The 55,301-nt window shown below is 41.4% G+C and overlaps 5 protein-coding genes across 7 annotated transcripts; 4 read left to right on the forward strand and 1 right to left on the reverse strand.

The window, feature by feature from the left end:
* Window positions 1-5,964: 5,964 nt before the first annotated feature.
* LOC113023211 (transcriptional repressor CTCF-like) lies at window positions 5,965-13,056 on the reverse strand. The gene is made up of 13 exons (XM_080298905.1): window positions 12,859-13,056; window positions 10,648-10,893; window positions 10,368-10,550; window positions 9,899-10,268; window positions 9,636-9,806; window positions 9,305-9,438; window positions 9,103-9,223; window positions 8,870-9,019; window positions 8,518-8,678; window positions 8,246-8,428; window positions 8,011-8,149; window positions 7,643-7,801; window positions 5,965-7,505 (listed from the first exon to the last, which is right to left on the reverse strand). The coding sequence occupies exons 2-13, from the start codon at window positions 10,870-10,872 to the stop codon at window positions 7,249-7,251; spliced, it is 2,253 nt and encodes a 750-aa protein (XP_080155031.1). The 5' UTR covers window positions 10,873-10,893; window positions 12,859-13,056; the 3' UTR covers window positions 5,965-7,248.
* LOC113023188 (uncharacterized) lies at window positions 7,243-21,499 on the forward strand. The gene is made up of 9 exons (XM_026169229.2): window positions 7,243-7,524; window positions 14,836-14,925; window positions 18,150-18,253; window positions 18,343-18,808; window positions 18,898-18,990; window positions 19,072-19,108; window positions 19,357-19,428; window positions 19,509-20,792; window positions 20,874-21,499. The coding sequence occupies exons 2-9, from the start codon at window positions 14,887-14,889 to the stop codon at window positions 21,128-21,130; spliced, it is 2,352 nt and encodes a 783-aa protein (XP_026025014.2). The 5' UTR covers window positions 7,243-7,524; window positions 14,836-14,886; the 3' UTR covers window positions 21,131-21,499.
* Window positions 21,500-23,352: 1,853 nt separating this feature from the next.
* Window positions 23,353-28,128, forward strand: nudt21 (nudix hydrolase 21). Its single transcript, XM_026169250.2, has 7 exons — window positions 23,353-23,676; window positions 24,711-24,911; window positions 25,003-25,066; window positions 25,147-25,236; window positions 25,708-25,783; window positions 25,886-26,000; window positions 27,706-28,128. The coding sequence occupies exons 1-7, from the start codon at window positions 23,561-23,563 to the stop codon at window positions 27,725-27,727; spliced, it is 684 nt and encodes a 227-aa protein (XP_026025035.1). The 5' UTR covers window positions 23,353-23,560; the 3' UTR covers window positions 27,728-28,128.
* A 2,066-nt stretch (window positions 28,129-30,194) lies between these two features.
* Window positions 30,195-37,461, forward strand: ogfod1 (2-oxoglutarate and iron-dependent oxygenase domain containing 1). Of its 2 annotated transcripts, none has more exons than XM_026169261.2 (13): window positions 30,195-30,519; window positions 31,581-31,726; window positions 31,815-31,861; window positions 34,848-34,948; window positions 35,025-35,141; window positions 35,224-35,315; window positions 35,402-35,530; window positions 36,027-36,140; window positions 36,464-36,543; window positions 36,613-36,854; window positions 36,934-37,062; window positions 37,140-37,198; window positions 37,283-37,461. In XM_026169261.2, exons 1-13 carry the CDS (start codon window positions 30,210-30,212, stop codon window positions 37,442-37,444), a joined length of 1,728 nt encoding a protein of 575 aa, XP_026025046.2. In that variant the 5' UTR covers window positions 30,195-30,209; the 3' UTR covers window positions 37,445-37,461. The 2 variants fall into 2 exon arrangements, with proteins under 2 accessions (XP_026025046.2, XP_080155056.1); XM_080298930.1 differs by having other exon boundaries at window positions 36,613-36,838.
* A 3,413-nt stretch (window positions 37,462-40,874) lies between these two features.
* tradd (tnfrsf1a-associated via death domain) lies at window positions 40,875-52,185 on the forward strand. Of its 2 annotated transcripts, none has more exons than XM_026169271.2 (5): window positions 40,875-41,101; window positions 47,083-47,246; window positions 47,348-47,628; window positions 48,642-48,789; window positions 51,523-52,185. In XM_026169271.2, exons 1-5 carry the CDS (start codon window positions 40,998-41,000, stop codon window positions 51,819-51,821), a joined length of 996 nt encoding a protein of 331 aa, XP_026025056.1. In that variant the 5' UTR covers window positions 40,875-40,997; the 3' UTR covers window positions 51,822-52,185. The 2 variants fall into 2 exon arrangements, with proteins under 2 accessions (XP_026025056.1, XP_026025061.1); XM_026169276.2 differs by having other exon boundaries at window positions 47,086-47,246.
* The last annotated feature ends 3,116 nt before the right edge of the window (window positions 52,186-55,301 follow it).

Raw genomic sequence — 55,301 nt, forward strand, 5'->3', positions numbered from 1 at the left:
AATGTAGGAACAGCTTCTCCTTCAGCAACACCAAATGCTCTTAAAAACGGTTTCCCCTTAAAATATACACGTATAAAGTTAATATTTTATGTATATAATATCACACACGGTCCAAAATGCCTTCCTCCCCATAAAAAAAAGATGTGTTTGTTTGTTGCAATATGTTTGTTTGTTTGTTTGTTTGTTTGTTTGTTTTTTAAAAAAAAGGAAAGTCATCCCATGTTATTTCATCTAATTCTTCCCACCTGATCATCCCAGAGCTACATGAAAGAAATTCCAAAGAAAGATGCACTTCCTACTGGGAACTATGCAAAATTTCAGGTTCCTACTGTCTATAGTTTGATCAAACAAAAAAACATTTTTTTAAAAATGAAGGAATGAATGTGACTGAGTACATGTCAGCTCTGGTTAACACAGAATGATGGATGCCTGCAAATATTTGGATGTCTTATCTCTGACAGCCAAGTTGGAGGCCCGTAGAAACCACAGTTTTGCATGCAGGGGCCTGATATTTTAGTTACAGCTCGTCAGAGCGCATTTTCATACAACTGCCGTACAGTATTCCCCAGGTATGCCACTATGTACCAAATATTTTAACTTTTTTGTTATGTTCTCTCGAATTTTCCCTATATGAATTTTTAAAATGCTCATACAGGGCAGGCAAAGATTGTTTCAGAGGCAGAGCAGCATGCTTTAATTCAGTTACCATTACCTCAAAGCCCAGCAGGAAGTTTTTTTCTGGTCAAGAAGAGAGGCTGTGTGCTGGGTGCCATTACAAAACACACTGTATGTGTTGTAAATGATGACAAACATACTGTAGACATTTTTTTTTAAGTCATACTGGGAAAATGAGGAATAACACCAGATTTTTTTGGTAAGTGACTGAGCTCAAGTGTTTGTCTGGGTAGTTTAATTAAAAAATAATAATAATAATAATCATGCTAGAAGCATTTCTTAAAACACCCCTGCCTTCATCCCTTCAAATATTTTATTTTGAGAAAACTGATGACAGTAAGGACCTGCAATTTTGTATAATTCTTATTAAGAAATGCACTTTTTTATTTTATTATGTTTTTTTTTTGTTTGTTTTGTTTTTTACCTGCAGTTCTTTTTGTTCCTTTCTTCAGGCAAATCTGAAATGGTCAGGTGGGAAATCTTATGAATTGAGATGGAATAACCCAATAAAACAGGAGGACCTTCGGTGTTGCACACACAATGAAAGCTTGTTTTTGCCAACCAAAAAATAAATAAATAAATGCCATTCACAACTCAAAATTTGCAATTATTACCCCAAATTTTCAACTTAATAACTCAAAGTTCTGAGAAGTTAATTCTCAGAAACACAAAAAAGTGACTTTTGGATGCCAACAAATGTTTGGTTGGTTGTTTTTTTCTGTGGCAGAAACAAGCTTCCATAACAAACCACTGGTGCTCAAAGAGGGGAAGAAAAACAGGAAAACGCTAAATGGAAAAATTACAACCAAAAACAGGCATTAAAAAACGAAATTTTAAAAATCCAGGTCCAGGAAGTCACAGGCAGTTTGGAATAAATAATAAAGGCTTTTATATTATTTTAGTAGCCAAAACCCCCTCAGCTTCCACCTTCTGGCTGTTGAGACACAAAGAGGCCCTGTGATTATGTTTTTCAACCTTTTTTTGTAAGCAAGGATGGAAATGAAGAACCCCTAGTGAGAGATTTAAGGGAAAGGGTGTCTATAACTTATAAAAGAAAGTCAAAGATAGGCAGCAAACCACCTTTTTAAACCTCAGACAACAGCCAGAAAGAGACTCAGGTGCAGTGTATGGCCAGTGACACTTGCACCTGAAGGCCAGAGTATGCCAGCACTATAACTAACAGGATGAGTATGATTAGGCAGATAAGAATGTTGCTTGGTTTTTAATTTCTGACATGAAAACAGTCAAATGTAAGTTAATCAGCAAGTTAGTGTTCTTCGTTGATAATTTAACAAGACAGTTCATCTGCTGATTGGCTGATTGCTGCTGTGTGTTAACTCAGGTATTAGCTAAAGTTAAAAACAAAGTGTCTCTCATTTGGTGTGACATTTATAGTTTGTGATACGCTTTTCATATGAGAGTGAGTGAAAAGTGTGACACTACACTATTTCAGACATGTAAGCTGATCCATCCACCCTCTGGACAGATCCCGGTCGATTGCAGGGCCTGCAGCCAGTTTAGAATCACTATTCAACCTAACGTGCATGTTTTTGCGCTGTTTTGCACAGCAAGACTCCAGCAGGCCACTGGATTTGAACCTAGGACCTTCTTGCTGTGAGGTGACTGAGGTGACCACCTTAACTTTAAAACAGATTGGCTTAAATTGTCATCAACCACTCTTTTGATGAGGTGTATAGCTTTAGCATCCCCACGCTTCATGGCTGAGGTTTTTATCCTGGAAAACTGTCTTTGGTCTGGATCAGGCATCAAGCGTTTGCCTACAGATTTAACAAACTAGTTTAGCTCTAAAGTTCTTTTTGGAGATTTGTTTCATGGCACGACTCCCATGGAAGCCCAATCTGTGCCAGACTTTGACGCCAACAACTGCTTGCAGATCCCTTGGTGAAGTGTGGGGTATGGGGGCTGAGGTTTCTGGCACAACTTCACCTTCTTCTAAAATGTTCAGAGAGGAGCGGTTAAAACTTCCGTCTCGCTTTTAGACTAAGGAACAACTTTATTGTTTGACGTACGCATTTTGGCTGATGGCCTTGTATTTATATACCTCCATTTATATACCACCACCTGTTTGAAAATTGCTAGGGTGGCCAGTCCTGAACCAGTTTAAACTGTCTTCTCCACAGCAGGGAGATGTATTTCAAACAGTTTTATTTCTCAGACTCATAAACACCCCTCCATGAATGGCTACCTTACCATGATGGAGGAGTTTGTGTGTGGCTTTTGTCCCCTGGTAGGGCATCCCAAGGCAAATTTGTCCTTGTTGATGGGACAGATGAAGAGCAATTCACAAGACCCAAACCAAGGGGAAGAAATCAAGGTTTAGTTTACCCTCCCTTGAACAGGATTCTCATGGCCTCACCCTGGAGCCAGGCCTGGAGAGGGAGGGTGGCTGGGCCTTATTCCATGGGGTTCAAACAGGAAACATGGGCCTGGACTCATGTCGGGCCATCTCCTGCAGGTGCAATGTATGCCGGGTGGTGGTCAAGGGCAGAGGCCCTGATGGTCCAATGCCCAGCTATCGAGGCTAACTGTTGGGACATGGAACCCTGGGCAGAGATTATGCCTCTCTGCTGGCCTGGGAATGCCTTAGTATTCACCGGATAAGCTGGAGGAGTGGCTGGGGAGACAAAAGGTCCTGGCTTCTTTGCTTAGGCTGCTGCTCCCGCAACCTGGCCCCAAATAAGGGGAAGAAAATAGATGGATGGAGACTCAGACATCCACAGCCCTTTCTGAAGGCCTTAGTGAGCTAACACTTCGATAGTAAAAAGAAAAGCAGACACTAAACATCCAGTTTGAATAAGATGGGTGCCACGTGTGAATGTCAGTACTCCATGGATAGTATCACCCAAAAGCATTAAGTGAGGCTGCTGAGTCTGCTAACTAACAGGACAAAAAAATCTACTTTTTAAAGTAATGCATTAAAATACCCTGCAGATGTTTACTCCTTTTGTTGGTGCACATACAAAAATGAGATTATTTTAGTTCAATCAGGCATGTGGTAAATTAAAATGGCAGCAGTGGCAGTGAAAAGCATTTATAATCGGCCCCAGCGTGCCTTTCTCACATGATAAAAATTCACGGGACAAGTCACATGCAATGGAAGTGGTCATTAATTTTGGATCCTGCTGCTGCTGCACGTTCGCTGAAGCCAAAGATTAAACGGAGTTGAGAATTTTATTATTGGAGGCTGATCAGACTGATCCCACAAAGATCCCAATTAGTGTAAGAAAACCATGAGTGAGTGTGTGAGCATGGACGTAAAATCTTAATGACTTTATAGTAATTAAAATCCACAGCTTCAAATTTAAGAGATACACTCTGGGTCACAAATCTTCAGCAGTTTATTTGTAAAAAGAGTATTTTAGTAAATCAGTTATGCTAGAATAATGTCCAAATTATGACTCATTTATAATGTGAAATGTTATCAATTGTATCATCTCTCACATTTATACACAAAAGCCAGCTATATGTGCTGTTATAGTGGTGAATGTTCATATTAAACATGGGCAAAATTTCTAATAAATAGGTCATGTGTGCACAAATAATCTAAATGCTCTATTTGAAACCATCATTTCTTAGCTCTGTATGTCAAATACGCAATCTCAGGGATATAATAGCTCCACCCACCTGCTGTTCCAACCTTGTGTTTGTGTGGGACAGCCAGTTAGAAGAAGCTGGCTTTAAGGGAGAGGCGCTTGTGTCAAACAGAGGCCCAATATTTAATGTAATGGATCTATCTTGTCTCTGTGCTTTTAGATGCGGCTGTTCTGAGTTCCTGCCTTAGTCTGTGAGAGCACGCTGAGCTTTGCCAGGTTTTGACTACATTACCTGTATCCGGCTGAGGAAGACAGCAAGTAGAAGGAACAGAGAGAAAGGTGCAGCAGTGAGTCGTATCTTTAGGCACAGCTGTGTTTGTGTTTGGACACCTTTAGACTTTGTAAAAGATGGATGCAGCCACAGTGCAGTGATGTCGTCCAGCAGTCAGGGAGATCCCTTTTGAGGTCTGATGTTGAGCATTTCCACTGGTGAACTAAGAAGCAAGATTTGGGCATGCCCAGGTAACTTTGAGTTTAGCTGTGGGTTTTAATTATTACCAAGACAAAGACTTCTTACTGCAGTACATCGCCATGGTAACTTATGCTGCTGACTTCACTTCTCTGGAAAGTACCATCATTCCTGGGAAATGCCTCAGACCTCTGTCGACCATGTGACAAATTTACAGGTAAACAGCATTTAAGTTCTTATTTATATATTACATTACTCTCAGGTCATTAAACTGCACCAGGACTGGCAGTCAAAGAAATAAAAAACTATAACCCATCACGTTCTTCTAGTGATACAGATGAGCCTTGTTAACTTGCATGATGTTTTTGTTTTGTTTTTTCCTTTCCTTCCTAGCTTCAAAAAGGGTTAACTTCAGTTTTACTGACCAAAGGACTTAAAATGCAAACACACAGCTGACTATTTCCTTTAGCCTGGATTATGGTAAATGGCCTGTATTTGTATAGCGCTTTTCTAGTCCCTAAGGACCCCAAAGCGCTTTACACAACCTGTCATCCACCCATTCACACACACATTCACACACTGGATTATGTGAGCAACTTCAAATTTTTCCTAATACTGGAGTTTCCTTTCTTCTTTTAAAAACATATTTAAAAACCAAAAAAAATAAATAAATATAATACTACAAAAAAATATCACTCTGCTGCCAGTATGTTTGTGACTGGTCAGATGTTTCCAGCGTAATCCACTTCACGTGAATATGCCAATAGAGAGTGATAAACAAATGAGATCACTTTGCCTGATTGGAAGGGAAAGTGAAGCCCGAATATGATATCCCCAGGGGCGATCTTAGCTCAAGAGCTGGGAGTTCGTCTTGTAATCGGAAGGTTTTGAATTTGCGTCATCAAGTCCAAACATAAGCGAAGTGGTATATCTAACCAATCTCAAGGTCGTTTATCCTTTTTGACTTGAACTGGGACCAGTTTACAAAACGATCATCATATTGTGTTGATTACGACTCAAAACTAGCAACTGAGATGATAAACTCAGCAGGAAACTGTTTACTGAGCTCAAACAAGTGTAATCAGTTTTGCACCCTCTGCTGGCCAAGAGAAAGAATGGGGGTTTAACACATCTGGACTGGTTTTACCTTTCATTTACGACCACCTTTTATATACAGTTTATGTTAATGACATCCACTACCAGCCCACCAGAGCCCGTTTCCCAAATATTCTTTAGGACATACAAATAAAGATTAAAAAAAAAAAATTTAATATCAATGTTTCCATTTAATAAAATATATTTGCAAGCAAAATAAACCGACATTTCTGTTTTATCGCTCTGTTTCTTAGCCAATTTTAATAAACAATTATTCAAGCAAACGTTTTGCCATGAGTGCGCCACTAACATGTTAATTACTCAGCCAAACCAGACTTTTAAAAACAGTTATTGCAGCTGCAGAAACCTAAAGTCTCGTGTCTACTAGTCTCATTTATTGGTTGTGCAGTTGTAGATTTGTTCTCATCTGCCACACAGTTATTAAAAGGTCATTCAAGCTGCTACGTAGCTTTGCATCGCCAATGGTACAAAAGGGAAACAACAACTCAAAGTGGAATGGCTACACGAGAGAGCGAAAACAACCATCTTTTCATCAACTCATCAATGTTTAGTACATACACATCATCTACAGGTGTAACAGTAGCAAGGAGCATGAGAGAAGCAGTCTATTAAGCTTTAAAAACTAGAATATGCTTAAAAAGGGATTTACTAACCACAGAAAAAGAGAAATACAATTCAAAATACTCTCTTTTCAAAAAAAAATATCTTGAAGTGGCTGTGACTAGCAGCAGTATCAAAAGTCCCCTTTATTTAAAATTTATTTCCGCAATCAATTTTTTCAAAAGACTTTCAGCTCTGGGCTTAATTTACATGTTTTTGGCATCACGCTGCTCTTAAGTGAAACCCCAGAAGACAATTTTCCTCTGCAGTTTTACTAGACAGCACTTTCCTATTTACCAACGCTTCACTGATAAATATGATCTGGATTTTAACACCATGTGCACTATGTACAAAACAAAAACTAAACTTAAAGAACGATTAGGATGCCTTTGCAGATTTTGAGGTCGGAAATGTATCCAGAATACAATTGGATGAGATGAGGCTATCTCATCATCTTGAAATGAACCGAATTGTGATTTTTGACAAGAGGGGAAACCCCCCCAAAAACAAGCAAACAAAAAGGGTAAGATACTCCCGTGAACTACAGCCACTCCAAAATTAACTGCCATGAGTTGTTGGTTGGTAAATCATTACTTAAAAAACAAACAAACATGAGAAGAAAAAAAACAAAAACAAAAAAACAAAACACTCTTTTCACTCATCCGAGTCACGTATCAATACATGATTTAAAAAGCAAATCTTAAATTACAACAGTGATGTTTTTGTCTGTGGAGGACTTTTGTTATCCTAAATGCCAAGAATTAAACTGCAGACTTAATAAAAGGGATGGGTTTTGTTTTTCCTTTTTAAAAACAGGGTTGACCCTCACACCCATCACCGGTCCATCATGCTGAGGATCATCTCAGGAGTCAGTTCCCCGTTCGGAGGGGCTTCAGACAGCTGCCCCGCCTGCGTAGCACCCTCTCCCTGGGTCAGCTCCTCCATCTGGATGGTCGACTTCCCTCCACCCACCACCACCTCCTGTGCAGCCTCATTGCCATCATCGTCTTGGTCGGCTCCGACCTCCTTCTTCACAATGATGTCGTCGACCTCTCCGGTGGCCTCGTCCTCCACACGGATGATAGCAGCCGCTGTTTAGGACAATTTCAGGTCAGACTAAAGACACACCTTTTCAAATTGGTACATATAGTTTGTTATCTGTGAAAAATCCAACACTACACACTACGAGTTAAATGACATCAAAAACGGTCACCAATTAAACACTTACTGTCTGGTTTGCTCTTTGGGGGGCGCCCACGCTTCCTCTTGACTGGTGGCTCCACTGGGGCTGGGATAGGGACAACAGGCGAGGCCTGCTCCACCTCCATCTCCATCTCCATCTCAGTCAGCAAATCCTCTTCCTCCTCTACCTCATCAAGCTCGCCCTCTATATATATATATTTATTTATTTATTTTTTTTAAAGGGGGGAAACAATAACTTGTTAGACTTAATCACATTTTCTTGCACGGCCTTAAAAAATCAAGATCTGCAACAATTTAATGTAGCACCCAAACCTCTTTGACAGGCTCCTAAATATTTACTTAAGACACTTTGATTATTTGTATATCAGCTTTTCAAGCACTTGTGTACGAGACCTGTGTCGTCGTCATCATCATCCCTCCTGGACTGCATCTTCCTCTTCCTGCCACGTCGTCCCTTTTTGGGTGGTGGAGTTCCGTTTTCTTCTAAAGAAGCATCACCTGTACAGCTGTCAGCATGACGTAGCATCGTGTTCTGTGGAGCAAAAACACAGAACCGTCACACCTCTGTGACATACGCACACAAACAACCCTCTCATGTGTGCACTATGATCTCAAGGGTCAGTCCTACCCTGCGAGTGAATGTCTTGCTACATTTGTTGCAGACGAAGGCAGTGGGGGTGAAGTTAGGATCGTGGTAACGCTTGAAGTGCATGTCCAGGAGCTGCTTCTGACGGAAAGTTTTGTCACACTGGCTGCAGGCGAATGGCTTCTCCCCTGTGTGCGTGCGCTTGTGCATTATCATGTGGCGTTCCTGTTGGGTAACAGAACAAAAGACATTTAACGTTTGTTTAGCAGTAAAATAAACAGCAGGAGCATAATGTATTCCAGCCCAACACGGACCTGTCTGCAGCAGTAGTCACACTGGTCACATCTGAAACGCTTCTCATTCTTGTGAGTCTTCTGGTGCTGAATGAGAGCATAGCGCTCATGAAACACAGCATCGCAGTAACGACATTTCTTCCCCGTCTCAATAAATGAATGCTGTTTTCTCAGGTGAACACCTAAGATGGAGACAAAGGCATAAAAATCCAGTCAGATAAATGTCATATTGCCTTGTTATAGAGATAAAGACTCCCTGAAATATTCTGTTTCACAACACAGGGCAATCCACTAACTGAGAGCAACATGTTTACGTTCCTTTAACTGTCCTTCTGCATACAGTTTGAAGTAGAAATAGTCTCAAATCACTCACCAAGATCACTTTTACGTGCAATGACGGTATCACAGTGTGGGCAGTGAAACTTTGCCACATTCTCTGTGTGTTTCTGCAGGATGTGCATCTTCATGGTGCCGCTTTGTGTGAAACGAGCATGGCAGATGTAGCACTCGTATGGCTTCTCACCTGCAACAGAAGAAGACGAGTCAGCTACTCTCCTAAAAAACTGGAGCTAAAACACACTTTGACTGAAAATCTAAGGATTTTACCAGAGTGTGTCCTCATGTGTCTCTTCAGCTTATAAGTGTCTCTGCTGGCATAGCTGCAAAGACTGCACTGGAAGGGTCGCTCCCCTGTGTGAGAGCGGATGTGCCTTTTCAACTTGCTCACCTGGGAAAAGAGACACATTAGCCTTTATTCCATGGTATAGAGACCAGGTTGATGCCCAATTAAATAACTAATATAACTCACCTCGACACTGGAATAGTCGCACATGGAGCACTTAAAAGGCTTCTCGTGTGTGTGCTTGTAGCGACGATGACGCACTAACTCACCGCTGGTCACAAACGCCATGTCGCAATCTGTGCATTTATGTGGCCGAGTGCCTTTAAACGAAGAAGAAAATCAGAACTGTATATTAACTGCTGGTGTAGCTGAAATCTGAAATACAACACTGGATGAAAAGGAGATAAATGCCCACTAACTTTTGCAGTAATAATAAGTAAACACTCTGAAAATTTACTTCCTCGCTCACCAAGTCCATCCAGCAAATTGTTTCCGTTTCTGTATTTTCTCCAAATACCTGTGTGTGTGTTGAGGTGGTTTCTCAGCAGTGTGACTGTTCTGAACGCTCTCCCGCACAAGTGACATTTATGCGGCCTCTCATCTGTGTGGCTCTTCATGTGTCGGTCCAGGTTAGAGCGCCGTGGGCAGGTGTAGCTGCACAGCTCACACTGGAAAGTCTTCTTAACACCTGGACACAGAGATGTTCAATTTAGCACTGGGAAAGAAGAAGAAAAAAAAAAATCTCTTGAAAGTTTTCGTGTAACTTGATCAAAGTCTAACCTTTTTTCTTGATCTTTGTGGGTTTCGGGGGCTTCATGTTGCCCACAACCTTCTCAGCATTAACCTCTGACAGCAGTCCCTCCTGCTGCTCTTCCTCAAAGTCGTACACAGAAACATCCATGTCACGATCGCCTTCTGCATAGCGCAGGCGACTCTTCTTTCCCTTCTTTGCTTTACGGACAGCAGTAATGGGCTGGTAGTCAGGGTCCTTTGTCCACTCTGGGTCATCTTGCAGGGGCACAGAGGTCTCCACCTCTGCTGGCTCTTCCTCCTCCTCCTCCACCCTTGTCCCTTGGAGCTCCTCGTGGGCTGCCTGGAGCTCCTCCTGCTCTACAGTCTCCACTTCACCATTTGCGCCCACTTTAACTACCTAGTGTAGGAATATGACAAATGAATCCTACTGGAACAAAGACTTCACTGAAAATCAAAGACAATCAAAAGCACCGGGTAGCCTCAAGTCATTTCTCACCTGGAAGCCCTCAGGTAAAGGAAGAGTGTGACAAATAACTGGCTCTGCATCCTTGTTAGCCGCTGACGTCTCAACATAAGTAGCCTGGAGCCCGTCTACAGTTGTAGTTGTGACAGGTACCTGCACGAGCTGAAGCTGACCCAGACCTAATGCTGCACCTGCTTGCTCCTCCATGTTCACCACCTGTGAAGAGAGACTGGACTTTATCGTTTGATGGCAAAAATAAAAGACCTGACATATATAATCTGGCTAAAAAGTTTAAACCGTGCTCTTTACAAACCTGAAGCGTGATGATCTGGCCCTCATCTCCACCTGAAACTGTCATTGTGCCACCTCCCTCCAACACCTCTGTCTTCATTTGTAGAAGAGTTGGGTCTAGAGCATCCATCACCATCATCTCCATGTTACCAGCGACTTCACCCTGCGTCAAGGCCTCTCCACCCTCTGGCAGGACCTTTCCATCCGTCACCTGAGCGGACTCCATGGAAACAACCTCGGCCTCCATGGCAATGAGCCAACAAATGCGCTAAACAGAAAGAACGTGAATATCTTTAGCAAAAGGAAAGACTGGTGTGATGGAGAATTGTTTGTAACCAAAAAGTGCTTTATTTATTTTTTTATTTGATCCCCCCCTTCCTTTGCCCTCTGGCTAAACTGAAACAACGGGATGGCTTTCAGTAAATCCAGACATGTTTAGACCAGATGATGAAAGCACCTAGATTAACTGAACAAACAATTTAAAAAAAAAAATATCCTTGTATCAATATTTGCCTGTGCACTGAAAACATTCCCAGTGTTTGGTTTTCCTTTTCCTGAATGTGCAGTATGACAAAAAGTGCTGCCAGCAGAATACAAAACTTTTCCATTTCCAGGATATCAATTACACCCATTTAAACTGGCAACTTTAGAGAAAAAAAAACAGTTTAGTGTGTAAAACTGTCCACAGTTTGTTTTGGGTTTTTTGGGGCTTATACACCAAACTCCGTTTCCCTTGTCTTTTACTTGGAGTTGATGTCAGATGAGCAGCATGCTGTTTTTTTTTTACTTTTTAAAACAAAACACAAAATAAAACAAACAAAGCCCACCTCTGCTAGGGATGAGCGATGCCCCATTTTCACCAGGGCCACCAACTAGTAACTAGAGTTTATTTAATGCCTCAACCCAACATGTTCTCTGTTTTCATTTATTTTGTGCTTTCTCATCTGAACATACATACCAAACAGCGCTCAATGCATTTTGCACAAAGTATTTTAACATTTTTCATTTACTGGTCACCATATGTGGAGAAGGCCAGCTAGCTGCAGTTGTGTGTGATGACAAGAAACCTTGTTTTTAGTTAAAGGGTTTCAAATAAAGTACCTGTTCAGATAGTTTAAACGTGAAGAAAAGTTCTCCTCTTCAACTGATCAGATGGGTTGTTTTACAAAGCACAATTAAGAGGCTACAATGAAAGTTGTCTCTATTCAGATTAACTTTAAGTTCGCCACAGGTTTAAATGTGCAAGATTTAAACAATACACTAGATTTATTTAACAGTTTTATTTATAATGTAAAACAAATCGCTTAATAAATTATGCTATAGTTTTACAGATTAAGCTCCCGGGATTTAGCTTTGCTTTTTGAGAGTCAGTAAAAGTATACAAGGGACCAATAAAAGTCTCATCTCCTGGACTTGGGCCCAGTAGAGACCACAGATGTTAAGACTCACCAGAGTACTAAAAACTATCATATTTAGACTCTTTACACTAAGCACGTACAGCCATTACGCAATGACACCCCGCACAAGCCAGAGTTCGAGGAGTCCGGGTCATGTAAACTAGCACCCGAGCCAGAGTGAAACTCTGGTGGACGATGCAGAAACCGTAACCGTTTTTAATAACTGCGATGCAAATGTTTAAAAGAGTCTTCATTCCTGCCTTCCAGTGGTTATCTGGTTTGGCTGAACGCTGATAGGTTATGACTGTGAGCCAGTAACAGAAATCACATTTAGTCCGATGCTTCAGGAAGCATTTGTTCGCTTGTGTGTGATTTTTTTTAATCTAAAAATCCGTTCTCCTCCGTTCTGTTTTTATCAATTCACAGGACATCGTCCAACAGATGATGTATAGTTTAATAAGCGAAATAAAACTACTTAAATACTGTCTCGTGTTAGTTGGTTAACTCGGGAGGCGCGAGTACGTCTGAAAACAGGAAACAAAGGGCACGATAAGATGGACGTCAGGCCTGAACAAACTTAAAACAGGAACACCGATAAATACAGCCATCCCTGTGCACATACATCGAAATATCGGTCAAAAACCAACAAAATGCTCAACTGAAACAGGGAGTTACATTTTATAGACGGATTTAGTGCATTTTAGATAACGATAGAGGGAGACAAACACCCCCCGCCAGCCGCCTGGCCGGTAAGCCCGACCGTGACACCTAGAGGCCGGCGACGGCTCCTACAAAAACGTTTCCGCGTTTGGAGGCAAAGTAAAAGCTCTACTTACTCCTGGTTTCTTCCTTTCCTCGTTATGTTCACTTGGAAGCTCAGCGCCTACAGTAGCTCCTTTCAGTCCTGCAGCGGACGGCCGTAAGTGCTCCGCGCCGGGCTAATAATTTTCTCCCGCTTTGGAAGAGTGGGCCTAACATACAAAATGGCGGCCCATAAGAGCCACTGCGCCTGCGCAACTAGGTGTCCGGGGAGTAAAGAGGAGGGATCGGGATGTTGCTGTGGGTGATGGGCGCCAGATTTGAATTCAGGCGTGGGCGTGGCAACCACGGAGACGGTTATTAAAAGGGAGAGGTTATTGATTAGTTTTCTGATCTGCTATCAGTTTTTTTTTTCATCGGGAGTGACCTTTAAACATTCAACAGCATCGAGTCAAGATTAGGAATAATGTTTGCTGTATTAAAGCAGTTCATCCAGTTAGCCACTGGAGGGCGGCATGAAAGTGTCAAATTGGGGTTTACAACATGCACACAAATGAAATCGTGAGTGATAATTAGCTGCATAGTGTATGTAAGATGAAAAGAAAACCTATTTAGACTGTTGCCATGGGAAAGTGAGCTCCTGGACCCTAGCTTTTAGGACTTTTCAATTATAGCCCACCATTAATTATTTGGTTCAAAGGTTTTTTAGTTAACTAACACCAAACTAGAAACAATAACTATGTATAAAATATTTAAGTCATATGAAATAAAATAAAAAAGCAGCTAAAATTAAACGGGAAATCTTTTATTTTAGCCTTTGTTTACTAAGACTTGGAACTGGGACCTGGAACTAAACACAAAATTAAGAACAAAAATTAAACATGAGATAAAATAAAAGTAGCTAGAACACAAAAAACGACCATACAACTGAGATAGTGTGTAAAATGTAAACAAAAACAGAATTCAGTGATTTGCAAATCCCATAAACTCATATTTTATCCACACTAGAACACAGATACAAAGTAAATGTTTAAGCTGAGAAACCGCTGGAGGAACATTTTGAAATTAGGTTAATTAGACCCATGATTGGGTATAAAAACAGCATCTTAGAGAGACAGACTTTCTTAGAAGTAAAGATGGGTACATGTTCACCAGTCTAGAATAAACTGTGTCCACAAACTGTGGAACAATTCCTGATTATTGAAAAATATTGAAAATATCTCTGAATATTGTTCCTCGATGTAAAATGTAAAAAGATTGTGAATATGTTATCATCTACAGTACATATTATCGTCACAAGATTCAGAGAATTTGGAGAAATCTCTTGTGTGTTAGGGACAAAGCTGGAAATCAGTACTGGATTCCTGTGATTCTGGGGCTCTCAGGCAGCACTGTTTTAAAAGAAAGTATGTTGTTCAATACACAGCAGTATATTCACAGTTTAAACCAGATATTTACGTACACTTTATGGAACAACATTTTTTTACTGTACAACATCAATTTAGAGTAAATTTGTTTTGTTTTAGATAAATATTGAAATATCTTTTGAATTTGTTAAATGTCAGAATAAAGAGAGACAGAGCTGTCTATTTTTTTATTACTTTAATCAAATTTAGGAGTACATATACACTAAGTTTATTGTTAATTTATAAGAAAACTCCAGACGATTCCATTCTCAGCTGAAGAAGCTTCTGATAGGTTAGTAGAGTCCATGTGAGTAAATTGGTGGCACAGCTGTGGATGCATATACTGTAACGCAAAACACAGAGCCTGTTTCTTTGAAATGGGAAAATCAAGAGATGTCAACCAAAACACCAGGAAAAGAACTGTGGAGCTCCATAAGTGTGGCTCAAGTTTGAATACAATTTGGTGCCATTTACAATTAAGAAATACAGATAGTTTCTCTTCTTACTCTTTATATTTATCAACCTAAAAAAATAAACATTTAGTCTGATTTGATGTTACAATTAAAAAAGTGTTTTTATCTGAAGAGTGTGTAAATATCTGGTTTCAACTGTATATTTGAAGATGTTGGTGTTTGGCTTGATTGTCAGCACAAAGAGGGAGAGAGAGAGAGAGAGGAACAGAGAGGGCAAGAGAAGGAGATGGAGAATGAGGACAGAACAGAGATGGAACAAGAGCAGGTGAGACACATGTTAGTCAAATGGTCGTTTACCAAAAGTATCACCGTATCATAGGTCCTCATGTATCTCGTACCTAGTGTTTCTTTTTAGGTTTGTTATTTTTCAAATTCTATATTTATTAAGTTATGCAGGCTTGTTTGCACAACAAGGCTAAATAATTATATAAACTTTTCTCAATCTAAATAGTGTTTTGGTAGAATTAAAAAATAAGTGTAGTGCAGGTCTATGATGATTTTTAGTGCTACTATCATCTAGTTCTGATTCTGGTTCTGTCTTGGTTAAATCCTAAGTAGTCCTGATTGTGAACTGTTGTAGACCTGTTTTAATTCTGCCGGATCAGTTCGGGGTCTGGTTGAATTGGGGTTTAGTCCTCGTGTCTTGATACCCCCCCAATCCCACATGCATACTACCTTAAGCCCCGGGTGTATCAAATGTCTGCCTCTGCCTCTGCTGGGGCCTATAAAAGTCTTAACTGCTTTGATTACTAGGTACTGGGTTTCCTTTCATAATTTTTATTTGTATTCGAACCTTAAAAACATTGAGCTGATATGTGCATAGTGAATAATGATGCAAATGATTGCATGTCGTCATCTGTCAGCTACTTGTCTAATAATTAAGACTCACATTTCTTTATAATCTGTCACAGTTTGGGAAATATTCCACGTTTTGAAGATCAGACGGGGTTGTGTTCAGCTGGCAGACAAAAGCTGTGCAGTACAGTAATTGCCTTTGAACTGTAATGCATTAAAAGCTTAACATTTCTTGAAATGCAAGTACAAATACCTCCGACATTATTTGTGAAAGTCAGTTACACGTGAACACTTGATCCCCTTGTTTGTCCTGAGCATTTCTGGACTGGTGAAGTTTCTCCAGACAACCTGCTGATTAGATGAAATTGTAATCTGAGCACTGCAGGTTTTATTTGATTTCTGTCAGCATAATAATAAGATCTAAATAACCAAGTTACTTCTAGGTTACAGTGACCTGCTGTAGGTCTGTTCTCACGTTACTTCATGTGGAACACCTGACCTTTCTTCATAAATGCAAAAACAAGTTGTTTGTGGGTTGTTATTTTGGAAAAGAAACATGAGCTCCATGTAAATATCAGCCCTGGTTTTGATTATCAAATATTCCAACCAGGAAACCAAATTCCCATGAAACCTGCAGCATGCGTCCTTTGGAGGATATGCAGCATAATTAAGATGTATGGAAACTGCTGCTAAGGGCGTGTGCCTTATTTAATGGTTCAGGAACGAGTTTTAATTTTTGAAACATAGGAGAGAACAGTGACATAACAGTAAGAGAAGAGCACAGCGATATAAACAGTGAAATACGTGAAAAAGAGACCGTGTGTGTGTGAGGAACTGTTGTGGGGGCGTGCACAACTCTATTCAGATCAAAAGCAAACATTTGTGAAGGAGAGAGGATTAAAAAAAAGGGAAAGAAAGATAAGAACTACAAAAAAGCTGTTTAAAACGTGTTTTAGATGTTTTAGACGAAAGGAGAAAATAATAATTAGAATTTGTGCAATTTTAGGGTCTGTGTGTGTATACCACACACCCGATATAACTATATATATATATAGGTATGATATAATAATGACAGTACACTTTATACGCTAGAGAGATAAATATGCACAGTGCATAAACACCGGGCTTTTAAGATAACTTAATCTTGTCACCACATGCAGGAGAGGTAGAGTAAAACACAGGCGTTACACTAAATGCATGCAATGTGAAGTTTTTCAGAGTGGGTCAGTCTGTCATTTATAGCTTCTTTTCCGCATATAAAATTAATTATTAATTTATTACGTAACCACAGTAAAACATTTTGTGCACTCAGCCTTTTCACACTGGAGTAAATCGGTGCATCCATGCATGTGCCGTTCATGGGTGAGGCTGCAGGGATGAAGCAAATGTTAGTGTGGTCACTTTATCCCTGCCTCCTTATTTTATCACCATCTTTTTTTTCCCCCGTGGTATTCCTCTCACAGAGGGGAGGGGGACAGAGAAAGGCTTGGTTCTGTTGTCAGATCTGTCAGTCTCGCCACCCCGGCCCCTCCCACCTCAGCAGAGGCATTACATACTGCCGCTGCTGCTCGTGCTCTTAGCAACGGTGCCTCGGCAACAGAGCCACGGCAACAGAGCTCCACGGCAACAGCGTGCCGTGTGTCTCCCCAATGGAGCTGCCATTGGGCGGACCGGTGCTCAGGCACTACACCCAGAGCAGACCGAGACCTCACCGACAGAAACTGAACTATCGTCCCAGCAGACCGCAGGTACTGTGCAGGAGAATCAGGGAGGTTTCTGTAAAAATGGAGAGTGAGAGAAAGGTGTGTGTGTGTGTGTTTGAGGGAGAGAGGAGGGAAAATGGAAGGGAGGGAGAGAGGAGAGATGGAATAGGGTACAGAGGGGAGAGGCAGGGGGAAGGGAAGGATGGAGGGGGAGTGCTGTAAAAGATGCCTGGTCCCCGGCTTGAATTAGGCAGTGCCATTGTACCGGTCACCGGCTGCTTCAGGAAGCCAATGAAATCTGCCTCTGTGAGAGTGGGCGCTCGTTTTCTTGCTTTCTCTTAAAAAAAAAAGGAAAAAAAGAAGCCATTCAGTTTCTTCATGTGATCGTGTAAAATATGTGTGTGAGCTCATCCGTTTTCCACTGAGCTGATCACGCTGTCACAGAGCTATTAGGCTGCAGACATTCAGTCACTCCCTTGGAGACAAATGGCCTGGGAGACAAAATTCAAGCAATTCCCCTGACAGGATATCATGTAACGGTGACTTCGGCTAAATTTGCCTTCTGGACTCGAGCCTCCCCCGACTTTCATTGCTACTTGTGGGCACAGATGTTAATGTGATCAGGACAATGCGGCTCCCAATTTTGATATCACGTTACCTATATTGGCAAAAATGAGTTATGTTGCTTCCATTCAGCGTTTAAAAAATCCAATGACGACCCCCTCCCACTCCACCCCCCAGCACCCATTGTACGTTACTGAGCAACTGAGTCCAGGGAGGCCCGGATCGTAACATAAATGGATGAGAGAATCAAACCAAAATACACCTATAGAGGCATGAGGAGTGCTAGGAGTGTGTGGGTTTTCAGAAGTGATAGTTATGTAATGTAAAGTTACATGCTGTAAGATGCGAGTTGTTCCTTGTTAGTTTGTGTGATCCGTGGTGCAAAATATCTGATTTCTGTGTGTGTGTGTGTCTGGGGGGTAATTAGGAGACAATAATCGAGAGTGAAAATGAAGTCCTTGAGCTCATGGGGCGTGTGGATGAAGGAGTTGAAGAGTTCTTTACTAAGAGAGTACTGCCTGCTGATACACTGTGAGTATCACGGCACACAAATTAGCCCCTTCATGTTTACCCGTACAAGTGAATAGACCTTAAACTGAGACATACGACTCTTTGTACAGGAAGCTGCAGGATGAGGAATCTATCACAGTGCACGAAGTGGCTCCTGCCAGCTCTGTCCCTTGTCCGGCCCCGACGAAAACCCTCCGGAGGAAGCTGGGTGATTTCTTTACGCTCAAAAAGAGGCGAGGTTTGAAATCAGAGACGAGCCATGAGGGGCGTCCCAAAAAGGCCTCCATCGCTGATCTCATTCGCCCTCTCAGGGAGGTTGCCAGATCCGAGAAAGACAAAGACAAAGACCGAGTAAAGGAGCACGACAAGGAAAATGAAAAGGAGAAAGCAAAAGAGGCTCCCACTGCTGTTTCTGGAGAGCCAGCTGTTCGGGAGACACCTGTTTCTGGCGCTCCGCCGCTGAGGGGCGAAGCAGTGCCTCCCCGCCGAGCTCTCAGAGAGGGGAAGTCCCAGTCTCTCATTTTGCTATCTGGCTCAGCAGCAGCGGGGTCGACCAATGCCAGAAACACAGCAAAGGTGGGTGTTGCTAGAGTTAATGCCTGTTTTTTTAGTCTTTTTCATTAGTGGATAAGAACTGAAAATTGGTTTGCTGCTGCTGCTTTTAGAAACAATTTGAAGGCCAGAATAGCTTTGAACAGAAGCTCCATCTCATGCTTCAGCGTATTGGAGTTTCCAAACCCCTGCCAGGAGAGACACAGGTTTGCACATCTGCATGTCTGAATGTTGTTATGGATATCTCAGAGGCCTTAAAAAGTACTAAATGCTCCTTTTTTATGTAGGATCAAGAAGGAGAGATGAAAAAGGCCGAGTCTGAAGGTATGTGCCTTTATCTGTGATACGTTTAATAGTCTTCTCAGCTCCAGCGTAGTATTAATGAGGCTAAATTAATCTTTGAAGTCTAGGGATTTGTGTCAAAAGGATAGGCTTCTCGACATGGATCAGTTCTCCAATGAAAAGATTTAGTATCTGAGGGGCTGCGCTGATAAGCCAAGCAGGAGTCTGTGGTTCTTTCAGTCTATTATAGGGCCATTAATTCCTGTGGTAAAATGATTTTTGCCCTTCAGGTACCATCATTGACAGTAAACCCGAGCCACCTCCCACTTTCTCAAAACCTCGAACGATGTCTGCATCATCAGGTAAAACGCTGGTTTACGCTCTCATGTGTACAGAGTACAGTAAGTGAACCATTTTCACGTTTATTTTGCTTGCTTTTTAGACACAAGGCATCAGATTCGGGCAAGTGTGTCAGCGCATGAAGGAGCCGGGAAACCCGCTCTGCTTCCAAAGCCGGTTATCAAACCGGGGCCACCCCCCACAACGTCTGGCCGCAACACACCTGAGAACGAGCTGGCCCAAATACAGGAAGCAGAGACACACACGCCCACTAAACTCAGCCCAGCCGCAGCGCCGTCACCTCCGGCCACCACCGCTCCCGCTGCACCGACAATCTCAAACGCGGTCCCCGACTCGACCGACTTTGAAGCTCCCCCTTCGAGTACTGTAACTCCCTCACACGCAGATGTATGCACTGACTCTCCTGCAGCAACCTCCGTCCCCGAAACTACGACCGCACCCACAGAGCCCCCTGCCAACGCATCCGTTACCCCCACCTCCTCAGAGTCTGTTACTCCAAGCCTCGCTGTCACTTCCACTTCAGCAGCAACAGTTGCCGGGCCTTCCATTACCACCTCGGAAACTGTTTCTGCTCCCAGTCACGAAAGCCCTGTTTCCACGGCATCAACAAATCTGTCAGCCAAATCGACTTTGCCAGAGCCAAATGGCGTTCTCTCACTTGATGTTGCTCCTGCTGCTGGTGGTGATGCAGCTATTTCTGTCACCACCACAGCTTCTGCGCCCTGCACCAGCGTGTCAGATGTGCCGCCGGGCTTGTCTACCACCACCACCATCAGCGAAGTCAGTCATGAACCAGCTTCAGTCACATCCAGTAGCTCTTCAACATTAGTCACTATGACTACATCACCTCCCTCTGACTCAAGTGATGTAATTACAGTAACAATTTCACATGACCCCACCTTTACCGCTTCCTCCACCATGGTCTCTGCTGCCCTTCCTCCTACCACCTCAGCACCTTCTACTACTCCTACAGCTCAACCTCAACCCCAATTATCCACTGACTCCATTAACTCCGCTTCTTCATCTACCGCCATTCACCCAGCCACTACGTCCGTTCCCTCCACCTCTTCTAGTGAAACAAACCCTACAGACACCACTTCCACTGCTACCAGTCTGAACCGAGCAGAAACCACCTCCACCGCTAGTTCGTCAACCTCCGGTGCAATTAGCTCCCCACTCACGACTGGGTCAGAGCCACCTTTTCCCAACAATGTTGACACTAAGCTCACACCAACTATCTCTAGCCTGCCCACTACTGATAACACAAGTTCTGCTGCACCACCCGCTAGCGATAGTCCAGGCCAAGATAACGTAATCCAGATATCTGATGAGAGATCCGGTGTAGGGCCTGCAGAAAAAGGCACTGGTGAGTTTTAAGTTCTGCTTGTGATCTCTGTATGTAGGTGCATGGTGAATGGTGTGTTTTATGATATTGTTTTTCTTTTAGCAGCAGATGGGGAACAAACAAGCAAAGTACTTGAGGCAGACGAGAAGAAGGAAGTGGTTGACAGTTGGAGCCAGAGTGAGAAACCAACCGTGGCCCAGAGTGAACCGACAACGAAAGAAGAGCGGGAAGAAAGTGTGAAAGCTGAAGCAGACACACCAGCTGAATCTGCAGCAGTGGAGGATGGTGAGCGCTGCACAGAGGAAGCAGTGATAGTGGGTCAAAAGCAAGAGGAAACTAAACCAGTGAGTGATAAGTGAGGAAAAAAGAAAATGCTAAACATGGGACCAACTACTGTGACGGAGGAGGGGGCAGGAGAGGCCACAGTAAAGGGTGAAGCAGAGGGAGGGGAATGATGATCCATGGCACTTCCTACAGGGACCACCACATCACAGCAGCACACCACAAAGGGTGGGCCACTGGACCAAAGAACTGAGATCCCCTCGGTGTGACGTAATCAACAAATCCAGCAGTGTCTTTGTCCTTTTTTAACTTATGTTTGAGGTTTTGCATTGCACGTGTGATTATGTACCATAAGACAATTATTGTGGTAAAAAAAAAAATACACAATGTTTACAATAGATGGATAAGAGACATAGTTATGACTATTAAATGGAGTATTGAAGTGACTGTGTGAAATCATTACTTTGAGCAACTTCATCTCAGCTTTTTGTGGAGGTTTTTCCCACATCTACAATAATCCTCAGCCTCGATTATGGCCACACACACTGACAGATTTTAATTTGATCATAAAAGAGCAACTTTCATCTGCAGAGAATGAAAGTTTGATAATGTTGTTATTTTTATTAAAGTCAAATGCCTTTAACTTTAGCAAATTTATTTGTAAAAGAGTTGTTATTAAAGATAAATGGTAATGTATAAAAGCCTAATTAAACACATTTCATAGCTGGGTCTTAGTGAAACTGGTCTTCTACTTATCATCTTTCAATAAACAACTCTGGTATACAGAGTTGTCATACATCTGAAAACTCAGTCATACATATGAAATAGTATTTTTCCTTTTCATTTCTATGAGGCAGACATTTCCAAGAGTTTCCTTTTTTTCATCGGACTACATTTAACCACTGAACATCTGTGCGAGCTGTGTATTATCAGGATAGGTGTCACCTTTTGCATGTCAGCTAACTTACATAACAAATTTCATCTCTCGGTTTCGTGCTACCGATTTTGCACATGTATACAATGGCTGAGGACGTTTTTTTTTTTAAACATATGATTGCCGGTATGCAGAAACTGCGTGATGAAAGGCCTGGAGGGTGAAAGGAAACAGTTTAAACACAAAGAGTCTTACTTTAGGTGCACGTGATATGCAAGTTCAATATGGAGGGTTAATACAAGAGTTAATACAAAGTAGAAATGAAAGGCATTTGTTGTAATTTAGAGGCGTTTCTCATTTGACTTGACTGTGCAGAGCTTGTGATTGTGGATTTCTTTTTGCATCAGATCCAGATCCCTGGTAACCCAAGGGGTTCTGTCTATATTACCCCCCTCGAGCAACAAGGGGGGATATTTGCTGGGCCTGTGGTCTTCCCCTTGTCCTGCTTGGCAGATCAATATTCAACATCCTCTGTCCAGTATATCCACAATCCCTCCTCTGCACATGTCCAAACTGTCTTCAGCCTTGCCTCTCAAACCTGACCTCTCCCCCGACATACCAATTTTTAACCTTGATATAAGATTAAATGAAAATGTGAAGTGAAAATCTGAACATCTTTTTTTGTTAGTGCCACTGTCACCACACCATATGTCAAAACAGGTCTGACTATCATCCTGTAAACATTCCCTTTCACTTTTGCGGCTATCCTTCTGTCACAAATAAACCCCATCTCCACCTTGTCCCTCCTGCTTGAACTCTCTTTTTCACCTCCCTCGTGCATTGTCAGTTGACCCCAGGTATTAAGACTCATCCACTGTCACTACCTCTGCTCCTTGCAGCTTCATTGTTAAATCTTTCTCTCATCCATTCACAGCTATTCTGTCTCGCATCTACCAACTTTTATTCCTTTTCTCTCTAAAGGATACCTCCATCTGCTCTCTTTCACCTGGTCCCTAATCTCACAACAGATCACAGTGTCATCTGCAGACATCGCAGTCCATCATAGCCTGACCTCGTCTGTATTCTTGGCTGGAGGGGCTCAGAGTATACTCCTGATGAAATCTCATCCCCACCTTGAACCCATCTGTCCTGCACCACCCACACATACTTCCGACTCGTGCCTTTCGTATGCAATAGAAAAAATCCAAAATAAAAAATAAAATAAACAAATATTTTATAAAAACAAAACATATATATATACATATATATATATACACACATATATATATATAGTTATTTAATTTTTAATTTTTATTTTTTTTTAATGTAAAACAGGTCATTTTTGGTTAATTTACACTTCAATTTTCACTGACACACCCTTTGATAGTTCGCTACATATCAAATACGAAGTAACGTCTCAGATCCAGACCAGCAGGGGTCGCTGGCGAAGAGTCTCCCCCACCACAAAGCCGCACTTCACCCGGAAGAGGAGCGAGGTTAACAACGGCGGAGACATTTGTTGTGGAGGGTCGGCGGCGTTTCTGAAGTAATTCATATATTCCAATAAATAACCAGCTCCCAGCGGAGGTGCTTTCTTTCCGGCGGGTTTAGTGTCGCTGAGCATACGCTAGAGATGTCGGTCCCGCCTCCCAGCCGCTCGTCCACCGGCTGGCCGCGCAGCGCTCCCGTCCAGTTTGGGAACAAATACGGGCCCGCGAAGCCGCTCACACTGGAGAGGACCATCAACCTGTAAGTCCGTGTGGATCATTCTAAAAGCACCGCACACGTAGCTGGTCTCACTACCGTCGTGGGGCCGTTAATTATCGCACACCGAGGAGTCAGGGTGCAGCGCGACCTGCTTGGTTCGGTTAATTGTGATCGCTGCAGGAAGAAGCCTTAGCGGGTCGATGTCTGTGGTCCTATTAAGGCTTCGTGAGGGTTATTCTGAAAGTAAAACATAGGAAAAACATCTCGGCTGTAACTCTGACATTATAACCGAACTTTGGTGTTTATTTCACCTGAACGTAGATTAGAAATGTAGATTTTTAGTTACAGGTGTAACTAATTATTCCCATTATCAGTGTTGGAAACGAGACGTGATTTAAATGTGATTGCCATAAAGCTGCCTGACAGGTAACTAAGTCACTTAGAATATTAAGAAAATTTACAAAATTACATTCAAATAATATTAAGGAATTTCTAAGAATTTATGAAGGTTAAAAGAAATGTCTCAAATTCACAAGGGCTCTGAAAAAAAGGGCTCTTTGTTTATTAACGTTTGAAATCATCCGTCAATCAAGAAAATAACCAGTTAGTCAGCTCTAATTAATTAATCTGACATTTTTCTCCAATTATGATTTTTTTTTCAGAAAATAAATATTTCTAAGAAAAAAAAGAATTTGATAAATACTCCATGTTTTTTTTTTTTAAACATGTTTTTACAAAAAATAAGGGAAAAAACAAACAAACTAGGGACTTAATCAGGTTGATTGTGGCAGCTGAAAGCCTGAATTAAGCAGTGAAATGAAAATTTTTGGGGTGCTTTTACTTTTTAAACATGGATAAAATCTGGGTTTTAACTGTTTAATGAACAAATGTGAACAGCCCTGAATAATTAAATAAAACCAGTTATTTTCTTGAGAAAAACCTTTTTGTTATAGCCATAGATTAAAAAATTCTTTTTTATTATTCTAATGTCTCCCACAGCTTTCTGTGTGTGTGTGTACCCCGCTGTGGGTATCTCCATTTATGCTGAAATGCCTTCTTGTGTGTTTTCCTGTCAGATACCCCCTCACCAACTACACATTCGGTACCAAGGAGCCACTGTATGAGAAGGACAGCTCGGTGGCAGCCCGGTTCCAGCGGATGCGGGAAGAGTTTGATAAGATGGGGATGCGGAGGACAGTGGAGGGTGTCCTCATTGTCCATGAACACAGACTGCCTCATGTTTTACTCCTGCAGCTGGGCACAACTTTCTTTAAACTGTGAGTGTCTGATGTTCAGAGCTCTACTGTGTGAACAAACTGAGGTAGTTTTTCCTGCACGGGTGCCTCACAGTTTGCTTCTCTGCTGCAGGCCTGGTGGAGAGTTGAACCCTGGGGAAGATGAGGTGGAGGGTCTGAAGCGCCTGATGACCGAGGTAGCTACCAAACTTTGAGCTTAGTGTCATTGTGCCGGCTGTTTTGATTCTGTGTGCATTAACTTCAAATTTGTTGTTAGATCCTTGGACGGCAGGATGGTGTGAAGCAGGACTGGGTGATCGATGATTGTATTGGTAACTGGTGGCGTCCCAACTTTGAGCCTCCACAGGTCAGTACAAAGAAGATGATCAGAAGGATATTTATGATACTTTAACTAGGGATGCATCAAGCCAACCTTTTCCAGATCTGATCTGATACAGATACCTTGGCTTCAGGTATTAGCCTATACTGAGTACAGAGCCATGTAATTCTTACTGTGAGGAAGAAACTTGGAATAAACATTAGGCTCAATTTAAACACTGCTCTACATCCAAGAATATACATACAGTTGTCAGAAGTGTGCAGTGGTACTGCTACACTGTGCAAAGTGGATGAAATGATGAAGAAAGAGGACCACCTCCAAATTCTTCAACTTCACTGCATATCAACAGATGTATGCATTACAATCACCCCACCCTGGAAGAAGGACAGTTCAACAGAATGACTGAAATTAATATTAGATTCATTTTTATATCAGTCATGTTGGATATTGTCACATCTACATCTTAATGTGAACTAATCTGAAGTTTTTGCCCTGCAGTATCCCTATATTCCAGCTCACATCACTAAACCTAAAGAGCATAAGAAGCTGTTCCTGGTCCAGTTGCAGGAAAAAGGTCAGTGTATCTCAAAATTTCTTTGATGCTTAATTAAAATAAGTAAAGACTTAGATGAGTCTCTTTGGTTGTTTCTGAAATCTGTGTTTGATGTTTGTACAGCACTGTTTGCTGTGCCCAAAAACTATAAACTGGTGGCTGCACCGTTGTTTGAACTGTATGACAACGCTCCTGGATATGGACCGATCATTTCCAGTCTACCACAGCTGCTGAGCAGGTAATGTTCAGAACTTTTGCATGTGTTTGGACAGAAAATAGTAGAACTGCAATGTTTTCGAGTGATGCAGGGATTCCTCAGAGCAGAGGGATGCGCTGTGAAATTACATAGCAGGGTTTCTTTCTGGTCGCTGGCAGTGTGCACAAAGTTTGCACTCCGATCAGAGACATTATCAACACAACAGGTGATAAAACATATAACAGCAAAATGGAAGACTTTTCCTGCAAATTAGACAAGAGATTGATGCTGCAGAAGATCATTATGTATTTGAATTCTTGAGGTAATATATTTATTTTACCAATCCGTGCGCTCTAACGGCTGCATTTTTCTTTATATAACATTGTCTTCCACGCAAAGTGATGTCACATCTGTTTGTGCAAGCTGTGCACAAACAGATGTGACATCAGTGTGATGTGCATATGTCAATTTTTGTAACCTTGCATGTTTGCTATGGGGTGGTTGAAGAGATGAGTGCATGTTTGTGTTAGTTTTTACCGCTTTTGAATCGCATATCGGTGTAGAAGCTCAGATGTTGCACCAGCTTGAAAAGACTTTCTGGAAAACACTGGGAAAAGGTTTCATCTGCAGCTAAAAACACCCGTGGCCTCAGCGCCAGGATAAATGGCACGGCACTGTTTGTGTACCAAACAACCAATCGGGCGACCATAATGATCCTTTAATGTGTCAGCTGCACATTTGACCTCTCAATCTGTAAGACTTTATGTTGCTTGGTGTGTTTAGTTATGATAGTCTTCTATACCATAATAAATAAGGCTTCAAAGTGCCTATAGTTTATATAACATGGTAAACGGAGCTGAATATTCTCAGTGATAAATGGCCTACAAATGTAACCCATCGATTTTCAAATCTGTGTCCCAATGGCTGGAATTTCCATTTGGTAAAAGGCACGAGTATAAACTTTTATGCATCACTAACTTGACACAAATTCCAGTGACAAAGTGATGCACACAGTTTGTGCTACTGCAACCTTACAGAGGAGCTTCATTAGCTTGTGTTGATGAGGTATGGCTCAGTGGGTTGAACATATGTTTCTTATAGCTACGTCCCAATTCAGCGGCTGCGCCCTTCAAAGGCCGACCAGAGCTGCTGCTAAATGAGGCGGCTTAGCCTCTCGTGTGCTGCTTCTGTTGCCTAGCAACCATGACACTAACAGGTAGTGATGAGCCCACAGCCGGTGGCACACAATGAAACTTGGGATAAGGTGGGCTATGAGGGATGCGCTCAGCATATCCTTGAAAGCCCGGGAAGAGGACACATTTGTAGGTCACTTTCGAGGGAGCCTTCGGATGTGAACGGCCCTCGGTGTCCTGCTGTGATGTAATCGAGCTGGTCTTTCCCTCAATACATGAAATCATCGCGTTATTAGCTGCATTTTATATTTGCTCTTTGTCTAGTATTAAAATTAGTTTGATCTGAAACATGTGACAAATTGGGGGGGGGGGGGGGGGGGGGGGTTGTGAAGAAATGACGATGGGATTTTAAATCTAAACTGTGAGCATAACTGAGCACGTTAGTTCTAGCCAGGTTAAAAACAGCTACTTCCTTTGTAGTAAACCTTCTGCAATGTACAGATTTGTCCTGGAAAAGATGCTCTTATCATCAAAGTAGCTCTTTGTCAACATGAGTCTAACTGGCATTGATTTTGTAATAATCACTGTTTGTTTTTTGTTTTGTTTTTTTACAGGTTTAACTTCATCTACAACTAACTCAAATGATCAGAAGTACATGCGGCCGTCTCTGTGAGTGCGTCCCGCAGTGTGGAGAAAAGACTTCGCCTCAGCACCATCTTTCACAAAACAAATGCTTGTCATGTCAGGTATATCTGCAGACCGGAGGGGTGTTTATACTGTTTAAGAAGACTATGAAAATGTCTTCTTTTTTTTTTTTTTCTTTGTTTCTTTTTAACCTTAAGAGTTGTTGTAGTCTGCAGGTTTGTATTCCAGTGCGTTAAAAATCTGATTTTATGTCCTCTCGAAGGAGGCCAGTGTTTGATTAAACAAGCCGAAACGTTGAGTTTCCTGTTGTTTTAACCTGTAACAATGCCGTGTTTTCTTTTATTTTCTTTTAATAAAGCAGTCTTTTGAGTACGTTTTTTATAAAGTGCAAAGAGCAGCCGTGTCTGTCTGACTTGTTTTTGAAGTTTCAATAATATGCTACATTACATCTGTTGCTGTTCAGAAATACAAATCAAAGACGTTTTGGAGAAGTCAGCAATTTTTGTGATGTAGGCTGAATTAAAAACAACCAAAAACTGGTAAAGTGACAGCAGGTGCCATTAAAATCTGGGATCTAATTTGAGGAGGTCAGACAGAAATGTGTGCATCATTGTGGTTAATGTATGGGGAAAATGCTGTGCAGTCAGTGATGCTCTCCTAGGCTTCCCCACAGCCACATCCAGCTCTGGGCACTCATTTGGATTCAGATCAGGTGACTGACTCAGCCAGTCGAGAATGTTTCTCCACCTCTTCCCCTTCAGCTCTTTGGGGTTTTTTTTTTTTTTGGTTTTTTTTTCCTTTTCCCGCTCTATTTTCAGGATCATGATCCTGCCGAGTGATGAAATGCCTTCCAGTGCCAGTGCCTGAATTCTAATGTGGCTTAATGCAAATCAATGTATAGAAATCTACATCTGTCTTGTTTCTTCCACCAGCAGTGAGATGATGAGCAATGTCTCCCACTAACAACCTGTTGTAGTGCTTCAAAGATTGAAGGTGGGAAGCTTTGGCTCCCTAAATGCTCATCTTCCCATCAACTATGTTTGCATGAAAGAGTGGCTCTCCAGACTCTTTCATGCCTGTCACATGTCCTCTCATCTGTGAAGAGATCAGAGTCCCAGTGGCAGACCTGCAGTTCTGAAGTGCTTTGGTCTACATTTATCAAGCCAGTCCCACTAAAGGACATCAGGCCCTCATACCATCCTCACGGAGGTCTAGTTCTGATAGTTTAGTAAGGTATATGCACAGGTATCTTCCTAAAAGTCATTATCTGGCTCGTGCTCCTTACACAAACCAGCATATACCAGTCCTGCTGGATTGATGCCCCACTGGGGCTCGTGTGTGTGTGTGTTTTTTTTAATAGTGTATTTATTTGATACAAGTGATCAGGATACACGTTTTTCAGGTTGTACTTGACAGAAACGGTGTGTTTGTTCCTTCATTCAGATAATTTCTAATTATTTGCCCACAGCTCAGCTTTCTGATGTTCATGTGACTGCAGACATGAGTAATCATAATAATATAAATGGATGCCATAAAAAGACAGGAGAGGATGTGCAGGTTATAGAGACATGTTTTATAACACATGCACTTTAAAAAACACCAAAAAAAAAAAAGGAAAATCATTACCATGTATTTTGGGAATACTGTGGATTTTCGACTAGAATTAGACAGCATGAAAAAATCGTAACCACTAAAAAAAAGCTTCAAAAACATCTTATACTTAAGGAAATTCCTCACCATAGCTTAAATAAATGGTAAGAGCCAGGAACCACCCACAGTAGTCGATTAATTCGATAACATTTTTATCATGGAAAAACTGACTTTTTGATTTGAGACTTCATTTTCATTATATTTGAAAAATACTGGAAAGTATTGGTCAAGTTTATATTTTGAAAATTAAGTTAGAGTTCTATTCTAATTAGCCCAGATCTCAGCCAACAGGTTTTAATTGAACAGAATATCCTTGTCATAGTCAATAAAGGTTTAGCCCCACAACCCAGTTTCTTTTTCTAGGGTTTTTAAACTTGTGGCATGTGTTTGAGATTATGGTTAGCACCAAATTATGTAGTCTGCACCAGATCTGCTTTTAAATAGTCTTAAGCGCTTGAAATAACAGGAACCGGACTTATTTTGTGTGAATGGGTGAACAGTGTGTGAATGGGTGGATGACTGGATGTGTAAAGCGCTTTGGGGTCCTAGGGACTAGTAAAGCGCTATATAAATACAGGCCATTTATTTTGATTTGTGTACTTGCTTCACCTCATCAGGTTTCCTCTTGGAGGTGGCCCTGAAAATGGCTGACCATGTCTTTATACAAGTTGTTCAGCAATACTAGCTATATCTTTAATATGCTTTCTTACCTGGCTGCTGTAATAGATTTATTACCTAATCACCCGAAAGCTAAAGAGGTAAAAATATAATAAAGTAAATCCCTGAAATCAGATCCTAAAAGTTTGGTGTGAATATTATAGTCATGGTTCAGTTCTGCCTGACAGTCTTCACTCAGGGCCAAACTACAAGCGTTAATAACGTCATTTATCCGCGACGCATGGTGCGAGGCCATGTCCACGCGTGTTTTGAAAGTTCGTGTCAGGTTTCTGTAATGGCCACCACCAAACGACCACAGGACGAGTGCAGCAGCACAGACGAGAAGAAGAAGAAGAAGAAAAAGAGCGAGAAGGAGAGCCGCGAGGAGCCGGCGGAGCTCTGCGCAGCCGTAGAAGACGAGCAGGTGAAGAGAGCCGTCACGGAGGCATGGAGCCGCAAGACTACCTACAGCCACGGTCAGTGAGAGGACCAAAGTTCAGCTTCAGATATTTATCTGCAGCTGTTAATCAGTCTTCAGAAACCTGCAGCTTTGACGCGGCTGTTATAGGTGTTTTACGGGAATTTGTTGGGAGATCTGCTTCAATCAGGAGCAGCAAATTTGGAATAAACCCTCTCTGACGTTAGAGAGCTACGTGATAGTGGACACTGCAATACATAACAGAAACAGTTCCTACTGTAACATTTTTTACTATAACCGGAGTGGGGACCTGCATGCCCTCTCCCCATAGTTGTCAAATCAGTATCTTGTAATACAACAGTACGCCCCCTCTCTTCCTGCTTTCCTGTCTAACATTTGCTATAATAACTAATATAGGCAGAAAACATCCCCCCAAATTAAACTTTAATCATTGTTCTGAAACTGTGCCCTCACAGATTGTAAAGACCCCCCAGATAGCAAGACGACAGTGAATTGATGTTGATTTTCCATGTTATGGTCAGGGTTGAAATGCCACTGTTGTAACAACATTGAAATACTGTGGTAAACCGACGGTCTTACTATAGGGACGTTGTAATAACGTTGATTTACCGTTGTTTTTTTGTCATTGATATTTGATCTATTTGTAGTCGACCAGGTGACAAAAACAACGTCGAGAAAATGTCGATTTATAGTTGACCATCATTCCGCGCCGGTCACCATCAAAAAGCCATTGATTTGTAGTTGAGCGTTAAATTGCATTGCAACTGAGCGGGTATAAAGTACCGGAGAAAGAAGATTTATTGTTCTTTTGTTATCAATGATTTCTGGTCTAGTTCACCAGCTTTAAAACACCGTGTCGACGAGCAATTTATGTATAGTTGACCGGGAAATTAAAGCAGCGATCACTTGGACAGTGGCCGTGGTCAGTGTAGTATTTTAAGTTTCTGTCTCTCTTCTAAAGAAAATCTTGCCACGTTTGTTTTTCCCATTTCTTAACTTTGCTGTTTACACAGTTTCCTTTGTGTGTGTGTGTGTGTGTGTGTGTGTGTGTGTGTGTGTGTGTGTGTGTGTGTGTGTGTGTGTGTAATTATTGTGCAGGCGATCTGGAGTTGGACTGCCAACCGTTCCCTCACTGCATCTTCAGAAACTTCATCAGCAGCCAAGCCTTTGCAGAAAACCTCAAGAAAGAGCTGCTGGAAATAAACTTCCATGAAAAATCAAACGACCTGTATAAATTGAAACAGGTTTTTTTTTTTCATTCATCCTCACACTGATTTATTCCAGTGTCTTATCATTTGTTTTTTATTATTTGTTTTTGTTGTCCCCACACAGTCAGATGATCTGAAGAAAAGAACAGAGCCACATATCGCAGGGCTGAGGTAACAAAATAGTTTGAATTCATTTGTGTTATATGTGTGTGTGAGCTGTCAAATGGGCAGAAAGCTTTCATTTATGAAAATCAGAAGCCTTGATTTTTTTCACATTTTATTATACTCGTCTTCTTGTTGTCATATTATTTAAAAACTACGACTGAACTTCCAGCTCTGAGTTGGAGGGGGCAGAGTTTAAGATGTTAAGATTTTCACTGGGAGTGACCCAGATGGGTCCTGACTATAACAGGATTGGAAACCAAGTTACAGAGGCAAGGCTGAGATGGTTTTGGACATGTGCAAAGAGGAGGGGTAGTGGACGTACTGGACGAAGGATGTTGAATAAAGAACTGCCAGGCAAAAGGAAAGGAGGTAGAACACAGAGGAAGTTCACGACTGTAGCAAAGGAAGACATGCAGAAGGTTGCTGTGACAGAAGAGTGTGTTAAAGTGAGATGGAGGCAGATGAAGATAAAAAAAAATCCAAAAAGGAGAATGGCAAAAGCAAAGAATGACAATGAAGAGGACAAAAACAGAGAAGAAGGCAAAGAAGATGAAGACGAAAAAAGAAGAGGATGAAGGCAAGGAAGTGGATGAAAAGAAAAGGGCGTGCTTAAAGGTGAAACACAAGCAATATCAAATCACAACGTGGCGCATAAAATGTTTTGGTGCCTAAAAAAAAAAAAAGAAAAAAAAAAAGTGGCTAAAGGAAAATGGGTGAACTGGACTTGGGTACCCAAGGCTTATTGACTCGAGTGCTTTCTGACCCCTCAACTAGAGCAGGGCGATATGACCAAAAATATTTATTTATTTATTTATTTATTAACCTTTATTTAACCAGGAAGATCCCATTGAGATTAAAAACCTCTTTTTCAAGGGAGACCTGGCCAAGATAGGCAGCAGCAGATGTCTCACAGTTACAGAAATTACTCAAACGCAGGCAGCAACAACACACATGCAACAATAAGTGAAAGAATACAAATAAAATAAAAAATAAAATTCAAATAAAAATAAAAAAGTCAGTTAAAATGACAATCAATCTAATTGAAACAGTTACATGTTATGGACTTGGCCTCAAGGAGTCGTAGTTTAGATTTAAAAGCACTTAATGAAATGAATTCAGTCATTTATCACGATATAGATTTGAAAATTTACGATAACGATATAACTGACGATATAATTGACACTAGACAAAATACTTTACAACTCCACAATTTTATTAGTGCAAAAAAAACCCCATCAATGTATTTTCACTTAAACAAGCAGCTGGTTTTTTTTACATTAAAGTTGTATAAAAACGTAACAGTGCAAATGCAAATTCCTTGCTGACAGTTTAACCAAAATGCATTTCCAGTGGAAATTGGCCGACATATCCTCAGCATAACCATCTATAATATCCACAAAACTTAAAAAGAGCTTATACACATGCAATACGGTATTATATGTTGAAGCACAGTACGTATCACTCCGCGAGGCTCCTGCCTACGGTAGCCGTAATGCTCCAACAATCCATCAAGCGGTGCGGGTTCATATCTTAGCAAAGTCGCACTAAAACATTTGACAGATTTTCGAGCGCCGTGTATCACATAAAATCGTTTTGAGGTCAGTAAACACAACCAGAATTCATACATAAGGCACACGGGATTATAAGGGGCACTGTCGATTTTCAGAAAAATCAAAGGTTTGATTTTAAGTGTGCCGTATTTACCAAAAAACACGGTAATAACGACGGTCCGCTAGCACGCTCAACCAAAAATAGTGTTTTGTTGTGTATCTGACGGACGCAAGCTAAACCAGTTCCACACCACTGTCGTTGCAGCATTTTTACAAACCAATTCTGGTTCATCCGTTTCATTCAACGATCCGCTTTCACCCTTGTCTCCAACGCCGCCGTGCCTTTTTCTCTATGTGCGTATGAAAACAAAGGCACTGCGCATGCGCGTTTTACCCATATTCTATCACGATATTTCATTTTCTTGTCGTTGCCCAACATTATCCCGGTATTACCGTGAACGGTATGATATGGCCCAGCCCTACCCTCAACCTTAATACTGCTCGCTATAAAAATGTATCCGTACGCACAGAGCATCCTGATCGATGGTGGCCTCACCTCGTGTCAGAGGTCTTGTGGAATAAAGGCCTCTGACAGGTCAGAGTTGTGTTTGGTGGCACAAAGCAGATGTGGACAAAATTCATCAGGTAGATTTAAGTCACAGATCCTTTTCACAGCTGGTGTTTTGAGCTTCAAAGCAAGAAAATTAATGAGGACTTCATTAAGTGAGCCACCTTCAGGGTCCTGGCATTGTTCATGTTGGCTCGCAGATTTACCGAGACTAAAAGAGGTACTTTTGTATTTGTATCCAGCTCCATATTGATATTGTTGGACTGTTGATGGAAGGATGAGAAACATTCTGAAGTTTATTTATCAGGTCCAGCAGGTGGAGCCAGAGATTACAGATGCCCTCGTAATTGGTATATTACATTTAGTGATGATGACTGAAACGTCTTGCGAATATTTGGACTGTTTGTTAAAGCAGGAAGGTGGTTTATTCTTTAGTTTCTACTACAGAGCTGAGGCTGGCAGTGAACACAAGGCTGTAAGTCATCGGAGCAGAGTAGAACTCAGGGCCAAACTACAAGCCAAAATAGCACAATCCAGTGTAAACCTTTCTTCTTTGAGAAATAACGTGCTGCTTTCTTCTTATAATTATGATAAGCTGTCTACAGTGAATCACTTACATGTGCTGGATACATATTTGTGAGTATATGCGCTTTACCTGCTGAAGAAGTGCAGCACTGGGGAATAAATACAGTAATTACACAGTAACGGCCTCCCTCTGTGGTCATCTATTATTTATGTCTTAACAAAATGTCACAGAGGGCTTTCAGGTAGCTAAACAATCTGTCCGTGTGGTGAGAGTTACAAATTTTAAACGGCGTTTAAAGGTCACGGCCAGGTTTTCACAGTGTGCCCGTTTCTGTACCACTGTCTGTAGGGCAGCACTGTTTGGGCGTTTCCGGTCCTGGCTCGGGGAGGTTCTGGGGGTTGAGCTGGAGCCCACTGTGGATATTTCTTGTGCCAAATATGAATATACAGGTGAGATTAGCTCAGTAGGAAAACTGTTACATTGTGAGTTTCTGTTTTAGTTATTGTCTGTCTGTCTTCTTTCTAGATGTTCTTTTGTGCCACGATGATGAGTTGGAGGGGAGGCGTGTTGCGTTCATTTTGTATCTTGTGCCCCCGTGGCAGAGCAGCGACGGGGGAACCCTCGATCTTTACACAACAGACAGTGAGTGTCCCACTGTGTTTGCGTGTGCGCGTGCGTGTATTCTCTTACACAACAGAAGTGTGTATTTCATTTTTGTCGTCAGGTAATTTGCAGCCACAGAGCATAGTGAAGCCACTCGTACCCTCCTGGAACACACTCGTGCTCTTTGAAGTTTCTCCAGTTTCCTTTCACCAAGTAAGAATAAATATTCTTGTTTTTACTATTTCTTTGAAAAGGCTGCGTTTGGAAATTACACTGTTTGGGGTTTCTTTTTTCTTCAGGTGTCTGAAGTTTTGTCGCAGGACAAATGTCGGCTGTCTCTGAGCGGCTGGTTTCACGGACCTTCTCTGGAACGTCCTCCTCGCCACACAGTGGCTCCCGTCCAGAGGAATCCGCACTTACCGAGAGATGTGGGTGCTATCTTGTGGGAATATCTCAAAAAATTTCGGAAGAAGAATTTTATACGTTTTGTTTGATAAATATAACATATAATTTGCATGATTCTCAATCAATTTACAGCTGGAGGCATCTGTTAGCTTAGCTCAGCATAAAGACTAAGAGAAACCCATCTGGTGCCAACAGTCATGCCATGTTCAAAGTCCCTTGAATCACCACTTTTTGACTACTCGGATTCTTAGTTTGAAATTCAGCAGGTTGTCTTTGCCATGTTTACATGCCTCCATTGACTGGCATTAACGAGCAGTTGAGCTGGTGTACCTAGTGGCTTGTGAGTGTACATTATAGTGTTATGAGAGCTCTGTATGCAAATCTAGCTATCTCCAGGCTCCAGTGTAAGCTTTTTTTAATCAGTTGTGAGCATCAGTTGATTTCTTATAATGTCAGATTGTTCCTCTCTTGGACGGCCTCCTTGCCAGCTCATGTGTTTGCTGTTTGTGTTCGTGGCAGGAAACGGTGCTGCTGGAGTGGATCAATCCCATCTATTTGGACATTTCTTATCAAGAGCAGATTCAGGAGAACTTTGAAGACAGCTCTGAAATTCAGCTCAAAGGATTTCTCAAGGTAACTTCTAAAAACTCTTTTCCACCGACGCAGTACTGCAGCTTTTTTATTCAGAACGGTTTTCGGACATTGCACCATAGAAATGCAATTCCCAAAGCTGGAAATTCTTATTCACAGATGATTTGCAGATGAAGCACGCATGGTTTTTTTTTTCCACACAGAAAGTACCTCAGCTTTAGCTACACAACACTGAGTAATGAGGTAATTTCCAAGTATCCAGTGTGCACTGCTTTTCAAAAAGGCATCAGAGCAGAGCTGGAACCGGTGTCGTGTCTTTCCCGTGTTCATTTGTTTCCGCTGAGTGATTATGCGTTTGTCTTCAGGAGGAGAAGTTCAAAGAGGTGAGTGAAGCACTTCGGCTCTCTCAGATTGAGTGGAAGAAGAGAGGTCCACCCAATAAGAGGTGAGTATGTTTGACTCTTTAAAGTAGCACTCTGTATTTAAGATTGGCTAATAATCTGTGTGCTTTCAGGCGCTATGAAGCAGCTGCTCTGGACTCACTGCCTCAGTGTGTGAGTGCATGCTGGGAGCTGCTTCATTCAGAAGCGTTCTTCCTGCTCCTCTCCAACTTCACTGGCCTTCGATTGCACTATCTTTGCCCGGCTGACGACGAAGAGAATGGCGATGAAGAGAAGGATAAAAAGCAGCAAGATGATGGAGAAGCCACGGGGTCGTCAAATGAACCATCCTCAGCAGATGTGAGCAGAGAGAAAGGTGTGCATCGCTGTGAGTGCTTTCATTCAGCCGCCGCCGCTGCTGCTGTTCGCGTGTTTTGACCTCTGTGTATTTTCAGAGCCGAGCACCCCTTTGTGCTGTGGGGAAGTACGTCGATGGTCTCATGGCGGCTACACCCTGTTGCACGATGGAGAGGCAGCGCGGGCAGAATATGCGCTGGACCTCGTTTTGCCTTTCGGCTGTGCCGGTGAGTTCACACCCAGGAGAAGAACGAACTGTCGGACACCAATGTGACTGTACTGAACTTTTAATTCTCTCTCATAGGCTGGCAGTCAGAGTTTGGCGGCTTCACATGTTATGTCGCTAATGAAGAGGATGAGGAGGTGAGTGCTGATTAATGTGACATGTAATCGCACATGTGTGGATGTTGCTTCGACAGTCATCATCATCGCTTTCTTTCTTCACAGCTTCTGACTGTCTACCCAGAGGACAATTCCCTCGCACTCGTCTACAGAGACAAAGAGACACTCAAGTTTGTCAAACACGTCAACCACAAAAGCACCTCCGAACCTGATGGCAGCTCCACCTGCAGAGAGTTTTATGACTTTTCTTTTGTCTACTATGAATAAATATGTATATAAATACATAAGAGTGTGTGTGTGTGTGTGTGTGTGGGGGGCATTTACACTGGCTGATGAACTCCACTCACTCCTCTCACTTGTAAATATATAGGGATGGAGTCTTGGTTGGATCTAACCACCAATGATGGGCAACATGCTGTGTAATGCCAACCAAAGCTACTTTGACTTGTGTGATGTTACTGACACTTCAGTTTTTTAGTTATTCCAAGAAGGGGGAATTTTTTTTTAAAATGTGTATTTTTAGGCTTTTTAGTCACTATTGCAATAGGACAGTGGAGAGAGGACAGAAAAGCTGGGAAAAAGACACGCACAAAACAACCTTGGTGTACATTTTAACCCAGGCCTCTGTAATAGTCTTATGGTATAGGGGTCACATTAAAAAGTTACTTATATTATTTGTTAAAGTTGTAGAAATCTGGAAAAGTATGAAAATGGCTCTCCTTGCTTTATTCAGAGCCAGTCCCCAGCATAGCGTATGCACCTGGGCTGCATTCAGGCCTAACAAAACTTGACAAAAACGGGTTTTTTTTAAATAGAAAAGCCGTAGTTATGATGGCGCTACTGCGTCTGAAAAGTAATGCCAACTTGTGTCTCAAACCTGCATTCTTTCTAATGGTCAGCAGGGGGCGACTCCTCTGCTTCCAAGAAGACTTCAGGTTGTATTCACATTTATGAGAAAAAGACCCTCGCCCCCCCTCACTCTGTGACCTCAGTAAACGCTTTTATGGGCTCAGTTGCTATTTTCAGGTCATACAGAATGAAACATGAAGTTCATCTTGTGAATTATGGTCATTATTAGAGTTATAAAGGAGCATAATCCAGCAAGCATACCATGCTAGCTGGCAGGGTATTAACAAGCATACCAACTTCTTAATCACAAGTTGTGATTGTGCAGTAACCCTCATTTTAACAGTTAAATCCACCATGTGCTTGTTTCAAAAATGGTTCAAAAATAAGACGGCGACTGCGAAAATGCTCATGTTGAGGCTTCAGGACGGGAATTCACAAAACCAACACATGGCATCAGAGTGCCTTTATCAATCTTTTATACTGTTTATGTATCCATGCTGTTATACTTGTCAAGCATGCGGGAGCTGATTCATCTTATTCTTCTTTTTGTGGACATCCAACATTTAGGCGTGTTACCTTCACCTGACTGGCTAGAGTAAATGTACAAGAATCCAAATTGTAAATTTCCTGACAGAGAATCTTTGGGGGCTGTTCACTTTTGTGTGTTACCTTTTTAATATGGTAGGGTTTAAATAGACTTCTGACACACACAAAAAAATGAGATAAAACATTTATGAAAGCTCGTTGCCCAGCGTTGTGCATTGCTTGAGAAAAACATTTTAAAAACATGACTAAAAATAAACTTTTCACAACGTTCTTAGATTAACTGTGTCGATTATGTGGTCTTATCTGATCTTATTATCTGTGGCCTGCCTGTGTCTGGAAGAGGAGTACCACTCTGGTTCCTTAGAACTTGCTAAAAGGGTTATTTTAGATTATTGTTGTTTTTTTTACCCTAATGATGCCAAAAAAGCCACCATTTATTTACAACACAGGAAATCATTCCTGTACAACTCCTCCATCTAATACACAGTACACACTGCAATAGTTACACCCTTTTGCACATGCTCTACAGTAAAATAACAAATGACAAAGTTTCACAGGTTACAGTTAAATGTCAATCATATACATTTCACCTCTGTAATATTCTTGATATTTATAATTGAGCAATTTTGTATATACTCGTGCTATTTGTAAACTTTGTAATATATTGTATTATTTAATTAGTTTAGTCTGTTACTGTTATTGTCTTGGAGCAACTGTAACCCACATAATTTCCTTAGGGATTATTAAAGTATTCTGATTCTGATTATCATTTCTTTAACTAGCCTTCAGGAATAGTTCTCCAGGCTTTTTGATGGACTTTCAAAGCCATTTTGTTTGATCCCACACTGCTTCAATTCACTGCTTCAAGGTTGAGGTTTGGGCTCTGTGGAAGCCAGTCCATTACTGATAGTGTTCCACTGTGTGTTTTCTATACACGTATGCTTTTACTGCATCAGCAGTGTGTTCGGGATCATGCAGAAAAATGAAGATGCTGCCAATCAGATGTAATGTGTGCCACAAGGCTCAGTTTGCAGGCCTTGATTGTTTTTGTTATACCTGCTCTCTCTTCAGCACATTTTGAATGCTTTTAAGGACATTCCTTATCACTGTTATGCAGATGACATTCTGTTAAATACCTCTTAAGCCCCAATGTGTTTCTAAGTTACAGAGATCGCATAGGTGCATAGACTCTTTTAGAAGCTTGATGACTGACAATTTTATCCAACTTATTGAAGAAAAACATGAATCCTTGTTTGTGCCCCTGGCAGATTTGTGTCTAAAATATTGGAAACTATGCCACATTTATTAAATCTTTTATTAGGAACCTTGGGGTAACTTTTGATGCAGCTTTCACTTTAGATGTTCACATTAAATCTCTGGTTCACTCTTCAATAGTGTCATGCTCTAAGTTGGAAATTAATATCTTGCATTTATATCATTGCATCTGAATGATAGGAATTCCTTGTTCTGTTGGTTTAACAAAGCTTCTTTGTACGCCACTGCAAAAGTGTTAGAAGTACCGACACGTCACACTGTTACCAATTTAGTTATGTGTTGAGTGTTTCATGGACAAACATTAGTCTAGATCAGTAAACTTCCATACATCCATACATCTTTAGCAAGTTCTAGACATCATGTGATCAGGGTGAGTACTAAAGGAGACAGAGTTTTTGCAGCAGTGGTGCTCAGACTCTCCCACTGAGCCTGAGATCCTCCAGACTCTGTGGTATTCATTAAAAAGCAGTTAAAAACTCACTTTTTTAGACTTGCTGTAACTTGGTTACATTTTTGTCTTCATGTTTTGATTATTTTGTTGTTATATTTATCTTAAAATAATATTTTTCTTACTATACAAAATATAATGAGCTGTTGGCTCAAGACTTTTGCACAGGACTATATACATTCAGATTTAGTTGTGTTAGGCTAAAAGTCCCCAAAAACAAATATATTTAAACAAAATAACATTTAAAAGCTGAAGCCAGCAGATATATTTGTTCATAAATGACATAAAAGTTCCATTTGATTAATGTTTTTGATTAGATTTCTTAGATCAGTTGCACCTGTGTCTAAATTTCCGGAAAACCTTTGCACCCCTGCATCGCTTTGTGTGACTATGCAAATATGCCTAGTGCATTGTTTTGGTTTTCCCCAGCAGCTGTTTAAATCTGTTAACACACAAAAACCCAGCGAACACAGTGAGAAATTAGACTCGTCAAAGAGCCAGTAAAGTGTTTCAGTGTTTTGGTTCAGGTTTATATTTATGATTAAATGCTAGATGTAATTGTTCGTAACGAGATTCGTTGAACTACATATGAACGTTTACGTTAAAATGAAAAAAAAAGAAAAAAAAAAGAAAACCTCACGCACACACAAAAAAACACTTCCTTCCCGTCACGATTTTCCTCGTTGATTTTCACCAATCAGAATGCAGCTTGATTGCTGCTCACCCAATGGGAAGCCAGGAAGCTCATACTGTCCGTGTGATTCCACAGAAGGAAGCGTTACCAAACACTTTAACAAAGTTTTAAGGTAAGTTTGAGCCGAGTTTGTCAAAGTGTTACTTCACGGTGAATCAAAGGACCTCCTAGGCAGAAACTAGGCGTGTGGGCTTCCCGAGGCTTTGGGCCGCTTCAGCGGCGTGGCTGCTCGTAGCTTTACGGTAGCTCTATCTATTCTGCGTGACATTTCTCACAGTAACCTCCATCCCTTTCAGTATAAGGTACTGACATTTTAAAACGGAATAGCTATCTTTGCGGTGTTCTGACTCAAACCAATGCAGCTGTCAAACTGTTATGAAGGTAATCAGCTAGCTCACCTGTACGTACGGGTCGCATAGCAACCACGTCCCCTAGTTTTAAGTTGGACAACAGTTATAGCTTTGACATTAAAGTTACATAGTCTATAATTTGAGTAAACTCTGGGTGTGTTTTCTGTTGTTTCTGTAAGGCTTAATTTATGATGAGTTTATAAACTGTAATCGAAGGTTTTGTTGTTACTTTAAGCTAGGAAACATAGCAATGTAATAAAATATCCTCAGATAGCAACATTTGTTAATGTTTTTGCTTATAATTCAGTGGATCTCGAACTTTTTCTGGCTTGCCTGACTTTAGAAGTCAAAGCTAAAGCTGTAATCGTGATGTACGTATTTATTATACACTTAACTGCGACTTTATTGGATATACCTGTTCTTAACACAGATTTCTAATCAGCCAATCACATGGCCTTGTTGATGCTAGAGGCGAATGGGCAGACTGCTTTGAGCTCATAGGAAATTAACGGCAACTGAAATAACCACTAGTTACAACAAAGGTATGCAGGAGAGCATCTATGAAAACATAGCACATCCAACTTGGAAGCAAATAGGCTGCAGCTGCACAAGACCATACCAGCAGCAGAGGGCACAGCGAGTGCCACCCTAGCTACAGTTCACAGGGGCTCAACAAACCTGAACAATAGAAGATCGGGGGGAAAAAACATTGCCTGGTCTGATGAGTCTTGTTTTCTGCTCCAACATTCAGATGGTAGGGTCAGAATTTGACATAAAAGCATGGATCCATGGCTCAGGCTGCTGGTGTAGGAACCATTATTTTAAGTCAGCTTCATTCCACATGTTTACCCAGGTCATCCATACTCTACTTATAGTGGAAGTGCTAGTCATATTCGATGTACAGGGGGATAAATAACTTATTCACAACTAGCCTCCTGTTGTTAATGTAACTTTGAGTTAGTTCAGATGTGCTAAATGTCGTTTTCAGAGATGAACCTCTCACACATTGCGTTGGATGTGTCTCCCTAATTAGAATGTTCTAACTTGAAACACAAGAGCCATGCTGAAGAGGGTTTTCTGATACCATGGCAGCCCAAAATTAAAAGGAATCTAAGGCTAAATTGAAAAATAAATTGATAACTGTTTTAAAGACACTGGAAATAATGTGATCTGATCTTCTAAGTCAAAATAAGATAAAAACAAAATCTGAATAAACTGAAAACATTTTCGTGTCCTTTATGAACAGCTAGATAACAAACAGTGAAGGTGGAAAATAACAAATGAACTCTTGAAATTAGTAACTGAAACAGCCGCCTTCAGCAGCCGCGACCTCCGTCAGATGCTTCCTGTAGCAGTTTTTAGAGGCATTCATGATGAAGAGGAGGAATTTCAGATTGTGTTTGGTGTGTTATTAGTCATTGTGTGCTTTTTTTCCATATAATATTTTGCTGGGAATCAATTCAGAAACCTCGGATATTCCAGAGGAGTTAAATGTTTTTTCTTGCCCCTTAATTCATTACTTACAGTTTACAAACTGTTTATAAACTTGCCTGAGCAAAAATAGACTGTAAACAAAGTTTATGGTTAACTGAAATGGTTTTGGAAGACCTGCCAAGTTAAGGTGATCAAAAACACAAGTTACTTTTTATGCGTCTGCATGCAAAACGTGCTCCTCTTATTCATACTGACTGTAAAGAGGAGCCTTCCCAACATGTAAGGCCTCAGGTTTTCCAAACTTCTGCTGAGGAAAATTTGTCCTCTCTAACCAGCAGTTCACTGAAGAAACAAGTCAAACTGAACTTGAAACTTAAAAACACTGTAACCTTGGAAAAACCGACTTGATTTAATCACAGAATGCTGAAGCTTCGGATGATGAATGACCACGAAGGCTCTGATTTTGCCACCCACTTCTCACGAGCTGAAATCTCTGAATTTTGACAGAGTCAGTTCATTTTTATATCTCTGGATGGTCAGATCACACTGTTACTGTTAAAACTACTTTAAGGATCTTTCGGATATGAGGAATCAATATTTCTAGCTTTAGCTGTTTTCCATCAATATTCAGTTGTGTAAATAGCACCTAGTACATCCTCTGGAAACTGGGCTTTTCTCTTTGACGAGCAAACCTCTGATCTTTGATACAGTGACTACAGATAAAGGTCGCATGCTTCACCACATCATTCATTTGTGTGAAAAAGTAATTATGCTCTCAGCCACAGAAGCTTGTGTTGTCCACCTGGTGTTTCACATTGGGTTGCAAATCTTTGACCTCTCTTCCTTCATGTCCATCAATTGAAAGATGTTTGAGGGTTTTCCTGCATGTAACAAGTGTTACCTTCACAGGAACGATAACCCTCCCTTTCCTGCCTCTGAGGTCTTCCTTTGTGGATTTGTCGGTGTGCTGAGGATTATTATCATGGGAGGAGATTTGGGGTTTAATATGTTGCCAAAGAACACCACAGCATACAGAATGGACATGCCAAGGATTTAACTACTGGTTGTTGACCACTTGAGTCACAGATGCTCCCCCCCAGGCTGACATAACCATGTAGGGATGGTCTTTTCCTGACAATAAAGACCTTTTTCTTGCATGACTCCCACACAGGTGTGGCAGACACATGCAACAGAGTTACCTGCAGACCCTGTGATCACATTTTTCAAGGTTTTTTTAGACCAAAAAAAAGAAAAAAGAAGAATTTGTGGTCATTTTAAATCTCTTGCCAGACTTGACATCAGATAAATGATATATGGCATGGCGTCACCATGTAGTTGGCATGTTTTGTTTTCCAACAGAGAGAGCTTTACTAAAAACGCTAGAAGTGTAACTTAATGCTGTGTGGTCATAAGGATATGATCATTTATAGGGGTGATTAAGCAAATTATTAGCCCTCAGTGTCAGTTATTCTTATATTTATGTATGGATTGAAGCGAGTAGATGTTAAAAAGCTACATTTATAATTGAAAATGATCATTTGCAAACTTAGTCAGGGGGAATTATGAAATGTTTTCTGCTTATGCTTTTCAAATGTGAGGACTTTCCATTTTTACCCTTTTATGTCATCTGAATTTATTGTTCGTATTTTTTTGGACTGGACAAAATGAGCCATTTTTGAATTCGTTTGATTCATGCTTCTGAATCAATTTTTTTTTGTTACCCAAACAAGCTCTCCAGGGAATACTAGAGGTTGGCTTTTGGCAGCAAAGGATGAATTTTATATTTTAAGCTCCCGATGATCACTTAATCCTCATCCAGCTGCTAAACTAATCTCACAGTATACTTCCAGTGTACCAGTTGATAGGATAGCAAATAATTACATACTGCCTAAGTCGTTTCCTGTACACCTAGCCGCCAAGCATACTGTGATTCAGTAAAATGCGAGGACGTGCACCTAATCCAGCTCAGAGGTTCCTCTTTCCCTGCAGAGCGCTCCTAGTCAGGATGCATAGAGACAGCACCAGCAGGTTTCAGCGGTTCATCCAGGGCACAGGAGTCAGGGGCTGGAGTGGGGGAGGGGAGGGATGAGATTAAACATGTTTTTATGTAATGAGGGTTTCAGAAGGGAGCTGGGGTAAAAAAGGTGGAGTGAGGCCAGAAACATGGTGGATGTATTTTGGCTGCCGTGGGTCGGGCGGTTAAGTCAGCAGAGGTGATACGGTTTATTATCCCATCACTCTGAGTGAACACGATTAGAAACTGAATCTCCTGCTTCAGATAAAATGAGACGTAGAATTAATGACCACTGATCAAAAATTTAGAGCCTGAATTTGAGATGACGTACGTCTCTCACCACATGTTTTTATTACCTGCTGACGGTGGAGGAACAGTGATTTACACTGGGTTCAAACCTCCTACTGTACTGGGGCCTTTCTGTGGACTTTCATATTTCCTACATCTTCATGGGTTTCCTCTGCATGCTCCGGTTTCACCACACAGTCCAAAGACATGCGTGTTTGAGTAATAGTTGTTTTTGCCCCTTAGTCGTAAAAGGCTGATGGGGTATTTTTATTATCCTGCTGAGCGAGTGGTTGGGGGACGTGGACGCCCAAGTTTGTTGGGCGATAATGTGATAACTCGAGAACAAAGCAATGGTCTGATACAGCTGGTGTATCTATTAAAAATCTCAGGTGAGTTTGAATCTCATTGACCGTGATCTCAAAGTTAGAGGTCAGTTTTGAAAGCTTGAAATTTAAACAGGTGCATCTGCTAGGAGGCTGAGCTGCTGCTGTCAGTATTTTTTTAATTATCTGTGAGTAAGTGTGGATGTCCGTCTCCAAATATTAGCCCTGTGATGGATCGATCCAGGGTTCACCTTGCCTCTTACCTTGAACCAGTTAAAAAAAAATCTATATCCAAAAATGTAGTTAAATGTTTAAATAACACAACAAAACCCAGAAACATTACATTTAAGACAAGAGAAATACGAGAAAAGGAGAAAATCCTCAAATTTAACAAACAAGCAAACCTACAAACAGGTGATAGAGTAGGGCTCACTGTCTTATTTGTTATGCTAGTGCAAGAAATTGAATATCATTCATGTAATTGAATTTAAAAAAGTAAACTTCCATGTATTCTGTATTCATTACACAAAGCATATTATTTCAAGACTTGTTTTTGATTAAATTCAGTTGATTATGGTTTGTAGCTCATGTAGTGGAATATTGTAGAATATTTAATTTGGATTTCACAGTATATTTACACTCTGTTAACCACGTGGTCAAGCACAATCATTAGGAAAAATGCTGAGTTGACAGTTGTCCAGTCGATCATCAACACCCTCCTCACGGAGGATAAGCCATAGAGAGTCATTGCTGTATTGAAGCATATAAATAGAAAGTTGACTGGAAGAATGAAGAGTATTGTAAAATTTGCACCACAATGACAGAAGACTTGAGAGGATTGTAGAGGGGAAAAAGTGGATTGAAGAACTTGAGAGAATTTCACAAGGAGTGGACAGAGCCTGGTGTCAGTGCATCAAGAGCCACCACATACAGACGTCTTCAGCCGAAAGTAAAACTTGCATTTGATTTGGAAATCAAGGTCCTGGATATGTGAGAAAGAGTGGAGAATCCAACGTGTTTGAAGTCCAGTGTGAAGTTTCCACAGTCTGTGACAATTTAGGGTGCCATTTCATCTGCTGCTGCTGGTGGTGGTCAACACAGTCGTCTACCAGGAGACTTTAGAGCACTTTATCAATCCATCTGCTAACAACCTTTATAGTGATGTCAATTTCCTTTCCCAGCACCACTTAGGACCTGTCCACAGCGATAAAACTACCACCAAATGGTTTGCTGGCAATGTTTTCACCCTGCTACATTTACCAGCCAACTCACTTGACCCTAACTCCCACCGCAAGAAATCTACAAAGTGGACGAGAAATACCCAAAACCAAAACACAGACAAGCTGAAGGCCACAATCAAAGCAACCTAGGCTTCAGTAACACCTCAGCAGTGCTACAAGCTGATCGGTTTCATGCCACTAATTACTGCACTTATGCAGTAATTAGTGGCAAAGGAGCTCAAACCAAGTATCAAGTGTATAAACATGCGGATGTTTCCTTTGTAAATCCTTTTTTATTCCCATTGATCTCGGCAAATATTCTACTAATCTCAGATACTTGATTTCATGAGCCGTACATTAAAATCAATGAAGTTAAAGCAAAAACAAAGCTTGAAATATTTCACTTTATATTTGATGAATATACAATATATGAAAGTGTACCTTTCTGCATTAATTGTCTCAAGTAGTGTTCAGAGAATGGCGGACAAGACTGTGGATGGAGGTCAATGGACGGGATGCGCAGTCATGTTTCTGCAGTCGCTGTGTCCCGGTGTGAACCTGCTCTCTCTCTACAAAGACCCACAGGGAAAGTTCATCATTTTCAAAGTCATCAAGCTGACACTTACAGGTGAGCCCTCGGTTAGTCATTTCTCATACTGCATGCTCATTAAAATAGAAAAAACCTCTTGTAGGGTTTACCTTGATTAATCATAGTCTTCCACTGTTAAGACTCTGCTGGAGGCCTGGGTACATTTGAGATCCTAAAGGTCCATGACGCGGATCCCTTCCTGGGGGTGGAGGTGAAGTTTGTGAATGTGGCAGCATGTCATCAGTTCCTGGAGAGCTACAGCTCTGGAGCGGTGAGACAGTATCTCTGCCAGCACGCCTGCCGGCTGCTCGCTCTGTCCCAGGAGTTAACTGTGGAAACCCAGCTCAAGGCAGGCACTCATACTCTGGATCGGTGTCTGGACAAGCTGGATCTTTGCCTACAGCACATCCACCTGTCACAGGTAAGGTTGATGTTCCTGTTAAACTGTTCTCCAGTGATTTTAAAGAGGCAAAAAGATTTTAAAAGTAGATCTCATTTCACCTCACCGTGCCTGACACTGGCCGATTTCTAATGGGATTTTTTCTTGCAAGGTAATTTAGCTGCAATGTGAAACCTTTTCACAAAGATTCACACAAGCAGGTTTGTCATAATCATACCTGTTCCTGAAAGCTAACAGCCACACTCTCTCAGTGACAGTTCAGCCTGATCACTCGTTAGAGTTCCACACAGCCAACTTTTGGGAGCAGTTGAGTTTAAGGAGAGGGAGACAAGACAAAAGACACACTGTGGAAGAGAGCCAGAGATTTAATAATAACTAATGATTAAATGCAGAGAGGTGTCAAAACATACAGTGAGTGAAAAGAGACCAGAATGAGGAACACTGCATCACAGGAAGCCCCCAGCAGTCTAAACCTATTGCAACATAACTAAGAGGGCATTCAGGGATCACCTGATCCAACCCTAGCTATTTGCTTTACCAAAAAGGAAAGTTCTAACCCTAATCTTAAAAGTAGAGAGGGTTTCTGTCTCCTGAATCCAAACTGGGAGGCTGAAGGCTCTGCCTCCCATTCTACTTTTAAATACTCTGGGAATCGCAAGTAAGCCTGCTGTCTGAGAGCAAAGTGCTCTAATGCGGTACTATGAGGTCATTAACATGGGGGCTGATTATTCAAGACCTTGTATGTGAGGAGCAGGATTTTAAATTTGATTCTACCAGAGAGCCAAAGAAGAGAAGCCAATATGGGAAATATCCTCTCTCTTTCTAGTTCCTGTGAGTACTTGCTCTGCAGGATTTTGGATCCACTGAAAATGTAACCGCAAAATTTAGCATTTTGAAACAAATAATCTCCTGTTTCTGCCAAATTTAAGCCATTGCCCTTTATTGTAGTCACTATGGCCTTCGGAGAGTGTGCCCACTTTGACGTTCACATTTATTTTTATTCTGAGTGATTTCTGCCATTTTGTGCCTTTCAGCCGGAGCGCCTGCGCGATGAGGAGATCGATGAGCTCGAGCAGCAGCTGCAGAGTCAGGCCCGCGGTCCTGCCTCACAGTCCGTCACCATCATGCAGGAAGAGTCTCCCGTTCCCAGCAACTGCTTCAAGTTTCAAAACAGAGTGTTTGGTGAGTCGAGACTGTCCTTGTTACTAGTCGTGTGTGTGGTGTGCTGTCCACAGTACATTATTTAGATATTCTCTGTAATTTAACTATCGGGGATTGTCGTTCATTTACAAATGGTGGGCTTACTGCCATCTCCTCGTTCTCCTCATGTGTCTGCAAAAACAAATTCAAGAAGCTGACAGAACTTTGTTGATTGACTTTTTTTTTCTCGACAGCACATGAATTCAATACTATTTCAGCTGACTCCCTAATCCAGCCAGTCAGTGGGAAGAGATTAATGCCTGCAGCTAATGTGTTTGGTTTTCATACTTGGACTGATTTCATATTGGGTCAACTAAAATTTGAATTAATAAAAATGCAGGAGATTTGGTGGCTGCCAAACAACTGAAATTAAACACCCAGTGACACATTAAGGCTCTCCTGGGGTTTGTAAATTGATGTTGGTGGTCTTGATGGGAAAAAAGGAAAGTGTGAAAGTACAACAGCAGGGATTTTTGTTAATGAACTGACTGCTCTTTATTAATTGCACCTGATTTTTCAGTACTTTTGATCATGCAAGTGCACAACTTTAAAGCTGCTCTGATCAGTTTTTTCCATATGAACAATGAGATTACACAGCTCTGTGATCACAGGCTATTCGCTGACTTTGCCTGTTTGTTGTTTGGTGCTTAGCAAGTAGTGTTTGCTGCTTGAGACCAGCTGCTTGCTGAAGCAGTGAGCCAGAAAACCAAACCAGTGAACTTAAAGGTGCTAAGTGCGATGTGCACTTCAGGAGGTAGTGAAGACATAAAGCTTAAGCTAAGTTAAGATGAACTTTAGACTTGTTAGGACATTGGTCAGCTGGGTAGCACTGTTGCCTCACAGTGAGAAGTCCTGGGTTCAAATCCACCGGTCCATCTCTCCAGATAGCCTGGAGAGGTATCCTATCACTGTCCCCATCTGGCTGAAAATTACTCATTACAGCTGTTTTATAATCTTAAAGCACATGAAACGAATGAATATGCAGAATCTGCAGCTACAGCTGGCAAAAGGACAGTGCAGTATTAAAGTATGAAAGTCCTGTCGGTGTACATTAAAATTAAACAGTGTGGGGGTGCATCCACTTGAGCTTTTTTCCAGCCGTATGCAATCGGAGCTCTATGTATGTAGAAAAGGGATTTATTAAATGTCCACAGGGAGGTCATACAAGTTCAGGGGTCTTAAACGTTTGCTGGGTGTACCACCAGCAGTGTCATGATACATGACTGGCAGATGCTCTGCCTCTCTTCTAGCCTCACGACTGGATGAGCCCTTCTTGTTGACTCTTTGCTCCTGCTTTTAAAAGTGGACCAACATGGCTAAATTTCACTTACCTAATTAGAAACATGGTTTACATGTTTCGAAAAAATCTGAAGCTTGAAAATAAATGTGGTTAATTTTACAGATGTTTACAGGAGTTTCCAGAGGTGCTGAGTGTCCCTTATGTGTGGCCCTTTATATAAAACAGCAGCCAAACTGACATCAACACTAAATGAGAAGCAAGGAATTAATAATGCATCATGTACACAAGTCCTATTGGTGTTTAAGTTTGGGTTGAAAGCTGCAGCCTTTAGCTTTTCTCATAGTCATACACTCATAGTGGGGGATGACTGGACATCAGCGGAGAATGTAACACTGCTGGTCTGAGGATTCAGGTGTGCACTTACTCCTGGAAAACTACAGCATTAGTATGAAATACTGTAGTTTTGATTATATGACTATTTAGTTTGCTGTACTAGAGTCAGGTACTATTATTTGCTTAGAGCTCCCTCCCAAGGTGCTCTCACCTGGACATTTTTAGAAAAGCATTTGGAGTTATCAGCTGAAAAGAAACACTACATCAGAAGAGTCAAATGTGTGATTGAAGCAGCCTGCTAAAGACTCTCAGTAAATTCTTTTAAAACTCAAATTTTTCGATAAATTGAAATGTGATTCTTCACGTAGTGATGCTGGGATTACTACGCGGGAGTGGAAAAGTTTGGGAAGTGAAAATGTATTTGTAGATTTTGAAAAGTTGTGACTTTCTAAATCCACAGGCTTCCCACCACCATTCAAAAAAAATGCACATTAGGTTTATTGGTGATTCTAAGTTGCCCATTGGTGTGAATGAGATTGGGAATAGTTGAGAGACAAGTGGCCTGTCCAGGGGGCACCCTGCCTCCACCCTGTGACAGCTGGGATTGGCTCCATTGTCTCTGCAGCCGTGAATTGGATAAGCAGTTAAAAAGGTGGATTGATGGACTCTGTTTATGTGGAAACATGGAGAGACGCATAGATTATTTTTGTCATCTGGTGTATAAATACATTTCTTATTAAATGAGCAGTGTTTTTTTTTTTAAAGAAAGTGCTCATTTCTGTTGTCTGGCTGTTTTTTTTTTTTTTTAGTGGAGTGGGATGATGGGTGTCTTTCATTTAGCTTTATGGTTCCAGCTATTATTAAAATCTTGACTCTCGCTCAGGTTTTTATACCTCAGAGATGGAAACATTTGAGGAGTGTTTTTTTTATTTTATTTTTTTATATATACATTATTGTGTAATGGTTTTAGAGTTCGACTCACTGTCACCCGTGAACTAATAGGAGTTTCGACACCCCTGCCCTAAGTTCTTCTGTGAGAGCTTGCTGTTTACATCTGTTTGTAAAACACTGTTTATGTAATCGTACTTGATTGCGGTTTACATTAATGCTTTCCCTTCATCTTTATCCTGTGGCCCCGTCAGAGGACCGAATGCTGACAGCGGCAGATGTGCAGAGCTTTTCTAACGGAGTTGGCCGTCAGTGGAAGCACGTAGGGAGGGCCTTGGGGAAGAACTGCCGCGCTCTGAAGGGCCCGGCAATAGACAACCTGGCCTACGAGTACGAGAGAGAAGGGCTGTATGAGCAAGCCTATCAGCTTCTCAGCCGCTTCATCCAGGCGGAGGGGAGGGCGGCCAAGCTGAGCCGACTGGTCAAAGCACTGGAGGACTGCAAACTCACGAGCCTGGCTGAAAATATTCTGGACCCGCAGCCGCGAGAGTAACTCTGAGTCTCAGCTGTGAAAACAGAGAAGGGGGGCGGAGTCCTCTCTGTGCAAGGAGCAGCAACTTTGTCCTCCCTGCTTATGTTATACACACAGTGTGTTTGTTCTTCACATCTGTCATCGACAGCATCCCGTCCTTCAAATCATCCCCCGTGTGTGCGTGCGTGTAGGAGTGTGTGTGGGAGTGTGTGCGTATATTGAATGATTCACGTCTTTGCTTTTCAATTATTAGTATTATTGATAATTGTTTTAATTTAGTTGAATGATCTGTCATCACTTTTTAAAAAATGCTGTCATGAGTTTAATGCACTGTTTAAACCGTTGTCATCATGTTTCTCCTTTTAAAGTCTATTTACAGATGGAACCTGTTGGGTCTTCTTTCTAATGAGTGCGAGACTGTTTTTTTTCTCCTACAAAATGGGTGCATTCAAATTAAATGATTGAGGAACAAAAAAAAAAAAAAGACAAAAAAACAAGCTTCATGTTTCTGTTTGATGCATTAGTGTAATTAAACCTGAAAACACCATTTTGTCAAAAGTCCCTCAGGTATAATTTAGTGTTAATCCGCCCTCCCTCTCCACCAGCGCTGGCTGTCACTCACACACGTGCACATGATTGAACTGCTGATGCTGAACGTCTGTGTGTGTGTGTGTGTGTCATTGCTTGAGTCATGATGTGGGCGCTTCAGGGCAGATCTGAGGTAGGTGTGTGTGTTTTATCTCAGCTTGGCTGTCAAAGATGGATGGAGCTTCTACAGGTTGAGCTCCTGTGCTGGTTTCATTCAGGGTCCACTGTAAAAGAGCCCCTCCCCTACTTTTTTTTTTTTTTTAACTTGACCATCCATCCAGATGTGATGTGTGGATTAGACGTGTTTATCACACACACACACACACACACACACACACACACACACACACACACACACACACACACACACACTAATGTGATACAGACCCTTCAAATAGACATACATAGTGTCCTAAGTTAAACACACACGTCCCTGCTGCTCCAACTGCTGGTGATAGCTAGGCTGTGTCCTCAGTAATATTTTTGGGAATTTTGTGGGTTTATGGAGTACAGAGACGTTTACGCCCGCACTGACATGATGTGGCATATGTTGATTTAAGCTGACACTGATATTGTTAATACCATCAAGTGATTTAAATGATATGACTTTTAGGCCTGATGGAGGTTAAAAGATGAATTCAAGAAAACATTTAGATCATAATGATGGAGAATAAAATTCCATCCATTCGCTTCCGCTTATCCTTTTCAGGGTCGCGGGGGGCGCTGGAGCCTATCCCAGCTGTCATAGGGCGAGAGGCGGGGTACACCCGGGACAGGTTGCCGGTCTGTCGCAGAGCCAACACATAGGGACAGACAACCATTCACACTCACATTCACACCTAGTGACAATTTGGATTATCCAATTAACCTATCCCCACAAGTTGCATGTCTTTGGACGGTGGGAGGAAGCCGGAGTACCCGGAGAGAACCCACGCAAACACGGGGAGAACATGCAAACTCCGCACAGAAAGACCCCGGCCTGATGGTGGAATTGAACTCAGGACCTTCTTGCTGTGCGGCAACAGTGCTAACCACCGTGGATTAATAAAATTAATCCACATAATGTTTTGTGGGTTGGGGTCAGCAGGTGAACAGGTGTGACAACAGGTCAGCCAGTTTGGATACACATGTTCTTTTTTTTTTTGTGGAGCTAAGCCGATGGGATATGTGCAGGATGTGGTTTGGTTGTGTGTTGTCGAAATCAGCAAAGACTTACCTGAAAGAGACTTCATCTGAATGGCTGTGTATGTTTGTCCCAAACCTATAAACAGGCACATGCAAAAAGAAAGTTTTTACAGGACTCTATGTCGTTCTGTGAAAAAAAGAAGTAGCTACATCCCTTCTGCTTTCCTGGGAAGCAGTTTGCTGGTCTGGAGCAATCAGTTGTCCAGGTGTGGATGTCTTCAACCTCAATTTGGAGCTTTTAAGTATTTCTTTGAACTGTTGTTTTTCCAGGGAGGAATGATTGTGTAGAATACATCTTTAATAACTTACAAAACAAGAATTTGGTGCTGAGAATGAGCCACAATCATACAGATTCAAATATGTACAAACACTGACTTAAAACTTTAAATAGGTGGTGCTAAAGGTTCTACAATGTCTTAAAAACTGACAACACCACCGTTCATTCCCCTTAGTGATTATGATTAACTACAACTGGTTGTTTTTCTTTGCTGGCAAAAGGATTTGTTTAACAGCACTCATTGGACTGACCAGTACTCCAAGGAAAGACCTAGGAACTCAATGAAGCTCTAAGAAGGAGACTTGTAGATTCACACAAGTTAGGAAGGTCTCTTGGAGCCAGTTTTAAAGAACTTCAGATTGCAAGATCATCAGTTCAAACTATTGTACATAAGTACAAGTTATTCTGATATGTCCTCACTTTACCAAAATCTGGCAGAAGACTCAACCTGTCACCCTCAGATGAGAGGAAATTGTTTAGGATGTTCAGGAACAAGCTGGGAGCCACAAGGCCTGCCATGAACTGAAAACTTCTGTAACAACAGGGTCTCTGTCCACAGTGAAGCCAGTCACGGACTGAAAGGGTGCTGACCAAGAAAAAAAAGTCCATGCTCTGATCACAAGAGGTATGTTTGGAGGAGGTGAGGCTTTCACTGTAGAACACTGTTCCATCTGTCAGCATGGTGATGGCAGCATCGTGTTTTGGGGCTGTTTTGCTGCCACTGGTACTGGTACATTTCACAAAATAAATGGAATAATGAAAAAGGCGATTACCTCCAAAATGTTCAACTGCACCTCAAGGACAGCAGCTAGACAGTTGAAACTTGGACACAATTGATAAAGCAGGCTAGCATTAAATTTCTGGAATAGTTTTTCCAAAGCCTTGACCTCAACCCTACTTAAAATTTGTGGATTATGCTGAAAACTCAGGTCCATACCAGGACACCATATTAATTCAAATGAACTCTACCAATTCTGCTAAGGATAATGGCTGAGTATACAGACAGAATTATGCCAAAAGTTTGTTGTTGGCTACTAAAAGCGTCTGGTTGCAACTTGCTAAGAGACATTAAAGCAATTATTGGGGTGTATATTCGCCAAATTAGTGTTTTAAAGTAATTAAAGATGTATCCTGTACAATTACTCCACCCTAGAAAAAGAACAGTTACAAAAACAGTAATTAAAAGCCCCATATTACAGTGACATTTGTACCTATGATGAGTGGATGTAAACTTTTGACCACTTCCCTGTTTCTGAGAGGTTTTTTTTGTACCTTTCACCACATTAATTTGGGAATTTTTGTTCTTCACATTTTTCCTCATGAAGCTTTTAATGAGCTTAAGATCTTAAATGTAATATTTAAAAAACTTAAAGTGTTATATTTGCATTCGTAAACAGTTGTTTATGCTAGTGGTTATATGAGTGACTGCGATTGTGCTGCTTTACACCGTT

Source organism: Astatotilapia calliptera, chromosome 1 (genome assembly GCF_964374335.1).
Source record: "Astatotilapia calliptera chromosome 1, fAstCal68.1, whole genome shotgun sequence".
Classification (NCBI taxonomy): Eukaryota; Metazoa; Chordata; class Actinopteri; order Cichliformes; family Cichlidae; genus Astatotilapia; species Astatotilapia calliptera.

Excerpts from the sequence above, each read along its gene's own strand:
- LOC113023211 (XM_080298905.1), bottom strand. The coding sequence starts at position 10,872 with ATGGAGGCCGAGGTTGTTTCCATGGAGTCCGCTCAGGTGACGGATGGA. Across the intron at positions 9,020-9,102 it reads ACACATGAGGACACACTCTG|GTGAGAAGCCATACGAGTGC; the intron begins GTAAAATCCTTA and ends CTTCTGTTGCAG. Across the intron at positions 8,429-8,517 it reads GTGACTACTGCTGCAGACAG|GAACGCCACATGATAATGCA; the intron begins GTCCGTGTTGGG and ends GTTACCCAACAG.
- LOC113023188 (XM_026169229.2), top strand. The coding sequence starts at position 14,887 with ATGGAGAATGAGGACAGAACAGAGATGGAACAAGAGCAG. Across the intron at positions 14,926-18,149 it reads CAGAGATGGAACAAGAGCAG|GAGACAATAATCGAGAGTGA; the intron begins GTGAGACACATG and ends GGGGGTAATTAG. Across the intron at positions 18,991-19,071 it reads CCCTGCCAGGAGAGACACAG|GATCAAGAAGGAGAGATGAA; the intron begins GTTTGCACATCT and ends TTTTTTATGTAG.
- nudt21 (XM_026169250.2), top strand. The coding sequence starts at position 23,561 with ATGTCGGTCCCGCCTCCCAGCCGCTCGTCCACCGGCTGGCCGCGCAGC. Across the intron at positions 23,677-24,710 it reads CTGGAGAGGACCATCAACCT|ATACCCCCTCACCAACTACA; the intron begins GTAAGTCCGTGT and ends TTTTCCTGTCAG. Across the intron at positions 26,001-27,705 it reads CTACCACAGCTGCTGAGCAG|GTTTAACTTCATCTACAACT; the intron begins GTAATGTTCAGA and ends GTTTTTTTACAG.
- ogfod1 (XM_026169261.2), top strand. The coding sequence starts at position 30,210 with ATGGTTCAGTTCTGCCTGACAGTCTTCACTCAGGGCCAAACTACAAGC. Across the intron at positions 35,142-35,223 it reads CGATCTTTACACAACAGACA|GTAATTTGCAGCCACAGAGC; the intron begins GTGAGTGTCCCA and ends TTTTGTCGTCAG. Across the intron at positions 37,063-37,139 it reads TTTGCCTTTCGGCTGTGCCG|GCTGGCAGTCAGAGTTTGGC; the intron begins GTGAGTTCACAC and ends TCTCTCTCATAG.
- tradd (XM_026169271.2), top strand. The coding sequence starts at position 40,998 with ATGCAGCTTGATTGCTGCTCACCCAATGGGAAGCCAGGAAGCTCATAC. Across the intron at positions 41,102-47,082 it reads CACTTTAACAAAGTTTTAAG|TAGTGTTCAGAGAATGGCGG; the intron begins GTAAGTTTGAGC and ends AATTGTCTCAAG. Across the intron at positions 47,629-48,641 it reads AGCACATCCACCTGTCACAG|CCGGAGCGCCTGCGCGATGA; the intron begins GTAAGGTTGATG and ends TGTGCCTTTCAG.